Source organism: Lutra lutra, chromosome 4 (genome assembly GCF_902655055.1).
Source record: "Lutra lutra chromosome 4, mLutLut1.2, whole genome shotgun sequence".
NCBI classification, from domain to species: Eukaryota; Metazoa; Chordata; class Mammalia; order Carnivora; family Mustelidae; genus Lutra; species Lutra lutra.
In genome coordinates, this window is record NC_062281.1 from 113197030 (window position 1) to 113269118 (window position 72089).

The 72089-nt window shown below is 37.4% G+C and overlaps 1 long non-coding RNA gene and 1 pseudogene across 2 annotated transcripts; both read left to right on the top strand.

Moving 5' to 3' along the window:
- The first annotated feature begins 13010 nt into the window (after positions 1-13010).
- LOC125099388 (uncharacterized) lies at positions 13011-13099 on the top strand (annotated as a pseudogene).
- A 31530-nt stretch (positions 13100-44629) lies between these two features.
- LOC125099071 (uncharacterized) lies at positions 44630-52928 on the top strand. 2 transcript variants are annotated; one of them, XR_007127023.1, is made up of 4 exons: positions 44630-44661; positions 49835-49945; positions 50930-51025; positions 52830-52928. It is a non-coding gene; the product is annotated as an uncharacterized LOC125099071 (long non-coding RNA). The 2 variants fall into 2 exon arrangements; XR_007127022.1 differs by lacking the exon at positions 44630-44661 and having other exon boundaries at positions 49731-49945.
- Positions 52929-72089: the final 19161 nt, after the last annotated feature.

Genomic DNA, 72089 nt, shown 5'->3' on the forward strand with positions numbered 1-72089 from the left:
CTCGTGCACTCCTCTTACTCTCCACCTCTATCTCTTGTTCTCCCCTTCCTCTAGGCTAATTAGATTTTAATTTAACATTTCCCAAATTTCTTTTAAATAAGCAATGGCCATAACCACTCCTTCTTCTTTTCCTTCTTTTTTTTCCTTCTCCTTCTTTCTCTTACTCTTTGCTTCTGCCTCCACACCTGAATGTGGTATGATTAAGAAATAAGTATAAAATTAGGGGGATGAATAAGGAAGCAAGGCAACTGATAAAAAATAAAATTGGAGATCTTGGGGAAAAACAGCGGCCTCCTCATTTTATGTCTGTGAGGATTATCCTGAATACAGTGAGCTCCTCACCTTTTATGTACAGCATGGTTCTTGCATTATCTTTCCTGGGTAGTCAAGGTTGCCAAGTTAAACTGTAAATTAATTATGCTAGTAAGCCACTACATAGGCATATTCTGTATTTTTTTAAAACATCTAGGAAATTGATTCTAAAAAGCACATGCTGACCAGACACTTGATGGTTGATTGATTGTAGACTGGTCCTATCAATGAACCAAAAGAAAGGTTCATAGATTTATGGATGAATGAAGAAATTGTATTATAGAAGGTCAGAGTTCTGGAAGATTGTATTACAGAAGGACAAACTTTTTATTCATTCATTCATTCATTCATTCATTCAACAAGAGCTACTGAATTTATTATATTCCATTTAAAATATTTGATCCTAGAGTAAGATAAGGATAAAGAAGCATTCCTTATCTGTATTAAGGTAAATCCTGGAGGCTTATCCTCATTGGTTGTATTAAAATGGCAACAGCTGGGGCACCTGGGTGGCTCAGTCAGTTAAGTGTCTGCCTTTAGCTCAGGTCATGATCCCAGGTCCTGGGATTGAGTCACATGTTGGGTTTCCTGCTTAGTGGGGAGTCTGCTTTTCCCTCTCCTTGAACCCTCCCTCCTGCTACTGTTCTCTTTTTTTCTCAAATAAATTTTAAAAAGGGATTGGATGAGGCTCTTGCTTTAGTCACTTTCTAAAGACCCTAGAAGTAAAAAGCTGACATGTATATTATCAAAGGGAATCACTAAAGGTGAACTGGGGGTGGTCATCCATAGGGGGAACCACTGGTCATCTTGAGAGTCACAATTGGGGCAGGCACTAAAGACGCCTCCAGTGAAATCACAAAAGCTTCTACAAGAAAGAGTTAGTATTAAACATCAGCCAACTCCAGAGACTGTGAAGTCATCTTAGAACACCACTTCTCAAAAATGAAGTCTTTTCCTGATCATCACACCACAACCACGTTGGAGGAGAGAGCAGCCAGTGTGAAGGGCTGAGGAGAGGGAACGAGTGAGAAGGTCAACAGGTCCTCTGCCCAGAAGGCCTGCCAGTTAGCCAGTCCTGGGTGCGGAAGAAGGGGACTAGTGGTGAAGTGTTCATTAATATACTGGACAAGACATTTCAAATTACTGGACTGAGACTAAAAGAAAGTTTAAGGCTTTTTATTACCTGGATAGTAATGGAAAACTTATGAGATTGTCTGTGTTTCTATGGCAAGGTAAGGACAGCTCATACTGAGGACATTGAAAGAGTTACTGAGAGAAAGAAATAAAGATGCTTTTCTGATCCCTCCCTAGGAATCCTGCTCGTTCAATATTTGGTACACAAACATACTGCTTCTTCCTAAGGCATGAAATTTTCTTCTTTCTTGAGTTGCTCTTTATACGCTCTCAATTGTACCCATAGCATAGAAAACATGACAAGGTTTTCTCCACAATGAAAATTTCATTTTCACAGTGTACTGATTTATTGCAAGTGTTAATTACGAAGCTGCACAAAATTACTGTCACCAGTGTACACAGTCTCCGAATAGCACAGGACCTGGCCCATGTGCTCCATCTTCTATCTGGATCATGTAAAACTGTCTGAGAACTGTTGCATGAGCAAGAAATTTGAGCCATGTCTGGTATGTCTGTTGAGAAAGAATTTTGCTTGACCTCCTCCTAAATGCTCCTATCCCATTCCATGGGTTAGAATTCTTAAAAGAAGAACAAGGAGGAGGGGGAGGTGAGGGAGGAGGTGGTAGGAAAGGAGGAGAGAGGGAAAGGGGAGGAAGAGGATGAGGAGAAGCAGCAGCAGGGTTTGTAGCTCTAACTACCTTGCTTTAATAAGCAATTAAAAATATATAATATATACATCTAGGATTGGCTACAGGTTAGGCTGCTCCACCATGACCGAAATAACTGTGATTTAAGCAAAACGAAACTTTTTTTCTCACTTGGCAGTCAGAGCTTTAATAGTCCAGGTTTGATTGATAGCTCACTTCCCGGAGTTGGGACTAAATTCCTTTTGCCCTGCCCTATGCCATCTTTAACACAGGGCTTCCACCTTTTGATCTAAAAGAAGTGATCCCATTTAGTCATCATGTTCAAATTCCAGCTAATGAGAAGGGGAAAAGGAGTGAGGACACATTATTTTTAAGTATGAGAATCAACAGTTACACATATAATTTCTGTTCACATTCCATTGGCCAGAACCTTGTCACATAGCTAATGCCAATTTAAAAGGAGTCTGGGAAATGTGCTCAGCTAGAGTCTTATTAAGATGGAGGAAAGGGAGAACAGACAGATAATGGGGGAACAACTAGCCATCTCCTATTTATATACAAAGACTTTTTAAAAAGTCTATTATTGGGGCGCCTGGGTGGCTCAGTGGGTTAAAGCCTCTGCCTTCGGCTCGGGTCATGATCCCAGGGTCCTGGGATCGAGCCCCGCATCGGGCTCTCTGCTCGGCGGGGAGCCTGCTTCCTCCTCTCTCTCTGCCTGCCTCTCTGCCTACTTGTGATCTCTGTCTGTCAAATAGATAAATAAAATCTTAAAAAAAAAAAAGTCTATTATTTAAAAAAAATTCACATCAAATAACATACCTGTTTTAGAATAGGTCCTCCAGACAGTAAAGCCTGGGGCAAGGATTAAAATACCAGTGCCTGGATTGGAAGGTCTTGACTGAGGGTGTGGAGGGTGAAGCAAAAATGGGGAAATGAGGCAAGGAAAACCTCAAAGCAACACTATTTGATGCATCACTATGGCTCAATGTGTATTATTTTTTCATTATGCAGGACTTCTCCAAAGAACCTACGAGGAGAAATTGCATCTCAGAGCAGTGCACAATGGGAGAAAGCAAAGAAATATTATCTACCGGTTTCCTGCCCTTTTTCACTTTCCAATAGCCGAAGTTTAACCCACTGGGAGCTAATGCTCCTGAACTTGTAAATTTTGTCATCTGGCCCCTTGAAAGGTGAGAGCCAACTTTGTGCAGTTATAGCAAAAAAATAAAAAATTAAAAGAAAATGGAAAGAGGGGCAGTTGAGGGATTCTAAGAAGGTGTACCTAATATACATACACCAAGGCAAGAAATCTAATTCTTAGTCTCCATATCATGATTCTCTTTTTAGTAGAAGGATTTCCATTAGCACCACAGTTTTTGTCTTTCTCCCAACCTTCTCACTGATCCCCATGGAAAGAGGAGTGATTTATCTGACAGGTAAATGTTGATGAAGGGACTGGGCAGTATGTGGCTCAGCCACAGCCCCACATTTTTTGGTGACCTGCCTGTTTGTGGAAAGACCTGCCTGTTTGTGTTTCCACAAACACCAAAAGCAGTTTGGTGCCACCCAGGAAAATGGGTGTTAGAGGCCCCGCCCCAAAGATGCTGGAAAGCCTGTGATTGTCTGGTGCCAACTCTGACCAGTAAGAGGGTCAGCCTCCATCTCAATTTGAATGCTGCAAGATCTATTCTTGCCTTGGAATTAAACTATGCTCTCCAGTATCTGCTTTATCAGTAGGAAAGCTGATAATTTCATTTCCACCTGCCTTCCTCTCTGTCCACCTCAGAACTGTTCCTGGATAAAAGAGAGTTGATCCATTAGCTCACTAAAGAGTCAACAGAAAGAAAGAAAAACAACAACAACAATCATTTTCTCCATAGGCTCTTTGCTGCTACTTAAAAGAGGAAAAATTACATATGGTCATTGTACTTTTATTATCACCATAGCTATAATTTATTGAGATCACAGGGTACTTCAGGCACTGTGGGAAGCACTGTAAGAACAACATTTCACTTCATCTGTACAACAGATCTTGGGGGTTTACGGAGAAGCAAGCAGAGACTTATTTCTAAGGACTCATCAACTTATTCAACATACACTTATTGCCTACCTATTGTGTGCCAGGATTAAGAGGAAAGCAGGCAGGTTTTACCCTCATGTAGTACGGGGTTTCACTGGGAGACATATATTAATTATTCACACAGAGAAATGCAAAATGGCAATAGTGATGAGTGGCATCCAAGAGAGGCATGGAGTGCAACAGGGACAATGAAAAAGCAATGATCACACCAGGCTTGAGGCTCGAGAGTGAAAGTGAAGGAAAGGAGGTGTGTGCATGGTGTGGTGGACTGGGAGATGGGAGTGGCAGAGAGGACAGGACTCCATGGGCAGGGACAGCATGTACAAAGGCCCTGGTACTGGAAGGAAGTATGCAGAAGACAGAAGGCCCTTGAAAATGGCCATAAAGGCTGGAGTAAAGAGAATGAGAGGAAGACTGAGTAGAGGCAAGGTCAGACTGTACAGAGCCCAGCTTGTGTGTTTAGGCTCATTAAAGCATTTTTACTTTATTCAAAAAGGACTCACAAGCCATTGGGTGGTTTACAACTGTGTTGTGATGCAGTGAAACTCGTTCTGACTCTAATTTGGAAAGTAGATCAGAGTGGAAGTCAGAATGGATGCTTTTTATTAGTTAAGGAACTTTTGCCAGCACCCAGGTGAGACAAGCTGGTGACTGTAACAGAAAGACGTGTATAAATTAGAAAAATATGTACAGGATAGGATGGCTGATATATGTGGCATGAGGGAAACCAAGGTGTCAAGGATGACACTCAGGTGTGAGGACAAGGTAATTAGCCAAGAGTCAAGAACTTGGTGCATCTATTTACAAAGGCAAGCTCCCTCCATTACAAGAGAAACATAAACATTTCTGCTTCAAAACAATTTCACTGAGAGAATAAGAATCCAGGAATCCGCTCAACCAGGTTTATAAGGAGAGATTCTTTCTCTCCTTGTTTGCAATATCTTTTAAAATCAGAACCATTTCCCTTTTAAAATTTTCCCAAACATGTGTTACTGAGAGAAATCAATACAAAATTGCCTTGGGATAGTTAAAACCTTGTCAAAATCATATGATTATGTTGCATTTCAGATATATTCCTTCCTTTGACAATTAAATAGTTTGGATGACCAGATTTAGTTCATGGACTTGATAGACAGCACTACTTAAGGTGACTATAGTTTTGAATATTTGGTGAGATTTTTCACATCAACCAAAGTTCTAGTAGCTTATTAGTGCCTGTGAAAGGTAAGAAAGAAAGGAAAGGTGTAGTTAGCCAAAGGTTGGTTTTTATTGAGTGGATCCTATTTTTGCATCTTCTTTTCTCACATTGCAGATCCCTAAGACAGATATAACTTTACCAAAATACCTATTGTGCTTTGCAGCTGTGTGATACATGCTTTCCTAGTTATGGATTCACAAATACCATGTCTTCGCTTAGCTAACAAGGCTTTTTTTTTTTTTTTTCTTAAATGAGGCAGAATAGTTAAGTGAAAGCCCCTTAATTTGAGCATGAGCGCTTCATTCCAATTAAGCTTGAAGAATCAAAGAAAAGAGAGTTGATTTCATTTTTTTCTGAAGTGAAAAGTAGGCAGCGCACTCAAAGATGAAAACGGTACAGTAGCATCTGCAAATCACACATTTTTATTTAGAACTTAGGTCAAATGTGAAAAACTCTATAAAGTAGGGTATGAAAAAAATGAAACTAATACAAAATATAGTAACGCATTAACAAGTAAACGGGAAAAACACCAGCCATGTATGTGTTATTGACCTCAAACCAGCAAGTGTTCAAAAGCCATGAATGGCACCATTTCACCATTGGCAACCGTATGCTACGCACCGCTATGTAATACTGGAAAGTAGCACACAATTACCATAACTTCTATTAACGTTTCTTCTTAACCTGTTGATAAAGTTGCCATTTCTAGAAACAATTTACTGTCTGAGAAATGTAGGCCTATAGCCAGTTAATCCATGCTACCACCCATATTGTTGGCTTAGTTCTATTGAGTTAATTACTACTGTGTCTAATTAGCCAAGGACATTAGTTAGGGTAGGCTAGGACATGCTGGAGGAATATATTCACTCAGAGATCTCAATCACATTACACATACAGCATACATTTCTCACTCATGCTATATGTACAGGTCTGGTTGGGTGGGCAGTGGACCACTAAGGGCCTCAGGTTAACACTCTTGCAACTATCTGGTGACGCTCCCATCCCAACAAGTAGCTTCTAAGTACCTCAGACGTACGTCATTTCCACTCCAGCCAGAACTCATCATCCAACTTCAAGCCCCTTTCAAGCGAGGCTGGAAAAAGCAGGGAACTCATGGAATATTTAGGAAGCACTCCTGTATTTGTTACATGACATTAGCCAGGTGTCTACTATAGAAGATCGGCCAGATGGCAAACTTTGACTGAAAATTTTTTTAAAAGAGTCTGAGCATGATTTCACAAGGGGAACGTCATGAAGTTTCAGCATTAATAAGAGATTCTGGGGGCACCTGGGTGGCTCAGCCGTTAAGTGTCTGCCTTTAGCTCAGGTCATGCCCTGCCTCTGGCTCCCTGCTTGGCAGGAAGCCTGCTTCTTCCTTTCCCACTCCCCCTGCTTATATTCCCTCTCTCCTTGTGTCTCTGTCAAATAAATAAATAAAAGCTTAAAAAAAAAAGAGAAAGACAGATTCTGTCTAGGCTGAAGAGGGAACACAATGACCATGGTTATAACAGAAGACTGATGTAAAACATTGAAGTAGTAGAAGGAAAAAAAGAAGAGCAATCTAAAATTCCACACCCATGGAAGAAGGAAGCTAAATATACTAATTAACAATGATGACCTTGATAGAATAATGAAAAAATGAAAATGGAATATAACATCTTAGCATCTCGGTTTCCTCATGAGAAGATTTGATGAAGATTTGACATCACATGATGAATTACAGAATAACTCTGAATAAAGGAATAATATATCTGCAGGCAATTCCAACTATGGCATTTTCAATCAAGTAAAATCCAGAAGGGGAATTTGTTAAGGATTTGAAAATAAAGAAGGTGTCTATTAAAAAGATAAAACATAATTTTGGCAATTTAATGGATGTAGACATAATTCAAAGAGTAGGAATGAACCGCAATGACCCTTAAAGCTGTGTTATTACGGCATTTGGACATTTGAGGAAAAAAGGGAGACAGAATTCTGAATGTAGAGAACATAGGAGAAAAAAGAGTGTGAAGGAAAGAGCATTTGCTTCTTATATTTTTAAATTTGGCAACATGTATCTATATATTAATGGTGTAATACATTTTCCTCTATTTTACTCTTCATCACAATAATAGTGAAATAGCAATAATTTAAATTGATTGTAAATCTCTACAGCAATTACTTAACATACATTATGTAATTTTACTTTCATAACATCTTATATATGGTTTACCAAGACCAAACAGCTCATAAACTGGATTTGAGCCCAGGTTTATTGAAACCATAGTCTGTCAATAAATCTTTCCTCTCAATCTCTCTATTTTCTATTTTTCTTTTATCCCTATGTCCTTTTTTTCCCAACCTTTTCCGATCTATATATGCCATGCTCTAGAGTTCTGAAAGCACCTTCCTCCATAAAAAATAAAAGTCAGGCTATATTGTACAAATTAAATGTGAGGGAGAAAATCTAGGGAGTAAATGTGCAGGACCTAATTTTTTCCAATTCAAATACTATCGCAAAGCTTATTGGGTTTACTAGGGAAATGAAACAAAGAACAGAAAGAATGGAAAACACAAAGACCTCCATATTCAACTTAGACATCAAACTGTAACTTCACAATCAGTGAACAACTAGCTGAAAAGCAAAATGGCAGCTCATCAATTAAGTAGAAATGGCTGGGGCTGCACAATCCCTTCACACATGATCAATTCTAGGACACAGAAAGTAATAGATCATCTTGGGATTTTAATTGTAGAGAAATTACAAGGTACTTTTCTCTTTTTTTCCTAGTCTTGTCTAGGATTTCATATTTTCAGGCATTTGTCTTGCATTTTAAGTTTTCATCTCATAACTTAAGCTCTATGGAATAATATTTCATTTCATTTTGTTGTTTATTATTGCAAAATATAATATTACCCAGAGTATTTCAACTGCCTGATTAATTTCCGCTTGAAGTCTCCTGGATATTACTTTAAAATTACTAAAAATGACTTACAGACTTCAATGAAATCCTACCACCCTTTCCCCAACCTCAACTCCTGCTTTTTTCTTCTTTCGATGATTGAACCTTAAAGTCAATAATAACCTTGACAAATATTATGGCATATGCAATGGACACAATCTCTTAAAGATGGCAGAAACCTTGTTGTCAGTATTTCATAATACTGGGAAGTACAGCAAGATGTTTGGAAACCCCAAAGAGGAAAAGTGATTTTTACAAGTAGGTTACAATTTTTATTGACCTCCATCCTGAGTCCAATATCTTTGTTCTAAAGAGTGGAACTAGCCCTTATGAAAGAAAATCTCTTCATGTTAGAAATCCCAGCTGCCTTGTTTTCCCCAACTAAGTTATGTGTAAAACATAAAGAGAATTCTTAGATCTGCTGGGATATAGGGTTGCTAGGGTGACTGTTAAAGAAAGTGAGCCCGAGACTATCAGAGATCAATAAGAAAGGGAAGGCACTAGGGGCTAAAGTTAGAAATATTAAATCTTTGGACAAGACCTTTTTCTCTAAAGCTTAGAGATCTAATTGGTTTTCTTGGTTTTATCTCTCAGCAATGGTTACCTAACACACAGACACCTCTTTTCAGATCATACACTTGTTATTTCTCTCCTTTTTTTTTTTTTTTTATTTCTTTAAGACAGACATGAGATGAGTAAAAATTCATAACCAGGAAAGAGGTGCTGTTTTGGGCAGTCATATTTCATACCTCCCATTATCTCCTCACTGGGCCCTAAAAATGTATCCTCTTTGCTTATTTCTTTCCTATTGACTCTTCAAGAAAAAGGAAAAATGCCCCTAAACTTCAAACTAAAACCTCCTCACACTATACATGGATATCCCCAAGTACATAAATAATAATGAACTGAAACTGAAAATATCCTAACACTATTGTAAAACTGTATTTGTCACTCTATGCAGTGGTTCTATGTGAGAAGGAGGGAAAAGAGGAAAAGGAATAAGGAGAAGGCATTGCCTGTCTCTTAAAAATCCCTGACTAGAAGTGACACATATAATTCCATTGATAAGAACCCATCACTTGACCATACCTGGATATAAGAGGGGCTGCGACTTACAGTCCCTGGTTGGGCAGCTGTATTACAGTAATAACTTCATAGTGTACAGTCTATAACATAGATTCTATAGAATGAACAGAAAATCACAGATTCTGATGGATAGTTGGCTATCTATAATAGTATTTAAATATTAACATTAATGTAAATAAGCATAAATAAAATATAATAAATATGCAATTGAATCTATGATGTTATGCTAAGGTGTGATTTATTTTTCTTTGCTGATTAAATCAACAGTTTATTTGTTGTAGGTTTATAATGTGCTAGACACTCTTCTAGGTACTGGAGACACAATACTGAATAAAATAGAAAAAAACTGCATCCTACATGAAGCTTGCATCTTAGTAGGGTATAAGTAGAAACTAAGGAAAATCTACAGTAAATTCTAGAGTAGAATTATAAGAGATTAGTACCAGGAAGAAAAAAATAAAGGGACAGGGAATGTGGGAGGTGACTTCTACAGGATGGTCAGGAAAGGGTACTGAAAACGTGTTATTTGAATAGACCTGACGGTGGTTAGGAAGACACCCACAGGCCATCAGGATAACAGTGCAAGTGCTGCTGGTATGTACAAGGAGCACACAGGTCTTGTGTGGCCCAAGTGGAGTAAATAAAAAGGAGGGCTCTAGGAGATAAATTCATGAAGAGAGAGGGTACATCATAAGGTCTTATACCTAGATAAGTCTTTGGCTTTGACTCCAGGGTAAGAGTTCATTTGAAGGTTTTGAGCAAAAGAGAGGAATGTTCTGCCTTACGTCTTAACAGAATCACTCTGGGGGCAGAGCTGAAAACAGACTTAAGCAAGACGAGGTAGAAGCCTGTAGACCAGTTGGGGAGTATTAAAAGAATACAGGCAGGCATGGTAGTTTAGATCAGGGCTCCAGCACAGGCAGTGGTGAGATGTGGTTGGATTCTTGGTATGTTTTAATAGAGCCATGATGATTTTCTGAGCATTTAAATGTGGGCATGAAGTAAATAAAAGAGTCAAAAGATTTTTGATCTAAGTAACTGAAAGACAGTGTTGCCATCAAGGGAAGAGAAAAAGCTGTTTCAACCAGGTTTGAGGGATAACAGAAAAATATCTATTTTGAACACGGCGAGATGTTTATTAATCATCAAAGTGGAGATGTAGGCTAACAAACTGGTTATGCAAATCTGAAGTTCAGGGGAGAGCTACTGGAGATTAAATTTGGGAACTTCCAAGTTCTAGAAGGTTTTTACCTCTATGAGACTGGATGAAATCACAAAGGACTGAGTGGGTGAAGGAAAAGATCCAGGGCTCAGCAGGAAAGCACACCAATGCCAGCAAACTGGAGGGAATGACAAAATATGTGTCTCATTCTGCCGATCTGGGAAAGTGGACTCGGAACAATCAAAGATTCCCAACATTATGATGATGGGCTCATCCTTGAGAAAAGTACTCAGAAAAATTGCAGTTACTAAAAGTAGATGAATTATGCACATTATTTTGGGAAACCTGTAAATGTTAGAATACATAAATTAATTATAGTTACATAATTTTTGGACTTCATTTTACTTAAGGAATTCAGAGTTCTGACAAATTATGACTTTCAATGAACTTACTATTGATTCATTTTTATTTCGACTAACACGGAGTTTTTCAGCACTAGCTTATTGCCACAGAAATGGAAAATTTCCATAAGGTGGATGCTCTAGTACACGCATTTTCTATGATGCCATAATCTGGATGAAGAAGAGAGCAGAAAGAGAACAGATTTGCCAGCCAGAGATACAAGAATAAAATCACCAACTGTAAAATTTAGAGGATTCCCAGGGTGTGTGGGTGGCTCAGTGGATTAAGTGTCTGCCTTCGGCTCAAGTCATGATCTCAGGGTCCTGGAATCAAGCCCTTTGTCTGGCTCCCTGCTCAGCAAGGAATCTGCTTCTCTCTCGCTCCCTCTGCCCTTCCTCCTGCTAGTGCGCTCATTCACTCTTTCTCTCTCTAATACATAAAATCCTTAAAAAAATTAAAAATATATAAAATTTAGAGGATTCCAGCCTAAAAACTTTAATCTCAAAGAATCCTGTTAACTATTCATTTTACCAAAATCTATTTTCCCTTCCTAAATATTACATATTTTTCTGCTTTCCTCTTTATCTCCAAGTAATGAAATTTTAAGACAGTAATACCCATTTGGAAAATGCTATGGGCATTAAATAACAAAGAAGTATACTCATGGCTACTAAATAAAATTTGAAATAGAGACTGGGAAAAGTATGTAATAATATTATAGCTAGTACTTACATAATGCTTTCTATGTGTTAGGTGCTTCTCTCCTGGAAAGAGTATTTCTTCTTCTCCTTCTTCTTCTTCTTGAAAAGAGGATTTCTTCTTCTTCTTCTTTTTCTTCTTCTTCTTCTTCTTCTTCTTCTTCTTCTTATTATTATTATTATTATTATTATTACACATAGCACTTACACAATATTTTCTATATTAGGCCTTTTTCTTAATACTTTATATCTATTTAATGTAATCTTCATAATAGTTCCACAAGCAGGTGTACTCTGTATTTTGCAGATAAAGAAACTGAGGCACAAAGGGGTTTAGTAATCTGCCTAAGATCTCACTGCTACTAAGAAATCAGGATTTGGACCCAGACAGTTTTGCTGCCAAATCCTAAACCATGTTATGCTGCCTCTGACGCATCATTATCCTCAAGTTTTTCACTATTTCATTTACTGCCATTTTTCAAGCCTGTTCTTGACCTAATTCTTTCTACTGTTAATTAAAACAAAGATTTCCTTGAAAGAGTTCTAGAGGGACGCCTGGGTGGCTCAGTTGGTTAAGCGGTCATTATCCCAGTGTCCTGGGATCGAGTCCCACATCGGGCTCCTTGCTCGGCAGGGAACCTGCTTCTCCCTCTGCCTCTGCCTGCCTCTCTGTCTGCCTGTGCTCGCTCGCTCTCTCTCCCTCTGTCCCTGACAAATAAATAAATAAAATCTTTAAAAAAAAAAAAAAGAAAGAGTTCTAGAATTTTTGTCATTCATTGTTGCAACAGAGGGGTATACCAACTACGATTCATTAACTTCACTCATCCAGTTAAAAAAAAAATACAGACTATCCAAAACAAACAAAACCCCAACTACTGACTATCCAATTTGTGACAGAAATTAAATTAGGTAATAGTCTTTGTCAGTCAAAAGAGTGTAAAAGTGTGTTAGGCATGTAAATGTGATTGGAATTTAGTTTGACAAGGGATAAGCATCTACGCTGGATTCTTTGGGACCAAAAAGAGGAGAGACAAAAATGAATTATTCCAATCCTTGCCCTAGAACTAGGAGAGTAGTCGGCCATTTGATGGAGGAGGAAACAAAAAGTACATGCAAAGCCAATGGAGTTAGCAAAGACATGGAAGCATAAACAATTACAGTGAACTAGAAAAATCCCAAGTAGTTAAGGTTTATTGATATCTATATTCGTAATCAAAGTTATCGAGTACCCATGAGGTGCCATGCCATACACTGTGCTAAATATCGAAGATTCAAAGAATAAGACACAGTCCCTATCCTCAAGAAATTTATAATCAAGTCATGGGTAACTCTTTAGAAGGGACATAGTGAAGACTATACTTTCAGGGATCATTTCTATAGTTTGTTACTAGAAGGGACATAGTGTCTTTTAGCATAAATTGCTTAAGACCTTTTCAATTGTCCCTGTTTAATTCTAGTTTCTCTTGAGTGGCGAAAATCAGTACATTATAATATATGGGGTTGTAGTCCTTGTTGGAGAATATTCACATTTCCACTTAGTGGTCTTCATAAGAAGGAGACAGGACTTAACTTGCCGGGCCCTTGGGTAAATGGCTATAAAGCTTCGACCTCAACTTAATGCCCACGGGAGGCTCTGAAGAACTTACATCTGGGACTGACAGGAAATGGAAATATCCTATGCTTTAATGTGTTTTAATGCGCTTCTGCTTCTTTAGCTATAATGTCCCTCTTAAAAAGAGTTTAAATTCGGCAAAATGGATATCAGAATCATAAAACAGTAAACCTCATATAGCTATTTACTATAAAACAGAGGCTTAGATACAAAATGATGAGAGAAAGATAAAGTAGGCACAGAAGTTACCCTTAACATCTGTGCCGAATAAAGTTAAAATACTGGAATTTCAGATGCTGAAAATAACAATTGTGTTTGCTAGTCAAGAGTCTTCTTTAGTCCATTTGAGAAAAGCATGTCAGTCATTCTTAATGGGCTCTGCAAAACCCTAACCCTGTCTTTGCCAAGACTCTCATATAATAGTTACGTGATAAGCCCCACTGTGCTTCACAGTAAATCAGGGAGTTCTACAGCTAAGTTACACGATAAGCCTTGCTATATTGAACAGTAAATCATGGAATTCCTCAATAAAGTTACACAGTAAAACTCCCTAGCTTATTTATTTATTTTTTTCTTTATGGTATTATCTCCCAGTGTGGATAAAGGTCAGCAATATGGCTTCTGCTCACCTGCTTCCCATTATCCCCTTGGTGTACACATTCCTGGAAAATGCTTCAAGTCCCTCCTATCACATCTAGAGAATGGTGAATATTAAACTTGACAAAAGCAAAAACAAAAGATCTCAAAACTGGGGCCCACACTCATGGTTTGGTGAAGATGGGAATGAGGGTGTGTGCAAAAATGGTATGTAAAGTGAGAACTCCACAGAAGAAGTAAAAACTATGAAGCTTTAACATACATTTTTGTTCCTGGGGAATCAATGGAATATGAGGTAACAACAACATCAGCAAACATCCTCTAATGTTAATGTAATGTTTAGAAATTATTACATTATCAAGTTGAAGCTTTGTTTCCCTAAACATATCAACGTAAAGCTGAAGATACCCAGCACTTTATCCAAGTGTGGCAGGTACTAATGGACCCTGGGAAACAGAGTAATGATAGTCTGTCCACTTCCCCTGCCTTCTCCCCACGATACAGAACAATCATAGAAATCATAAACTAGGGGCGCCTGGGTGGCTCAGTGGGTTAAAGCCTCTGCCTTCGGCTCAGGTCATGATCCCAGGGTCCTGGGGTCGAGCCCCGCATCGGGCTCTCTGCTTAGCAGGGAGCCTGCTTCCTCGTCTCTCTCTGCCTGCCTCTCTGCCTACTTGTGATCTCCGTCTGTCAAATAAATAAATGAAGTCTTAAAAAAAAAAAAAAAGAAATCATAAGCTATACTAGCGGGTAGGAGGAAACATACAGACCGGCATAAATTTGTGGACTAGTGAGGTCTTTTTATCAGAAGAGTATGTACACTTCGAGATAGATTTCATTCTGTTTAGTTACATATAACTCACATGCACAAATATGGCAGCATAAAATACAGTATACTGAGATATGAATATGGATACTAGTGTGTACTTAAACCTTATAAGTCTCAAATATAATTATCAATTTAAAAAATCAAATATTACATCTAGCTTCTCAGAAAAGATCTGCAAGCAGAGTAATGCGTTGCCTGCTCATATTACTAAAACTTCATTACTCCACAAAATAGCCTACAGTACATTTGTAAGTATACTATTATCATAAATAATTAAACCCAAACAATTCTGGTCAAAATAAATAACCAAAGTACATTTTGTACTTTAATAATCTTGTTTTGACTGTGGGTTTTTTGGGAATTTTGGGGGGGTTGTTTTGTTTGATTCTTATTTGCTTAAGTGTTAATTCCCTTAAATTGGTAACCCACATTTTTTTCTCAGTTGTCAATTAAATTTAATAAGGACATATTGTGTAGACAAACGATCTTATGTAAAATACTGCTAGTGCAGCAGCACAAGAAAGAAACTGAATAGGAATTTCAAGTTTGACAAACTCAATGGTAAGCACATTTTTACCTAGAATGTACGTGCGTATTCTTTTTTCTATTATTTATAAGCATGCTTCAAAAGCTCAGTCCATTTAAGTGAGAGTCTTAAGGCTCAAATCTAAGCTTACAAAAGCTTATACTCTATTTTTTATTCCAGAAAGAAAAAAAATAATATGTTTAATTTCAATGATCCACATATAGTAATTAGGAGACATGCAATAAGACAAAGAGACAAAGATTCATGTCTCTCTGATTTTCTGGATGGATGGAGGGTTAGATGGATGGACAAACAGATGGTCTTACTTGACAAAAACAAAAATAATCCACAAAAAGAAAGAAGTGCAATTTGTTGGGCATCTAGTGGGTCAAGATCTGACCCATGTGTAATATACATAATCTTTAACCTTTATATACAGTTACACATCAGTCACATTTTTGCACATGGTCAAACAGGTTCAGGGAAATTAATTTTTCAGGCTCACATAGCTGATGAGAGTCAGAGCCAGGATATAAATTTATAAGTATCTCGGTACAAAGCCTGTGTCTTTTCCCTACACTACACTTTCCATTAGGTGTGAGAAAGTGGTCCCGTGGTCTCCCTCTGAATAGATCAGATCTCTTAAAGATGGACCAGGACTGCCCATTAATAGTCTGGCTCCAAAGGCCAGTGAGAAGACAAGTTCATTTGCTTTCCTTTATTTGATGGGCTGGCTGCTACAAATCATGTCGAAAAGGGAGACTGAGTTGTTATTTGGTGCTCCTATTTAATAGTTATCTTCTAAACAGGGTGCTTACGGTATATAGTGAAAACAAACAAAAATAAACAGAAAAAGCAAAATAGAAAAAAAAGGCATCACATCTTATGAAATATCCTAATTTGGAGAAAGACTTTCTAGTTAAAGAATCTTCTTCTTACAATTCTACTTTTTTGGGGGGTATGTTTAGAGTAGTTAGCTTATCTGTATTCAGATTCAGATTGTTTTCTTAACCATGTGTCTTCCAGAGAGAATATAGGAGGAAAGGTGAAATATGTAGAAATTGTTTCTTTAGTAATTCAAATTTCTATGTACTGAGTTGTTTACTCATCTACATTCAAAGCAGATTTTTCCTTGCATGCACCACTAGTTCAAAAATAGCCGTCATCAGGACACTCCTGGGACTGGCCTAGAATGCAATGGGGTGTTTTTGCAAGGCTCTTAGCCATCTCTGGAATTTGTAAAAGAAGGCCAGTAGATGTCTTTTTTATTTTAAATCTAATTATTTTCTTCATAAGCAACCTCATAAGCTTCGTGAAAGTTTCACAGCCTCTGATGATGTCTGGCTACTAGGGAGTCGTCACACTACTTCCAACTCTTGGCAATGCAGTGAAAATCTCTTCTACCTGGAGAGGTAACATGAGGCGAAGAGAGAACTTGATCCTTGTCATCCCTAACTTTAAGAATTAGATCTCAGGAGCAGTATTTGGAGGTCTGTGCTTCAAAATGAACAATATCTCCAAGGGAAGACTGCTTCATTAAGTAAACTGAAGACTTTTCTCTGACATTCCAAGTAGTATATCCCTTGTCCTTTGTATTGAAGAATGTGCATCTGCTGCTATCAGAGGAAGGAAGAGAAGAGTTTTGGAATGTCAGAGCACTCATGCAAAGATCCTTAGCTTTGGTGCAGAGGGCAGAAAGAGAAACCAGTTGGTGTCTACCCACTTCTCAGGTGAGGGCATTTACTGCTGTAAATGATAAGAGCAGAGCAGACTAGAACATTTTTGGCCCTGTGTGTGGACAATGCAGAATGACTAGGGATAACCAGATCTTCTGGTAGATACACATTCCCCAGAATGATTTTAGAAGTATATTTGCGAGGAAGAAAAGGTAGGAGAGATAGCAGAACCAGAGGACAGATCTTAACATCTCTGTGAGCAAGCAACTTGAGTCAATTCCACTTAGATGTGATTGGCCAAAGTAAGTCACACGGGCAAGCCTGATGTCAGTGGGTGGAGAATATAAAGATTTTAGGAGAGGGATAGCAAATCACTGGAAACCACAACACAATCCAGCACAATTTATTTATACATGTTTTATAATGGGATGGATGGGGGCCCCCTGAGGTCTCCTCTATCCATTCGATAAGAACCTCTGGTCTCTGAATCCTGATTAGTCTCTCGTCAAGAGGCCCCTTGCTTTGGCTGATCTAATCCTGACCACTTTATAATAGCTTTTAGCTGCACAGGTAGAGAGCCTCAGAGCATTGATTTCTTTGTTCTTGCCGCTTGGGGTCCCTTGAGAAGAGGAGCTGCACTGGTTCTCAGCTCAGGCCAATTGGGAAACTGACTGCAAGCCTCTTCCAATAGATTGTCACTCCCAGGAGCCAAGCCCTTTCTTACCTTCTGGTTGTGTACTGCTGCCCAGCCCCCAAAGGCTCCCAGAACACATGCCATGGTGTCAGCTGGATTCCAAAGGATGGTTTCTCCACATCCTGGACTTACTGACTCCTGACTAAAACACCCAGCTGTGCTATTTACAGAAACTCCCAGGCTCAGTCCTCTCCACTCTTGGTGTCCAGATCCACGGCATTTAGCATACACCCTAACTTAGAGGTTCTGCCACTTGCCTATGCTTAAGAATCATCTTGGAGGTTTTTTTCAAAAGCGGACTCCCCAGATACTCTTAGATGGTTTGGGACTGGGCCCAGGAGTCTGCATTTAACAATCTTTGGAGGCACCTGCCGCGCTGAGGGAGTCCGCAATGGTTGTAACAGTCTAGACGGCGATCCGCTGTAAGGGCAGGAGCACGAAAACCGCTGCCCGGTGCAGAAAGCGCTCGGCGAGGCTGTGCCCAGGTCCAGAACAGGCATGCGCAGAGACTGGCTATATGGTCAGTCACAAGACCCCCTTAAGCAATGGAATGACTACACTCTCTCCTGCTTCTCTCCACCACACTTCTCAAGAGCAGTTATTAACGACTCATAGCACCAAATCCAAAGACCTTTTCTGAGAGTTCAGACAGCTCCACTTTTGGCAGGTGCTCCAGTTTCAGCCCCTTCCTGCCAGGCTGGGGTGTAATGCTGATTCTATATGAATTCGCTATTTCCTTTGCCACTTCCTTTGCTGCTTCCCACACTCCACACAGTCTAGAAATCCACAGGGTTTTTTCTAGGTCAGCTTTTATAAAATTATAATAGATTTTTGTCCTCACTGTAAAAGTAATATAACTTACTGTAGAGGATTCAGAAAATGTAGATATGCAAAAATAAAAAAAATAAAGACCAACCATAATAGTGCCACCCAAAATCAAAAATCAGAGGGGGAGACGAACCATGTAAGACTGTGGACTCTGAGAAACAAACTGAGAGTTTTGGAGGGGAGGGGGTGGGGGGTTGGGTGAGTCGGGTGGTGGGTATTATGGGGGGCACGTATTGCATGGAGCACTGGGTGTGGTACATAAACAATGACTCTTGGGACACTGAAAAGGTAAAATAAAATTTTAAAAAATTTTAAAAATGAAATCACACTGTATATTGTGGTCTTGTAACTTGCTTTCAGTACAGTAAACATTCTTCTGTTATATTCTTCTAAAACATCATTTTTTGTGGCTGTGATATATTCCATTGTATATTCCACTTATTTAACCAATTCTCCATTGTGGGACATTTATTTTCTACTTGTTTTTAATGATAAACCACGGTTCAACAACAACAACAAGTAGTATATTAGCCAAAAGTTTTAAAAGTTAAAATTTTCCTTCCAAGCCCAAGTTCTTGCATACAACTGCCATATTACTTGACTGGAAAAATTAGCTTTGTTATGCCACTTTCCTGCCTTGGAAATCTCTAATGTCTTTTATGCACATAGATGCTTCAGTCTTGCATTCGAAGTGTTTCATTCTTAGAACAATCTACACACTCAGCTTTATTCTCTACCTGTGCTGAATAAATTCACCTGCTACAATCATATTCATCTATTCACTGTTCCTTGAAAGCCCAACTGTTCTCATTTCCGTGGCTTTGTTTATGCCATTTTCCTCTCCTAATTCGTTCTTCACCCTCCTCTGCTTTCTTCAAGGGAGCAGAGACTCCATAAAGCTTTGTGTGAACTCACCACCCCTGCACAGGTTTCTCTCACTTCTGAGCTTCTGCAGTATTTAATGCCTGGGACCCTCATTTGGTCCTTGCCACTTGCTGCCTTTTATTGTCTATCTTTTTGTAAACAGTTATATTCTTTCCTAAGATTTTTGTAAGCATTTTTCTACTCAAGACGATCCCTTTTCTTTTTTGTTGTTAATTCCCCTGCTGCCAGCACGTAGCATTGTCCTTGCATTCAACAGATGCTCAATAATGTTCAGAAAGAAATGAATTTAAACATTTTTAATAATTATTAAGCTCTCTTTGACAACCACTCTTCCATGTAATTTCCAAAACAGCTCTGAGAAGTGTGTAATATTATCACAATTTTCCATGCGAGGGAAGTGAAGCTCGGAGATGAAAGGACATGTTAGTATTTACACAATCCAAAGGACATTGTATCTGTCTTGTTCACCTCTGGATTTCAAATGCCCCACACATTCCGTTGCACATAAATAATTTCTTTGCCATAAGTTTGTGGTTGTGGGGGTTCTGTTTGCCTCTAAATCCCAGGTTCTGTATTTATGATAGCAAAAAGTTGATGGATTTGGTAAATTCTAACCTATTTGTCATGCAGAAGTAACTTAAAGCTGATTTGCTGCTCATGAAATTTGAAAGAAGTATTAACTCTAAACAACAGGGACGTAAGTACTAGAAGAATTTCCTGTCCCACCACGGGATATGAGACAAATATATGCAGCTTCGGCATTGATTTAGATCACTGTTTTCCAAAATTCCACCCAAAGAACTTCCACAGGATATCATTACGTGTTTTGTTTCTTACCTTTCTTTCATTCTTTCTTTGGTGTGTGTGGGGTTGGGGTGTTCTCCAATCAAATGTACTTGGGAAATGCTGGTTTAAATGAAGTCTCTTTACTGTGGACTTTAAATGTGCTAAAGCTAGATTATGAGGTCTGTCCCTCTCCAGGGATGAACATAATAAGAAGCATTTCTCAACAGAATTTTGCCATAGAACCTTTCTCTCACAGCTCCAAGACTAGAAGTCCATAAAACAGGCTTTGAGAAACAGTCTTATGAGTAAAATTATATATGAGATTTTCCTAATGGAATCCTAAAGGAAGTATGGGTGTGTTGTGATCAATTCCTAAAATTAAGAATACTGTCAAAAATAGAATATCTGTGTATGCTCTTTAGTTCATTGGAGGGGTTGGGCAGTATGACCTGGGTATCGTCCATGATAATGTTTATACTCTCATATCTTGAAGCTTAATATTTTCTGCCTCATTATCAAGTTCTCTTCCATTCATTTGGGAATCCGATTCAAGTGAGACAAGTCAGATGTATGTTCACTGTGTGCAGTGAATATTTATTGTGCTTTTCTCACAATAGCCCCTTCCCCATTCTTCTGATATCAGCATCTGATTTCTTTGGGAAACTGCCATTCCTCATCCCTGTGTGATTATTTTTTTTTAAGATTTTATTTATTTGTTTGACAGAGAGAGATCACAAGTAGGCAGAGAAGCATGCAAAGCGATGGGGGGGGGGGGGGCAGAAAGCTCCCTGCTGAGCAGAGAGCCCGATGCAGGGCTCAGTCCCAGAGCCCTGGGATCATGACCTGAGCCGAAGGCAGAGGCTTAACCCACTGAGCCACCAAGGTGCCCATCCCTGTGTGATTCTATAGGGCCTACCAAATACACGGCAGTGGGCTGAGCAGATGGTACAGGCCTGGCAAATCAGAATTTACATTCACCTTGCCAGTAATTAGTCAGTGGAGGGCAGGTAGTCCAAGCCGAGCCAATCAAAGTCTGTCCCAAAGCACTTTTGATTTGGACTGGAGAGCAGGTCTTTCATGTTATGTTATAGAAGATGGAAAACTGTGTCTCTGGAGCTACCAGTAACCACATCCCCATATAGCAACAAATGAAAAAAAAAAGCCTCACCATAAGGAAAACTAAAGCTGTTCAGAGACAAATAGGGATAAGAGGAAAGGAGGGAAGAACAGGAAAAAGGAAGCATGGGAGAGAGAATGAGCACATGCAAGAGAGCAGGAGAACAAGGGCTGACATTTTCTCAATTTCTGCTTTTGGTGCTGTCTGAAGCTTGTGTTACCTTGGACTCTCAGTTATATGACTCAGTGGATCTTTTTCTTCTCTCTTCTCTCCTCTTCTCTCCTCTCCTCTCCTCTTCCCTTCCCTTCCCTCCTCTCCTCTCCTTTCTTCTCATTTTCTCTCCCGTTCCCTTCCCTCCCCTCCCCTCTCCTCTCTCTTCTCTCCTCTCCTCTCCTCTCTTCTGTCTTCCCTTCCCTTCCTTTCCCTTTTCTTTTCTGTCTTTCTTTTTTTTTTTTCTTTTCTTAATAAGCTCCTGGTGCTAACAGCAACAGCAAAACTGATCACTACAACACCAGGGCAGTTTTATGTAGTGTGTCAGGGAAAATGCATTCTCCTACTTAATCTGGTGGGTATCCGGGTCCTGGGGACCAGGGTGAATGACAAGACTCCGGAGGTTTTTAAGTTTATAAAGTAGTACTATTAAGACAAGACCATGAGAAAACCTATAATCCAACTCCCTGACTTTGCAGGTAAAAAAAAAAAAAAAAAAAAAAAAAACCAACCCTGAGGCACAGAGAGCTGAGGAGACCCGTCTAAAAACGTAACATCAGCTGAAGTACCACAGCCAGGACTCCACTGGAGTCTGTGTTCTTTTCCATTGTAATGTATTTGCCAATGTGGTCTTCATCTTGTTCCCTCCCACAACGAGAGGGAGTAGGACATAGCATTGTGTATTGGGAGGCTGTTTATGTTGGTAGAGAGAATACTGGACTTAGAGCAGAAAGTCTGAGTTTGAATCCCAGGTCTGTCATTTCCTTAGGCAAGTTACTTAACCTCACTGAACTCGAGTTCTCTCACACAGAAAATGAGGCTAGTAATATATACCCTGCCTACTTCAATTGATGATTTTTGTAAAAGCACTTTGCAAACTCTACAACACGATTCAAGAGATATTCTAAAAATTATTCTCTGTCATCATAAATATGCTTTATTTTCCTATTTTGTAAAATGAGGTTTTTATAACTCATTTCAGGGGCAGTTACCCCTTTATCCATATAGGGTAATGACCTTATATTTTGCAGTAACTATTTCATCTTACTCTCACACTGAGAAATACAGCCAACCTAATAGCCATAGGGTATGCTTAATTCTAGATGTGCATTTCAGGATGGTAGTATAAACACATGCCACAATTGATAGGACCTATCCAATTTTTCTGATCCATATTCCTGAGGGCAGGGTCAATTGACAGAATTTTGTTTTCTCAACAACCCCAGCACACCGATCGAGGCTTGATTTTTCTAAATAAAAAGTCCTTCACATTGAATTTTCTTCTATTATAAAAATCAGCATGATAATCCTCCTTTTAAGATTAGAAGAGGGAGGATGGGGTGCAAGCCCTCAGCCTAAACCCCCTCAAAAAACTTTTGTTTATATATCTCAAATTATAGAACCAACGAAAAACTTCAGGACATATGTATGTGGGGAGCCGGCAAGTTTCATGACTGTTCGTGAAAGCGGTTGCCTTTTCCACAGGAGATTATTCCTCCCTATACCAGTAACATCAGAATTAACTTTGTGACTTCCTTTGACCAATAAAATTTAAGCTGAAGTGACACATGACACTTTCAAGCAGAAGCTTTAAGAACCATCAAGTGATTCTGCCCTCTTTCCTTCTCCCTCTACCACGACACTAACATCTCAGACTGAAGATGCTCCTTCAGCCCTAGTCCCAGAGCAAAGAGCCAACCCTCAGTGAAGATGTAACATGACCAAGAAATACACCTTCATTAATATGAGCCGTTACATTCTGAGGTCTTTTGGTACAGAAGTATGCCTTAGCCTAAGCTCCCAGACATAGTGTGTGAGGATATGTTAAGTATACTGAGAGCTATCACACACCAGAGGTATCTCCTTCTCAGCACAGACAGAGCAACTATAGCGTTAGGAGAGAAACCCAAACAAGAGGAAACTAAAGAACATACTCTGAGGAAACTACGTGTTTGTCAGTAACTTATTGTCAGTCCTTTTCATACTTCAGTTTATTTTGAAATAGATAAAATTCGAAGACTCTTAATGATGATCCTAAATATTTTACAACTTCCAGTCACGCAATAAAGGTATCCAGGCCCTGCTAAATTGAACACTCTAATACCAATCCAAAGACATTCTTTAAAGTGAAAAATAAATCATAATCACTCAGTGGCACTATTGACTTTTATTGTATTTTACCAGAAAGAGTAACATGAAATTGCCCTTGTGAATTCCCCCACCATAAATTCCTTTACTGGGCCATCTTTCCTCTCTCTTGCAAGTACATTTGTACAATGTCATTTAGCCTTCAAGAACTTCCTCCATAGTTTTACTCACCAAACATCATGCAGATTCTACAGGACAGTAGATTTAAAATCCAATTTGAATAGTTACCAATTTCACATAGAAACCCTGGCAATGTATGTCTGATCATACTATTATCTGTTTTTTGTCTCTCACTAAAAAGCAAACAAAGGATGAATGTGCTTTCCCTGCCCCCAGAAGAAACTGATTTAAAACATAAAGTACAAAGTTTGCCTCAAATGCCCTTTAAATTGTGTATCTCCAAGAAAGAAATAGAAATAGAAATAATGAGGAATATGTGAAATAATTTCCAGTATAACCTAACTTACTTCTTAATCTCTCTGTACAGTGGCATTATATCATCACAAATTATGCATGGTTTATACAATTTAGGCATATTCCATTCTAATTTGTTTATAGATTATATCAAGAAAAAAACATGGAATCATTAACGATAAAGAAGCACCAACCCTCTGAGTTCCTTTGTTGTATTTATATCTTAAGAAATTGTGTCTTTAGTTGTGAATTAAAAATGAGTTGTCAGGTTCCTTAAATAATTAATGTTGAAATGAACAACTGTTTCAAGTACAACACATTCTATTTAATGTTAAACAGCGTTATATTTACTGTAATTCCACCTTTCATCCTAATGTCAACTTCTAAATCTTTAATGCTTTAATCACACTTCTTTTTCTGATATCCCTTGTGAGTTCCTCAAACCAATGCCCACTCCTTTGTGATAAGGTGGGCATTTAATGTTGCAAGGGTTAGTCAGCAGCAATTGTTAATTATTAAGGAAAACAAAATGCAGCTGCTGGAAAATTGTGTTTGTTCCCAGCAGGGCATGTTACCTTTAATCTCTACTGACACCGAGGCAAGCAAAGTCATAAAAGGGAGATAATGCATTTCAAGAACATGGCCCCACAGAAAATTAAAGAATTTCCTATAAAATTAATGAGCCTAATTACCAGATAGTGTCTGCAGATGCCTTTCAGTAAGCTATCCGCCTTTCTGATAGAGAGCTGGAAAGAGGGAAAAACCACGGGGTGAGGCCCCAAGGAGTGGCTTAGAGGCTGGTTGGGTGCAGCCAGAAGAAACAAAACGAAAGTCAAACTTTGGGGCACCTGGGTGGCTCAGTGAGTTAAAGCTTCTGCCTTCGGCTCAGGTCATGATCCCAGGTCCTGGGATCAAGCCCCGCATCGGGCTCTCTGCTTGGCGGGGAGCCTGCTTCATCCTCTCTCTTTGCCTGACTCTCTGCCTACTTGTGATCTCTGTCTATCAGATAAATAAATACAATCTTTAAAAAAAAAAAAAGTCAAACTTCGTCCCACAAGGCTTACTGTTTCTCCTGAACTGAAAAGAGGATGAAGGGTGACTATGGTATGTATGTATGTGGTAAGCACGTGCTATCTGTGAGGTACTGCTCTAGGCGATGTGTACTACAGTTCTGTCACTGACCTTGTTTGGGGCCTAGAGCCATTACTCACCTGAGCCTTAATTCTCTCACCTTTAACATGGGTTCTTTCAAGGATTCGTTGAAGATATTTTATGTAAAGCACTTAGTACAGTGCTTGCCACCAAACCATCATGCACTCACTCTTACCAAATAGCTATTTGTCACTGTAATTCTGAGAATGAGATATTATTATCTTCACTATCATTACCTCTCAGTTCAAGTAGGTAAAGAACACAAAACATGAACGTGGGTCTCTCAGGTTACAAACACTGACCAAAAATTATGTCTTAGATATGTTAAGATGGACCACCCCCCCCAAAAAACCCAGATAAATAATTGAATAAAGATTTACTCCCCTCTTCAATGGATATATTTTGTTTTTCACTTAGTGTTTACAGAAATTGAAGTGGGAAAGATGGCTACGTGGCAATGTCAAGAAGAAAGAGCCTCAGTGAACAGACCCTCAACGCAGCTTGAATTTCCGTAATATATAAATGTCTACTCTGCGCTGCTCAAAACCGACAGCCTCATTCAGAAGTCAAAAGCCACAATTATCATCCAAAAATTATTAAATCCAACTACTATGAGGGCAATTGTACAAAGCCTGAAAATACTTCAAAAAGTTTCTCAGACTTAACTGCGCCTCACAGTGCTTCTGGGGGAGGAGGGAATCATGGGGCTAGACTCCTGGCAATCGGGAATTGATAAGAATCCTCAGAATAGTCCTAAGGCAAAATAGTCCTTAACCATTGTTGGTTCGTAAACCACTTTGAAAAGGTGTTGAGTGGGGTCCCTGGGTGGCTCAGCTGGTTAAAGCTTCTGCCTTTGGCTCAGGTCGTGATCCTAGGGTCCTGGGATTGAGCCCCACAAAGAGCTCTCTGCTCGGCAGGGAGCCTGCTTCCCCACCCCACCCCCACTCTTTCTCTGCCTACCTCTCTGCCTACTTGTGATCTCTGTCTGTCAAATAAATAAATCAAACCTTAAAAAAAAAAAAAAGGTGTTGAGTCCTGTGGATATTCCACTGAGAAAAAAATGCACACAATAAACTTCAGGTTAGGAATCTGATCTGGCTTTTGCTTTTGACCCCGTGAATTTTAAGAGTCTAAAGTCTAAGTTAGATTCTTTGAAACCTACATTCAAGACAACTACAAGCCAGAGAAAGTCTTTCTATACTGTCCTTAACTCATGAGGCTTCCCTGGGGACTGGGGTTGACATTGATGTGCTCTGTGGTCCACAGCTAGCTGCTGAGTGATCACTGGGCGCCTGGGGATACCAAGAGCAAAGGATCGGCTCAGAATTGAGTTGGCACTCACTGCCGTGGGATATCCCGCCCAGCCTCATGGTGAGGACGCCTCAGAAATTGTATCTTTTCAACCCTCCACATACGCTGGTCAGGTGCATTACTCCTAATAGTAGATCTTACGTGAAATACATCTTAATATGAATTCTCTATTCCCATGGGATTAAGTAAATATAAAGGCATTTTTATAAATTATATGGTACTATATGAAAACCATAGCTAAAAATTCCTTGATCTTTTTATTTCAAGAGGAAGGTGGAGAAAAGATAAGGAAAATTAACCTTTCCCATTATTTCATGTAATACTTACAGCAATGCTCAATAATAATTCTGTTTTACATTCAAGGAAACACACACCATAAATGTTTAAAAGTTTCTCCTTAATATCCTCAAAATGTTTACCACACTTCTCCATGATGCAAAGATTAAATAAATTGCTGAGGTATGAAACTTGGGCAGAATATTCCTTAATGAAGATATTCCTTACCGACTTTAGATTGATGTTGTGCCAATAAGGGAAAACTGCATTCAGCAGCTGCACCTTCTCAGTTGTAGAAGAATATTCCATAATGATCAGAACCTGTGTAACACAAAAAGACAACAAATCTTAGTTGTTAAAATCATATCTTCAGATTCAGCCACACCTGGATTCAAATCCCATTTCCACTTACTTAGTGTGTGACCTTGGAAAATTTACTTAATGTCTCAGAGCCATTTCTTTCATTAATAAGAGGGAAACATATGTCTCATGAGGCTGCCATGTAGATTAAGGGAGAAATGCAGGTTAAGTGCTTAGCATAGGTCTGATACACAGGAAGCCATTTGTGTATGTCATCATTTGTTCTGCCACTTATCATGTATTTATTACATGATCAACACATGAATGATCCCTTTACTGTTTGTGGAAAACTGACTTTCCAGAAGGGTTGCAGTAACCCATCGTCATAGGCTACTGTCTTTCTTTAGTTTTATCTCCTTTTTCTTGAGCTTTCTCCCTTGGCTCTACTTCTACTCACACCATGCGTTTTCTCCTTTCATTTCTCCAGACAGAGAAGGCTTTCCCTTTTTTCTGAAGGGGAGCAGAGATAAATAAGGCCAAGCATCTGCCCTGATGACCTCATTATTAGTGAGACAGAGCAGAAACCGTCAGTGATTACCTTATGTGGGGTGCTGCTGTGGCCTCGAGGAGGAGCAGAGAGCCCATCTCCTTAGCTGACATGGGTGAGGAACTACAGGCAGTCTAACACAGAAAGCAGAGTATCATGACCGACGTGGTTGCCGGTGCAGCGAGTGAGGCAGCCACATGGCAAACAATGAAGGCACAATCAACCTCAAGAAACTGGATTTCACTCTGAAGCAAATGAAGAATTAACTGTGTGGGGAGGGAATGATATAAGGGAAAGGCAAGGGTCGAACTGACGACTTTCAAGGGTGAGGCTGGAGGCACAGAGGTTGGAAGCACCAGCCCTGAGCTAGAGATACATATGGAAGAACAGATTTAGGGAAAGAATGACTTCAGTTTGGAACAATGATCTGGAGGTGTGTAAGGATGTTGAAAGGCCCTTGCTGCTTTTTTTCTGTCTAAAAAGGGAGTCTGAGGTATGGAGCCTACTATTTGTGTCCCAGGCCTACTGTACTAAGTACAATAAACTGGGGGGGGGGGGGCTTAAAAATAATAGAAATTTATTCTCTCACAGTTTTTGAGGATAGAATTACAAAACCAAAGTGCTGGCAGGCCATGCTCCCCTCCGAAAGCTCTAAGGGAGAGTCATATTTTGCCTTTTCCTAGCTTCTGGTGGTTGTCAGAAATCCCCAGTGGTCTTGGCCTTGCGGATGCCTCACTTGCATCTCTGCCTCCATCTTCACAGAGCGTCTCCTCTCCTTTCCGAATTTCCTTTGCCTCACAAAGTCACCAGTCACTGGGTTAGGGCCAACCTTAATGCAGCATGACTTCTTTTAACTTGGTTATATCTATAAAGACCCTATTTCCAAATAATTTCACCTTCACAGGTTCAAATCCACACAAATTTCAGGGGAACACTGTTTCATCCACATCATCGTGTCATCGATGGCTGATGATCTTTGAAGACACAAGAACACGATGCACACCATCTATGCAAGACTAAAAGTTGGTAGTAGAGGTCACAAGAAGCACAGACACTGGCATGAACAAGAGCCTGTCTAGTAGCATAAGAAAATCTCAGCCTGCCCTGTCCATCCTCTTGTTTAAACTGAGTAGACCTTAGGAACAGAGATGTCCCAGAGGTCTACATAAGCCCTTGGAGTAAGAAAAGGAAAGTAAGAGGGTTGACTAAAGCCACCATCCTCACCTAGATGGTGGAAGAGAGAGTTTTGAACGAAATAGGGGATTAAGATTATAAATAGATCGGACAAACTGTTAATAACTGTCAGTGGCTGAAAAGTTATGGAATCTTCTCAGATGTTATGCAGGGGCAAAAAGAGAGACTTAACATAGTAAAGCAGAAGTCAATTATTGGAAAATAAAATTCACATCTACACCATAAAATGTGGATAGAAGTCTCCTGTGATTACAGGCATTCGGGAGCTGTCTAATTAGGCTGAGATGTGACAATGAAGTCATGGTCAATGGCCTTCACTGAACCCATGGGAATGGAAGGTACCTGTACAAGACAATCTAGTGTACCATGTCTATGAAGCAGGACCTAAATGTAGCCACAGAGAGAATTTCAGTCAGAATGAAAATAAGGAAAGTTGTCGTGTTCAGGAAGCCAAAGCAAGCCCTGGAGGACTTGTATTACACTGACCTCCTTTCCTATCCGTGCCTTTTTCTTGTCCTTTTACCATCTGGAAAGGAATTTAAGTTTTACACAATAATATTATCTTTTCCTCCTCAAAGTGCTCTCTTTCTCCAATCCAGTCATGATGGTTTCTGGCAGAAACCATTCGTTCTTTTAAAAATACTCAGTGTCCTTTTTCAACTAGCTCCCTTATCCCTACCTTTCCTGCCCCTGCCAGTCAGCCACAATCTCTGAAGACACTGTATGCAGAACAGGGTAGTAAGAGCCAAACAGGGAAACTGAAAAGTGAAAAAGAATACTGGAGTTGATAAAAATGTGGAAACTTTGCTTAGCCATGGTTTCAATTCCCTCTGGTCATCTGAGTAGGTATTCTGAGCAGACTGTTTGAGGTGGGGTTCACCATGAGCTACACTTTTAAAAGTCTACTTTTCCAGTATAATCATGCCCAGCTAGAGTTACTTATTTCATTCCAGCTCAGTAGGAATCCACAGGCTGCATAAAAATACATTAAGGAATATTTATAAGATGGCAAACAGGACCAAATGTATGGGAAAGAATAATATTGTGCATTGCTCATTACAAACATGATTATTTTGTGTATGTAAACGGATGTGTTGTTAAGGCACAGTGGGTTGTTTGAAGTTTACAAGTTTGTTATGGATTGATTTATTCATGAAATGCTTTGTTTCTATGACAACTTTATTGGTTTGCCTGTGGTCTAAATACATATAGGCATGGCAGGAATTCCACGGTACAAAACAAATTACACACTCCCCCCTGAATCACTTGCTGCCTTTAGGGGGTGTAGCGAAAGGATTTCCAACCAGGGCAGACATCACCATACACAGGGACAGCATTAGAGAGATCACATAATAAAGGGGAAAAGGCTTTTTAAAAAGAACAACTTAAAAGTCTCCAACGGCCTCCAACTCTTTAATATAAGGAAAGATGGAAATGAGCAACAAAATGCCCAACATAAGAGAAACACAATCTACCCACAGTGCATGAGGTTTTTATTTAAGAAAAAACACTGATCAAAGACCCCTATTTCCTGCTATAAATAATACCCCTTGAAGGATACCATTAATATTCACAACAGTTGTGTAACTACAAAAGAAACTGAGAATTGTTGTTTAGAGAAAATAATAATGGGTTTTTGGAAGATAAAAGGAAAAGGTGGAAGAGAAGAAAGGGAAAGGAAAAGAAAGATATTTACTGTGGACCAAGGATAATCAAGGAAGGAATGGCTCTTAGTTATCCAGTGAAACTTAAGTCAGGGAAATCATGCCTGAGGAGACTTAGGCATTCTGAAAGCTGGAAAAGAGAGAGTAGAATCGAAATAACGTTCTTCATACCACCCCAGGATTGCATACATCAGAGGAAAAATTAAAACTAGGAAGATTATTTAGAATAAAATTTTTCCTCTTCATAAATTCAAAGAATGTGATGTTACATAAGGAAACGTATTTAGTCTTACATAGAGTGAGATAGTGTGTATTTGAATAAAAAGTTTACATGAAGCAAGATACATTTTCCCCAAATTATTATTTTATGTTTTTTAAAAGCCACTTTAAATTTTCTGTTCTTATTTTCACTTCCACAGATTTTGTGTGTGTGTGTGTGTGTGTGTGTGTGCTGTAAATGGAGAAGATTGATTTTGAGGTATGTGGCTGCCCACACAAACTTCTCTTGGAAATCAGTTCCTCTCCCCATTTGTCTGCTAAGGGGCCAGATCAGACAACCTTACATCCACCACTTGACTCTGCCATGACGGCCACTGCAGATGAAGTCAGAGTTGAACGTCAGTAGTGGTAAAAATTCAACCAATATGAGGGTCATTGATTTTTGTCACAGCAAAAACAATGCCACATACATCTTATATATTACACAGGGCATAACAGTCTCTACTTATTGCATCTGATAGTGTCTAAGTCAATGAAATTTGGTAGAGGAAACACCCTAGAAACCATCTCTTTCTAAAAAATTAGAACATATGGACATTTATAGTGTCATTTACACAAACTGTATTTGTGTGACTGAATCAGGAATACGTTCACATACAATAATTGAGTGTTCCATATTTTGACTTTAGGCTCCAGGGTGTTTGCTGTGATACACGAGGAGCTTGCACATGAGTCTTATGAGGCTACCACTCCCACAAAGTATTAAGAAATTGCCGCTTATGTGGCAACACGTTTCTCTTGAATTTAAAGCTTTCTCGAATTTGAAAAGAAATCAGTAAATACATTGACTGCATCTCATCAAAACTGGTTTCACAATCTGACTCAAAAGCACAGGAAAAAAAAATGAGTAGACTTCCAGGTGAACTGAATACTGAATTTTTCTTGGGAAAATTAAAGTGCTGTGATCAATCGGTTATTCACGTATTCTTTTAATAAAGATAGTCTGAGGTCCTACAATATTTACACACTTCCCCCATCTCATAGATTACCCATCCTTGGGTGAGCCAGACAATAAATAAGTAAATAAATCAATAAAATCCTGACAAGTGGTGATAAGTGCTATGTGGGAAACCAATGTGGAGCTGAGACAGGAACAAATAGAGAGAGGAGAGAAATTACTTTAGATAGAATAGTTAAGCAGTGATTTTTTAAGCTGAGACCTGGAGGATAAAGAAAAAAAGAAAACATTAAGCTACAGAAGGTAAGCATATGGAAAAGGGGGGAGAAACATGCTAAGAGAGAGGGAAATCGTAGCATTAAAACAAAACAAAACAAAAGTCTTGGAGCAAGAAGGAGTTTACTATGTTCAAGGATCATAATAATGATATTCAGAGGTAACACTGTTCCAAGTGCTTCACTTTCAGTATGTCAATTAACTTAGAGAAGGCTAGTGTGTCTGGCCCATGAAAAGTTCTTAATATATATTAATTATATTAATTAAATTAATGGCTTTAAAAAAAATTCTCTTCATCCTATAGAAGTCTAATTTTTTATCCATGTGATGCAAAAGATAGGATTGGAAAGGGACCTGGCATGTGAATATTGAAAAAGATACTCAGGATGTGAACTAGACTTACTGCAGTGATCCTTTTTCAACTTAAACATAAAAATAATGAATCATTATATCATATACCTGAAACTAATATAATGTCACATGTCAATCATACCTCCATAGGAAAAAAAAGAGGAAAAAGATACTCAGATGACACTGATGTGCACTCCTGCTATTTAAACAAATACCGTTACTCTAATGAGGCTATCTTCAAGGTGCTGCTTCTAGAACATGTATCCTTTACTTCATTTTACAAGGAAATTTATCCGGATAAAAGGCCACAGCTTTGCACAACTCCAGGGGGCACCATTCACGTCAGCTTCTTTGTGAATGGTGCCCCCCAGAATTTTGTAATGCAGTGGTCTTGCTGATTAAGCTGTATTTCCACAGAGGTCACTGGGATACAAAGTAGATGTGTCTGGCTTACATAATTGCACTCACCTCTGAAGATAAAAAAGAAAAGAGAAGAAAAGTTGAATCTCCTTAGAAGAGGCTCACAGAGAATCCTTCTGGGGAACACATACCATATGAACATTTTATCTCAACACTTTAGTGCCTGAACCATTTTGCTAATTTGACATGGGAAGCGCTAATAAGATAAAAAGCTTAGGCGTCCTTATCCCATTAGCACTTCCTCTATAGTTTTTCTGACCCACATTCTGACCTGATCTCTCCCATATTCCCCATGGCTTGTATTGTACTGATTAAAACCTTCATCCTTTTGAAAAGATGTTGGGGAATTGACTGGATTTAACTAAAATTTCCAGCTTAAATTACTGTGTGATTTTTAGCTGATCAGAATCCATTTAGCATAGGCAGCAGTGGCCAAGTCAGGGGATAGAGGACAGAGTAGAGAAAGGATATAAACAGAAGGAGCCAGTTAATAGGCAATTAAAGCTTCACTGCCTTCCCACCACCACAAAGCTCCTTATCTAGACTCACAAAGCAAGGAAGAAAGCCAGCCAGTTGAAATCGCTGTTTATTTTGCTTAGCCTTTTCAGAGTTTTCTTTGTTTTTGTTTTTGTTTTTCAGATTCATCTGCCGTTCACTCAGAACTCATATTTCAACCCACTAGCCTCATCTCTCATTAAGCTCTTTTAGAGCTTCCCTTTATTAGAAACATTTAGCTTTCTCTATATTAGAAACATGCCAGTGTATTTTACAGAAAAAATAATTAAGGCATATGGTTGTTTTCATCCCTATCACTCTAAGTGAGACAAAATCTCTCTTTGCTCTTTCCTCTACCAGGATCCATATCTAGGCTTCAGTTATTTCCTGTGTCATTGACCACAACCACCAACTTCTTGGCCTTTGTTTCCCATCTTTTCTCCTTCTTGTTCTGTTGAAATCATTCCTGCCAAGTCAATTTTCCTTGCATGCTAGGACCACGTCCATGTATTCCTTGGATCTTGACACAAGCTTTTTTAATATTTATGCCTCAACTTTGACTCTGTCAACTTCAAGATTCTTTCTTTCTCCTACTAGCACCTTGTTTTCTGTTTCTCTTTCAACTTGGGTATTAGTTTCTTAGTACCCAGTCCTGTCTTTCTTCCTATTCCCCAATTTGATGGTATCTTACGTAGGTAGCAGGTCTGCCCATCCTTATTCTATTTGTCAAGTGGAGAGCAGTACCACTGAAGAGGAGACCTGGAGACCATCTAGCCTGAGTGTTCATTTCACAGAAGACCAAATGGGCACAGGAAACTCATGCAGATCTAGGTTTCCTGATTCTCCCTTGTTGTTATTCCTCTTCACCAGTGGGTCCTAATGTTTCCAAGCAAGAGAGCCCCTTCTTCACGTTAAACATTTTTTAAAGAGACCTCTGGTTAGATATGGTAGCTTGAGAACATTTGTTTATATCTTTTTCCTAAAAAAAGTTCATCTAAAATTGTTGCAAAGAATACAAAGGTGTGAACACATCATACCTAGCAAAGAAAAAGGAAGGTATCACTAAATGACAGAATTTCACCAAATTCTAGAAAAAGGAGAGTGGTTTGAAGAATAATTACTGATAAGGGGCAGAAACAGAACAGTTAGAACAGTTAGGTTTCCAAGTAAATAACTTCATATATATCCATGTTTTAATTAAAAAAAAGAATAAAAACTATATTTAAAGAAAAAAGCATGATTTTTAAATTGAGCAGTTCTTTATAATAAAAATCACATTTTTAATTTTGAATGATTAAATACTCGAAAGATTAGTTCAAATTTAGGAATATTTTATTTTATTTTATTTTATTTTTTTTAAGATTTTATTTATTTATTTGACAGAGAGAGATCACAAGTAGATGGAGAGGCAGGCAGAGAGAGAGAGAGGGAAGCAGGATCTCCACTGAGCAGAGAACCCGATGTGGGACTCAATCCCAGGACCCTGAGATCATGACCTGAGCTGAAGGCAGCGGCTTAACCCACTGAGCCACCCAGGCGCCCAAATTTAGGAATATTTTAAACTAAATTTCTAATTTCTTAATCAAATAGTATCTGCATACATGGGAAACACAGTATATATGTATGAAATATCATCTTGTCAATATATAGATACTATCTGATATACAAATGGTTGACCAAACCACTTGCAGTAATTTGTTAGCTATTACACTTCAGGAACCACAACTTCAACTCTGTCAATCTGTTAGGGAGCTTAATGACTTAACTGCTTGAATCCAGTCAGGATTAGAAAACACCAAAAGAGTCTGATTCTTTTTGGCAAACCATGATACTCCAGGGGGAAAGACAACGTTTCTTTGTAGGACCCAGTACCAGTGGAAGATTTAATTGGGTTAGAGGAGATCTGAACATTTGAGGAAAAGTATAGAAGCCAAGGACCCAGGGAGCAGAGAGGTTATTTACCTATGGAGAGAATAGAGTTTAATAACAAAACAATGCATTTGAACAATGCAGAAGGCTCAACAAGGTCATATGTAGGGGATTGGACTTTATTGGTACCAAGTCAAGCTCTGTTTCCTGTTTTTAAATAATCTGAATAACTCAATTTTTGACTTCTATTCATGTATATGATAATAATTTTAACTATTTAGGTAATTTTAGAAATTTTCTTTCCTGAATAAATTAGGTAATTGTCTTCATTCTACAATCAGTTATGAGAGACAAGCCTATGTCAACACTGAATAACACTGTAGGCAGTATTCCCATTTTCTCCTACACTTTCAGTCAGGTCCAGCCTTTTTCTATACCCAGTGTTTAAGGGACATTTGTCCAGCCAACCAACCCCAGTTCTAACTTCTCAAACTCATGTTTTTGAAATCCCTGTATTTTCACCATATTTGTAACATTTGGTCTATCTTGATAACTTCCAGAACTTCAAAATTTCTTAGTTTAGGAATATTACTAAAATGGCTTAATTCTGTATTCTTCAAAAAATAAAACATTTTTCAACACAAGAAAACCTCTCAAATATGGAAAATCTTCATATACCTTGTCTCTGATGCAACTCTGAGTTACTATTAACTCTCAACTTCTTTGAAATCACATTCCTCTCTTTCCCCCTTTCCCTCTCCCTGTCTCATTTCTACTTCTCACTCTCTTAATTTTTTGGCTCTCAAATTTCAACAGGAGGTGTGAGGGCTATGATCATGTTGGAATTTTGATTTGTTTTTTCACAGTAGTGACCATGTCCAACTTAATGTGCAGCCTTCTAATGAGCAAACAGAGTTCTAGATAAGTTTAACTAGCAAGTAAAAAAATAAGTAACATCCAAACTCTACTTGTTAGATTGTAAGAAATAAGTTTTTTTTTTTAAATTTTTAAGTAGGCCCCACGTCCAGCATGGAGCCCAGCTTGGGAGTCTGAACTCATGACTCTGAGGTCAAAACCTGAGCTGAGATGGAATTGGTCACTTAACCAACTGAGCTACCCAGGTACCCCAGAAATGAGTTGCTTACAGTCAGACTAATAGATAAAAGGAGACCACCTAAAGGGCCAACTCAGTGAGCTAAACTTAAAGAAAGAGAATTTTTAGTAAGTGTTACCATGTTAGCAAATTTTTTCTCCTTGTGGATGACAGTTGCCAACAAAAAAAATTGAAGATGAGTAGTGTGGAGCAGAAGCCCAATTGTGGGCATAGCAGTAAGTATTACACTATTGTAATGGTACCACTTTCTAAAAAAAAAAAAAAAGTATTTTGGAAATACTTTACTGTTGTTTTTTATCAGTCAAGATCAGCTATGGTAACAAAGAGAAAAAACAAAAGAAATTATTTTTCAGGCCCCAAGTCCAAGGTAGGTCTGTGGATTAGGGTTGGCAGGCACACCGTTCTACTCATCATAGTGACTCAGCAATCCAGTTAGATGGAAGCTCTAACTCAACACATACTTTCATGCTTACCTCAGCAGGAAGAAGGATGCACACTGGCTAGGGAGTTTATTCCTAGAAATGATACATTACACTCCCACTCAGGAGTATTCTAGAAAATTTACATCAGCCAGATTTTTGTGGAGAAAAAAAACAACTAATATGTAGTGTTTGCAAATATCTGAGTATAAATACTCCTGCTGTGACTGATTTCAAGTTACCAACATGATCACCATGGAGTAAGGAAGAAATACAGACCATCATATAGCATTTTCACCATATACCCTCAAATACATACACGATAGTAAAATGTAGTGAAATAATTAGGAAGTGATGCATTTGGGTATTTATTATCTTTGTTTTAAATTTAAATTATTTCTCGGTTTATATAATTTAGTCATTAATAATGGCTATTTCATCTATAGGCTCACCAAATTTGGGGTGGCAAGAGGCAATATAAGTCCCAGGACACCACAGGGTCCACTTCATCAGGGAAAGCAAGTACGGCCAATTCTATCTTTAAAGGGAGCGGGGAATGCAATCCTGCCTTGCACGTAGAATGAATACTTCAGTTTCCATGGAAGCCTTGACAAGCAATTTTAAATCCTATTTATTTTTCAAAATTCTAGTGAGAAATTGAAGACAGTTTAATTAGACTTAGGCAGAAGTGCAGATATTTTAGGATTACTCAGTGAATGGCTCAGTTAGCTAACACTAATCTATCAGCTACTTGATGACCAGGAGTAGACTTATTCATCTTTGAACTCTTAGTCTCTAGTGCAATATCTGGCATACACACATTCTCAATAAGTATTTGTATGAATGAACTAAAGTTACCAGCACATACTCTTTTCTGATTCATGTTTAATCTATTCTATATGCAGTAAAGTTGTTAAAACAGTATTATGCACATGCATTATTAAGATGCTGAAATATTAGATGCTATGGGTACTTTAGAATGAAGAAACAATTTCTTTGGCTCTTTAGACAAAAAGAAGACTTGATTTTTATTATTATTAATCTCAGATATTGCAATTAATAGGGGGAGGAATCTGTCTTGTGCTCCTGTGATTGTAAATATGAATGCTTTACCGTCCAATCTAAGCACCAATGTAGAGCATGCCTTCGCTGAAGTAACAGTGGAAGTTAATGTAACTTTGGTTTCTTCTAACCTGTGCTGCATTCGTTTTCCCAGCATATTGTCTAAAGTTGTCATAGTTTGGTGACAGAAAGATCATTTGACTAAAATCTAGGGCCTTTTTTTCATCAGTGATGCCTTTTAAAGCCTTTGATATTTGACACTGATTCACTGAAATGATATATTATTGAAATGGTGTGTTTTTCTTTAATGGTCTGTTTCTCAGATACAACAATGTCTGCCTGTGGAGTCAACAAGGCTCAAATTATAATAGTTAGTTAATTGAAAGTGTTTTCTTTTTTGAAATCTCTAAGATACCCTCCTCTCTAAAAAAAACTTGCCTTCCAAAATATTTTTTTATATTTTATAAATAGTTATTTGGTATATTTTAAAATTAGTTCTTCATTAAATACGATGCTCTTTTTGAAAACAATTTTTCGGCCTCTCCTCGCTCCTTCCCTTCCTCTCTCCTTTCTTCCTTCCTCCCCTCACCTTTTCTTTTACTTTTATTCCTATCATTATGCACAGATTTGCTAGCATACTAGTGGTACAAAATTTTCTGAACTTCTAGGAGTCCATCAGGCCCAGGAACCTGAACTTACTCTTCCCATACCTCTAGTAAGAGCCCAGTTTTCTCTTAAAATTCTTAAAGCATGAGTATCATAGGACATTTTTTCTACAAATAAAGGTGCATTTGCTCCCCTCAACAGCCAGTAATTTTTCAATAGCAAAGCAATTTTCTATAGATGAAAACAAGTGTTTTGTTATATGTGGCAGTCAGGGTTCAGTAAGAGCAGCAGAATCAGTAGGGGCTATACACAGATATCTCATGTATCTTTACATATAGAGGGAACTGTAATAGAGATTTAACCTTATATAATTGTGAGAGCTGGACAAGCATTCTCTATAAATAAGGCTGCTATCTTTGTGTCTGATGTAGGGCTTAAAGTCCACAGGGCAGGCAGTCGTGAAGGGAAGGTGGGTGTAACATCAGATATCAGGCATAAGCTAGAAACCATTGTATCATTTCTTGTTACCTTTGACTTTGATGGTATGGGTGGCATGCAGAAGCCAGGGCCCTGTATCATATTGCTTTGAACTTGGCCCAAGAAGCTGAAGAAGGATCTACTGGCAAGTTGAGCAGTTGCAGGCCCAGCCCCTGCCTCATGCCAAGGAAGTGAGTCAGTAGATTAGCACTGTGTGTGAGCTACAAATAGCTCCTTCCTTTATGCTACCAAATATCACAAGAATTGCTCTGTGGCCTACACTAGCTAGAAGCATCCACAAAGGGGAATCTGGGAACTGAGTGTGGCATATCAAACTTGACACATGACAAAGCTACAACAGTTTGTAAAGGAGTCATTCTTGTAGTCACCCTTTGCTCAGTCCCACATCCAAATCTAACATAAGTTCTATCAGTTCTACTTCGAAAGCTTATTTTGAATTCATCTTTTCTTTTCCATCTCTGCTTCCACTTTTTAGAACAAGCCACTATTTTCTTCGACTTTTGACTTACTGTACTTGCTTTACTGTAATGCCTTCATTCATTCTTACACATCCCCAACTATTCGCTAAAAGGCAGCAAGATAAAGTTGGCCATGGTTCTACCCTCTTTAAACCCCATCAAATCTTGTTACCCCTAAAATAAAATCCACATTCCATGACAACACAATGCTTAACATGCCACATGATCTCACTCTAGCTTCATCTCCAGTAATTTCCTCCTTGTTCACTAAAATCTAGTCACACTAATGTCCTCTTGCTTCATTCCTTAAACCCTCTCAGCAAGTTCCCACTTCAAGCCTTGGCACATACAATTCACTTTGCCCATAATCGTATTCTCTCAGATTTTCATTATTCTGTCTTCTTAGTCCTTCAGAAATGACACATTCTCAGAAAAGTGTTCCCTTAACACAATTATAAATAAGTACTACTCTCTAATTCTTCAAATGTTTCTTTTCATAACACTATGCTTTTTTCACTCATAACATTATTATAATCTGAAATTCTATAGTAATTTGAATTCATTTTTAAAATTTTATTTTTGTATTCACACTGCTTTCTCCCATAAGATTATACATTTTTGTAAGGACAGAAGCCACAATTTTTCTCTTCACTATATACCTAGAATGTAACTCAGTACTTGACAATAAATCATCAATAAATGCATACAGGATCCATGAATGAATGTGACCTTTCTAAACCAAGTGAATTTGTACCAAATAACCAGCTTAAGTTCACATGGGAAGAAAAAAACAGAGAAGAGATATATTTACAATTTTAATAGGAACAAGAGAGATTTCAGAGACTGATGGCATAATTTACATAATCATTAAAATGATTTTTATTAAAAAATCATGGAAATAAACTACTTAAGAAATAGTCTAAAATTAAAAACAATGGTAAAATATATTTAATATGATTATATCCAGGTTGTAAAAGATATGTGAGAAAGCAAGGGAAAAGAAATGTATCAATATGCTAATATTGTTTTATTGGAATCATAAGATTATGACACTTTCTCTTGTTTTCTAAGTTGTTTATAAAAATAAAAGGCAAAAACAGAAATGTCTAATATTTTTTACATCAGTTTATGGAATAGTTTCACAAATATTATTTTAAATGCTATTCAATAATCCTATAGGCTGTCTAGAACTTATGTGAAATCTCCATTTTATATTCAAGAAATTGGAGATGAGAGATTGTTCATTGCCAAAGTCATGCAATGGCAGTGGGAAAGAGCCCACACTCTAACCAAGCTAGATTCTTATGTCTACTATTCCAAAGCCCTTTCTATTTTGTCCTGCTGCCTTCTAGACAATACCATACAATAGGGCAGTGGAACACTGAGGACCAAGGGCTAATATAGGAATGGCAGTTATGGTGCCACTTCCCACATCTACACTGGAGGAGAAACTGCTGATCCATTGTGGTACGCTTTCTTGCTGAGGCTGGAGGTAATTTTTGAATCCTTCCTAACAAAACTCCAGCAATCACTACTGATGCAATACATGATCACTACTGAGAATTCAAACCCATCTAAAAAAGAAGAAAATAAAAGCAGTGCAACTGGATAAAAGAGTAGGACCAAGGCCAAAAACTATGGTCAAATTTGTTGGAAATGAAAACAAGTGAAATGAAACAAGTGAAATGAAAACTTAGTGACCAAGAGATTTAAGAAATCATCATTTGGGCTCTACTGAGATACTGGGAATAATAACCAAACAGTACTGAAATACTGAAATGTAATGGCTGAGATATATTGAGGAGTGGCCAAGATATTAATAGCTATAAATTATGTAAAATGGGAAACATATGTTATATATTATATGTTACACGTGTTAAAAAGTTGAGACAGGGACTGAAAATCAGTGCTATAGAATATGGTGAAATTCAGAAAATGGAGAATTCATTGTGATAATCTGGAATGCTTTCATATGGGTATATTGGAACATGAGGAAGACCCTGAAAGGGAAATATTATTCAAACAGGAAATAAGAAAAAAAGGAAGACATTCCAGATGAAGGAAATGGCATATATTATGTGTAGTGTGAATTCAATTCTGTAAAAGTAGAATAAATAAAGGTTTGGAATAATGAGTAGAACACTAGATTTTGCAATCACAGAATTTAAGACTGTGGAGGAATTCCATGTACTATGACCATTATTCTTGAACCCATCCCCTGAAAATATGGATGAGTCTGAAAATCAGAGAGATTGCAGTATTTGACAGTGACTGTTTGCCAGTCAGAAACCAAGTAAATAATATAACCCGTTCTCTTAATTCCCATTCCAATGCTTCTTCTACTTCTCTACATGGCTTTCAGTTAGCTAGATATGAAGAATTGTAGGAGAAGGGGTAACAATTCCTGAAGCAGATCAAGAGTTTGATTTTTGTTCTTTAACTAATGGAGAACCATTGAATATTTTAGAGTATCACAGAAATACGATAAAAAAATTTTTTTAGACAGATTATTCTGAAAGTGGTGTTCTGGGCATTTAAGGATCAGGGAGAATACTTTGAAGATTTTCCAGCTGTCCCGTTCTGAAATGTTGTTTGCCTTAACTGGGGTGGTAGTTGCAAATATCGAAAAATATAGGGCAGGTAAAATATTAGAAATACATCTATGAGCCCTATAGGACTTGGGAATTAGTTGGATATTGGAAATGAACAGAAAGGGGAATTCAAGTTCAGGTAAAAATAATGTGTGTGTGTGTGTGTGTGTGTGTACACACATATTAGCAGTGCATGTATATATATATACATATATTGTACATATAAATATATATGTATTAATTAGTATGCTATGGGATCAAAAGTAGCAAGGATCTACTTGATTATGAATGGTCAGGAAAACATTGAATTTGTTTCTGACATATTTTGATTGGGATACATTTGCCACACTCAGTAAGAAATGTGGACTCTTTTAAAAGAACAACAAGGTTGAAGGCAGATTTGAGATGAAATGAGATCCTAGCTAAAGCAGAATCCAGAAGACATTAGTAGACCACTGAAAGTGCCTTAGGACAGAAGTACATTGAAAGAGTATGGGGACTTCTAAAATAAAAAAGCACAAGTGCTATAAGCATTTGGGAGCTCAATAAAAAATTGATTTATTTTTCAGCACCTTACTAGGGTAGAGAAAACTATATTAGTTTGAGGTAAAATGACAACATTAGAAGGCTCTGCTCTTCATACAGACATTTTACAACTCCAAATGTCTCTTCCATCTGTCACAAAAGTGGGTGGAACATACTGTACCATCTTAGAAATTTGAGGGCATTTATATAAAAAGTACTTGGGCAAATGGCAATTTCTATCACAGCAGAAACATATGTAAAATTGTATAGTATTCTGGGAGGCTCACAAAATTTTTCCTTAGAATAAATTCGCTGGAGCAGAGGTCACAAATCTGAACACAGCAAAGGATTTTCTAAGTCAAATTTATTTAAAGGATATAAACCCTTTATTGCATTTTGATCCAGAGGCATGGGGACAGAGTTGGCAGCAAGAAGGAGGGAAAGACCAGGAAAAGCTATTTCCGGGGTGAAAGTTTTGGAACTGAGGTGGAAAAATTAATTTAGTTTTGCCTCTCTTCAAGGGTGTGTAAGGTAGAGGAAGCAGTTTCAGAATACTGGCTCAGGGAAGACGGGACACTGATACTGGGAAACCTGTCCAGTCTCTCTTTACTTTCCCAAGGGACGGAGTCGTTAATGGGCTTCTAGTCCTTCCTTAAATGTAGAGTTCCTCTTCTGTCTTTCACTAACATTGAATTTGCCCTAAATTTCCAGTGAAAGGCAGATCAGTATATGTGAGGAGAAAATAGAATAAAGGGAAACATTTTGTTCCTGGTATATATTTCTTTTTAATTCATATACCTCTGCCTTCTTTGTTTTAATTCTTCCTCAGTTTTAAAAGCATTTCTTATGAGCTATTTTTTTTTTTAAATTAACTTAGAAAGTTTGACCCACTTTCAAGTCAAGTTCTCCTTTTATTTTTCTCTGGAAACTAAAATGAGATGTTTGGATTTCTGTTTAATAAACACAAATATTCAGGAGTGTGGTTTGTACATGAGCAACAACTTCTGTTTGGTAATTGGCATTTTTCCTCTTTCTGGTGAATCACATTTGTACAGCTGAATTTAGAAACACTTTACTAGAAACACTGCCAACCTTAATATTATACTTTTTAATATTTTAAAAAGCCACTGATTTAAAATAGCAGAAAGAAAAAGTCATGGCAACTAAAAATGACACGGAGGTGAAATAGCTGGAATCGCTTTGCCTTTTCCCTCGAACAGATAGTAAAAACGACATTTGGATCAGAGAGGCCTCATTCACATTTGATAAGCTCTAGATCTTAAAGGATGTTCTAAATGCATTTCCATTTATTTCTGATGGAATGGTGACTATATCCGAGGAGTTCAATAAATTTTTTAGAAGAAAAAGGGGAGAAAAGAATCAAGATATATATATATATCCATATATATATATATATACACATATATATATATATATATATATATATTACAATTTTTAAAGTGGAAATATACAGATTGAGTTTTCTTTTTAAAGACAAGAAACAAGAAATTGAAATGAAAGCTTTGTCAGGTGCAAACCTCATAATGAAATGTGTAGCTGGATGCCAAGTCCAATGTGTTGCCAATTCACTTATCTGTCTTAGCAACTCTATTTTTTTTTAAGAAAACACCTTTTTTTAAAAAAAAGGTTTTTTTTTTTTAAGATTTTATTTGTTTATTTGATAGAGAGTGAGAGAGAGAATGACAGGGGAGATGGTTGGAGGGAGAAGCAGACTCCTCAAGGAGCTGGGAGCCCGAGGCGGGACTCGATCCCGCGGTTCCGTGATCGTGACCTGAGCCTAAGGCCATTGCTTAACCAACTGAGCTACCCAGGTGTCCCCAGAAAACACCTTTTTTAATGATTCCTTTTATTCATGCTCTTGTCTTGAAAATGAAACCTGGGGGATTGCTGTGTGACTGACAGCTCTGGAGTAAACTAGAAGGCTGAGACTTCCAGTCGTGTCCTATCATGCACCCAAAGTACCACAACCTGCCACGTAACCACGCAGCTACCATTGGCCACGGCACAGGCTCATTGCTCAGCTCTAGTAGCAGGTGGCTGTTAGCCGAAACCAAAGGCTGACATTATCCTTACAATTGTGCCTTGATCCTGTGCCTACAAATATAAGGCACGGTGACTGTGTACAGGGGTTGTGGAAAGGTCTTTCTGGGGTTCATATTCACATTTACAGTTCACATAGCTTATGTATTTATAAGCACAAGTATGTGCAAACTTTGTTTTATGTGTGTATCTATATATAGCAATATAGAGATATATAAGGATTTTTTTTCTTTTAATTTTTCACTAAGGAAAAAGGTTTTACACATTTTTTTCTCTTTAGGTTACAGCTGTCAATTTGGTTTCGAACGCCAGGTTGGTGTCTATGTCTGGTGTTTTGCCATTTTACACCAACAGCCATAAAATGAGCTTTCAGAGTCTTTCACAGTGAGGGTCTCAGAGTCTCTCAGAGGGAGGGTCGCAGATCTCTGGGGACGTTACATCCAGGAACCTTTTGTGCTGCCTATAAAATACAGACCTAGTAATTCAGCAACTGTGGAGCTGTCATCAACAAGAGGGGGAGACCTAGAAGGAAAGGGAATGAATATTCATATAACAAATGCCGCCTAGAGAAGCCGGGAAAATAACTGATAAACCAATATATTTGGCTGAGGTATCTCACACGATTGAAAGAAAAGATATTAAAATATGGATGGGTGGAAGGCATTTCAGGAGGAGCTAGTCACCAGATGGTAAGTAATTCTAAAGCTCGTTTTCTTTGTATTTATGACTTAGAAAAATGGTCAGAGCAAAATGACCTCTGAGAAGGATACTTTTTTAGATGAGTCTCAAATAAAGAGTAAGTTCATGCTGATGCCACTCAAAAGGTTAAGCAACACATCTGACTCATTTTTATCCAAGGTACCAAATTCTTTGAAAATCAGGACATAGAAAGAGCTACTTCTGTGAAAAAGTCAGCCACGTTTATTGTTTATGGAAGAAAATAGCATGACACAAAAGTGATGCAAACTAAGACTCTACCTAGTGATTCTAGAAGTTTGTTTCCCACAGAGAGTTTTGGCCCAAGGCATTTTAAAATTAACTGACTGGGTCAAGGGAAAAGTACCTTTATAGCCTGCACTGGCTAAAACTGGTCATAAACATGTCTGAGATGGCATAATAAACTTTCATTCAAAGCCACTAGGCCAAGTAACTAGATTGTGAAAGTTACATTATACTCAGGTCTAGAGGTCAGAAGCAAACAACATACTGTGGACTTTTTTCCCCTGGAGAGATTATCAACATTGGGTTCATATTAATTTGTGGAAGGTATGCATTACAGGATTCAGAGTTCATATTATGTCATTTTGGGGGAATGAAATCCTCTTCAGCAATAGGTTGGGAGCCCCTTCTAATAACTGTTATAGGATTAAGAAATTGCCCCCTTCTCCTGATGCCTTTTATATCCGGGGTTGCACAAAGCTTTGATGGCCATAGATTTTTTTTGGCTCTGGCCGACAGACCAGTATCCATCACATCTTTTTGATCCATCTAACATCTTCTGCTAGGCCTCTAGCTTCTAGAAATCAAACCAATCCATACTAGAATAGAAGCCTGGCCCTTGTTCCTTTTCTCAACCTGGCATTTGCCTTTGGTGTTTTTGCAGCTATTTAGGCACCACTGGGAGGCTGAACTCTGCCATCCTTCAGATGCCCAGCTGTTACGTCTGTCCTTCCTCCTCAGATCAGCCTCCACTGGAGAACATTCTTAGCCTAGTTTGCTACTGGCCTTGGAAATGTTGCCTTGGACTCTTGGTCCCTACAAAGATTTATATATCTGTTAAGAGTATTTTTTAAGTTCCTACTGAGACAAGTATCAACTTTCTTCATCCACTCACTGGGAACTCCAAAACATTTTTGGACACAGAGCCCAGCTATATCAAGTTGAAATTCAGTAGAACTGAGTTTTGATCCTGACCCTGGTACCAACTGCGCAATCTAAGACATTTCATAATATTCTTGGGCTTCAATTTCCTCATCCATATAAACACTAGATCCTCAGTGAAGTTCCTCCCCATTTCCAAAGTTCTTTGATTTTGTGCTTACATACCAATGGTTAAGATTAGTCACAAGAACTGAACTTTCAGAAAAGGGCCTATTTAAGTAGCTCTTCCTTAGAGGTGAACAGAAACATCAGAGGAGGTTTCCTTTAAGTGTGTGCAGTCAAATAAATCCAAGCATGACCTGAAATTTTTAGAGACATGATTACAGACATCACTGTCCTTTGTATTTGAAGAGAGTGCTACTGACAGTGATTGCTATGTCTCTGGATGGGAAACTGGAATCATCTAAATGTGCTCAATAACCCTTTTCAAACACAGAAAAAGGTTAACCATATTTGCAGAGATTATCACTGAAGGTAACTTCTGCCAACAGTATGAACCGCCTTACCCTTCTATTACTGACCACCAAGTAAATCTGTCTAAAGCTATTGTTGTAACTGCCCAAAGCTACTACGTGATTGGAAATAGTTTTTCAGTATGTCTCAAAGTCATTTTAGACTGTTTTTACTAGAGATGTTCCATTAATCTTATTATTCATGGCATTATCATTGTTAGTATTCAGTGGTCTTGTTTTGGGTCACTGGTAATTTTAAGCCTACATAAACCAAAGATTTAAGTCTAAATAAGTAAAAGTATTGCTTGAAATAACCAGCTTCAAAGATACTACTGAAGAAAAACTCTCTTTAAAGTTTTTGGACTGATTTAGAAAGTTGTCAAAATTTATTGCGTTCCCAGGTCTTGTAGAACTACCAACAGTTCTTCCATTTTCACAGACCCCAAAACATCGAAATAATTTTAACCTTCCCTGTCTTTCATTCCGATCAGTGGGGAAAGCATATCCATCAATTAAGCCTTACTAACTCACTTAATCTTCGTATCAACTGTTTTTAGCAATGAGGAAACCGAGTATCTGACAGAATAAGGAATTTCAACTCACACAGCTAAAAATGCTAGTTTTTATTCTAATAGAAACCTAATTAATTCAAAGTTTTAATTTTCAACCAGACTGTAATTTTGTCATTCATTCCTTTGCTCACTTAATTATATAGAGTACTATTCAATTACAGGAAATATACTAAGTTATGAGACTGTGAAGATAAGCAGGACAGAATCCCTGCCCTTCCAGAGATAACAGCCTAGAGCGAGGGACATTGAGCAAAGCAATTTCCATCAGAGTGTGGTGAGGTCTATGAAGGAGGGAGCTCCAAGGGCGGATAATGCAACTCAGAAAGGAGGATGAAGGATGTACCAGCTGTCTCCAAAGATTGAGAAGATACTAGCATGGAGGAAGAAAAGGGGGGGAAAAAGAGAATGGAGTCATAGGGGGCTCGGAGATCATGCAAACAGTCCTGTATAAGAGGAGCACTGGGTACAAGTCGGGAAAATGATTTGGAAAGCCAGACTGGGGTCAGTCCTGAAGAATATCTTATACAATGGTGATAAATTTGGATGTTATTTGGAAGGCAGTGATGAGATACTGATGGATTTTAATCAGTCATGACAATATGGAGAATAGTTTTCAAAGGAAAGAGCTAGAAATAAGATAAGCCAAGAGCTTACAGAAGTCAGATGATTAAATGATTAGATCTTGAAATGAAGGCAAAAGGTCATGGGATTAGGAGAATGGACACATTTCATGGATGTCAAAAAGGTATAATACATAGGATTTGGATACTGAGTGAGAGATTTATAAAAGAAAAGGGATAACTGGACAGACATTTATGCACATTTTAGATTTCTGGTTAGCTATAGTAGAACAGAGGGAGCAAGTTACTCTTGAGGTACTCCCCAAAAGATCTAAATCTTGGTAAGCCTGAGAAACAAATCTACTCAAAGTACCAGAATGTTAGAGTCTGGTACAGATACAGCTCTGGGAATTGTCAGGAATAGATAAGAGAAGAAAATTCAGAAAGAGGTTATTAGTGAGAAAAGAGCCATATACACAGCCCTGAGGAACAGGAAGGTATTTGTTAGTTGGAGAAAAGGGGGCTATTAATGGCAAGTAATGACAAGAGAATACCTGCCTCTAACATTTGCATAACAAGAGAAAGACAAAAAGTGGTCTTTAATGTACAAAAACAAAGGCAAGATATCCCACCTAGCTTGACGAAGGGGTAGTACTGCAGAATGAAAGCAGAATGAAAACTCAGAATTTTTTTATGGAGCAATACAAAGAGATTTTAAGATATTAATGTAAATTGCTACAGAGATGTCTAGTGAAAGTTAAGGATTAAAAGAGAAGAACGTCATGTGAAAGATGAAATTTATTCTGTTGTAAGGTTATTTGATAATATAAGTCTTGGTTAAATTTTTAGGTGTGATAATGAAATTATGATTATTCAGCAGTGTTTATCTTTTAGGGATTCACACAAAAGTATTAATTAGGTACAACATGTTATGGTGTATAGGATTCTGCTTTATAATAATCCGACTGGGGTAGTAGATGAGGTCATAGATGAAACAGGATTGTTATACGTTGATAAGAAGAGTATATTATTCTCTTCACCTCTGAATGTTTTTAAGGTTCTCCATAATAAAAAATAAAATAAATGTTTGTGGAATTTAGCAGCTTTTAAGGCATTAGTAACATCAACAAGAAAGAATGTTCTGAATAGTGCTGAAGTTTAGTAAATATGAGAATGAGATCAGTTCCAGAAAGAATGAGTGAGGAAAAGTAGAGATGACAAGGGTAAAAATGAATCTCTTCTGCTAAAAAGGAGGTAGGGTGGTGGATAAACAGGAGCACAGAGTCAAACGATGGATGGGCTAACTTTAAGTACATTTACGTGCTGAAGCAAAAGTGCCTAAAATGAGAGAGGAGTCCAACAAGAAGTGACAGACCATGGTCCACCTCTTTCCCTCTGGGCAGCGTGCCTATTTTTAGCGATGTTGTCCCATGCCTTCTCCAAGACCATTCAGCTGCTTTCACTTCCTGGTGGGGTAGCAGTTATAAAAGTTTGGATGCGCAGAGCCAATCTGCCCTGGGCTAAATCCCTGCTCTCTCACTTGCTTTCTATGACATCTTCATCAGTGTCACTCATCTCATTTGAAAAACGGCATTAATCATAGCTACCTCATAGAATTAGCATGAGGATTTAAATTAGGTAGTATACATGAAGTACTAAAAACAGTGTCTAGAACCTGGAGAGTAATATGTAAGTACAGTATTATTATTATTATTCTTGACCACATTGCTCAAGACAGGAAATACTTCAATGGTTTATCTCAGTTAGGATCATGGGATTGAGAATTTGCCGTACTTCACTAATCCTATGGTCCTTCTAAATTTCCCACCAAGTTGGCTCAGTCTGTAGAGTTGGTTTTCTCCTAGAATTTCCCAGTTATTAGTTTTTCTCCCCCAAAAGAACTGGAGTTTTTTCTGTACCCCTACCCCTTTTCTGAGGCCCTGACAAGCTCTTAAATTGCAACCCCAGAAGTTTCAGTCCTGTTTCTGATGCCTGCGGTGCCTGGCTTCTTTCTCCACAGAATACAGCTATGCCTGTAACTGTGACATTGACACTTTGCCTGAATTAGACAATGTCTAATGTCCTGCCCTCTCGTGATGTGACAGCAAAATCCAGAATGTGACAATCCAAGGTAAGGATTAGTAGAGTTTAATTTAAAAAAGAAAAAAAAATGATGACTTTAGGATATATCTATATCTACATTGAGAGAGAGAGACAGAGAGAGAAAGGAAAACTCTCAAGGACAAAACCTGCCATAGTGGGACAGATGGAGAGATCCTTTTCTAGAATGTGTGCCTTTAACCAACTAAAATATATGTATGATATATACATGACAAAAAATCAGAACAGTTCATAGGGTGGATATTTGACATGTTTCTTCTGAGGTGCTTGGAGTAATGCATTATGCATATTAATACTCAACAGATATCAGTGGGTGATATGTGAACCCATGGGGAATATTTTAATAACAGAAAAGCTTCCCATTTAGAAGGTTGGAGTACTGGGGCCCCTGGGTATTGCATTCGGTTAAGCTCTTGGTTCCAGCCCAGGTCATGATCTCAGAGTCAAGAGATTGAGCCCTGCATGGGGCTTTGCGCTGAGCGCAAAGTCTGCTTAGGTTTCTCTCTCCCTCTCCCTCGGCCCCTCCCCACCACATGCTCTCTCTCTTTCTCAAATAAATAAAAATAAATCTTTAGAAGAAATAAAAAAGGATGGAGTGCAATATTTCTAAGTATGCCATAACATAGGGTAACCCATGGTTCTGACTTACCTTGAACTTTAACAGTTTTTGCACTGAAAGTATGCATCTGAGGAAGACCTGAGTCCCGAGCAAACCAAGGCAGCTGGTTACCTTAAATGTGACCTACATATTACACATGTAAGTCCAATATTATTTTTCTAGGGTCAATAATCTTTTTAAAAAAATGCCAGATTACCCAGATGAATTTGTCTTTTCTCTCTCCCCAAACCCAAAATAAGAGGAAGGAATTTTTTAAAAATTTTTAAAAAATGCAACATCTCACAGGGATAAAGAAAATCACCAAAGGAAGGAAAAAGTATTTTTTTAAAGGTTTTAGAAGCTAGAAAGTAGATTGAGAAATAATTTTTTCGCTAGCAGAGCTGAGGAAGCTATAAGGAAATGCCAGCAAAGAGTACACTATGGAGATGTGAGCTGTGAATCCCTGAAAGCATCAGTACTTTGAGGCACCAGGTAAAGCAAGGTGGGATTGTGGTGCAGGGCTTAGCATGGAGAAAGTACTGGAAGTTTATATGTTGACAATAAGAAGTCTTCCCTGTGCCACCTAGCAACATAATAGCATCCTTTGCCACCTTCCAATACATCCACAGGAAAAAAGTACATTCTTTATATAATTTAAACTGAAGATATTCAGGATTTAGGTACACTAGAGGTGGTAGGGATAGGGGTGAAATTTCAGGCTGAGAAAAGAATCAAATGAAAGTCTGCATATCAGTGGAAAATACTGATATGTAGTATCATTCTCTCCACTACTTTCAGGAAAAACAATAATCTATACATTGAGTAACAGACTAGAATAAAGGTATTTTCTGACATACAAAGACTCAGTATATTTGCCCCCATCTACCTCTTTCTTAGAAAGCTACTGGAGTGTGTGCAAAATTTCTCTTTCACCAAAAAAATGGAAAATATGGGGTCCAGGAAGCAGCTGATTCAACACAGGATTGAGGTGAAAGGAAGCCAGGACAACAGCTGTGTAGCAGACCTAAAAATTAACCAGTGCAGATTTTAGTAAAAAAAAAATTTTTTTTTAAGGGGAAAACTGGACTGATAGATTTATGGTAGGTCTTAACGTTTGGAAGAAAAATAGCTCAGTGATAAATGCATAATAGGTCCGATAAAGAAATTTAAAAATTTCTAATATGTATTTATAGTATAGTACACATGAGGAAAAACAAGTCTTTTAGTCATCTCAGGAGAAAATTGCAATGTATAAAAATATTCTTAATATATTACTCTTCTATGCAGTGAATAATATTTACATAGACAAAGTAATGTAAACACTACTGTTTTAACTAAAAATTGTTAGAGTACAAACTTGAGAAGAGAAGAGAGTAGGCTGGAGTGTGTAGGAGAATGAAGTCGTCCTCTACCATGACAAGAAAAGCACAGATGGTATCTGAAAATAATAAATAAGGCATAATCGTGAGCACAAAGTCCCTTTTGGGCCTTAGAGCTATGAATCAAAACTGCCTGAAGAGCCAAAGGAAGCCAAGTGGTGAGGACTTGTTGGAAGGTTGGGCGATGTGGGCAGGTGGAACACTGTGCAGGCAGAGTGAGCCCTGGGGTCAGGCCCTAGGCCAGACACAATGTGATGTGGAGTCTGTGCAGCTTGATTAGAGGTGAGCATAGAACTGTCCAGAGAAGTAAAACCTTGGAGGGTTTTTTTTCCAAGCATGTAAAGATTATTACTTTAATCTTAGGAATACTTCCATGTTATACACAACGTTGTTTGAGTACCCCTAATTGTCCTTGGGGCTCTCTCAGGGGGTCCCAGGAGTCAGAACAATTTTCATAATAATTCTAAAACACCACTCACCTTTTATACAACCTTTCTTTAACAGTGTATAGTGGAGATTTCCAGAGGCAACAAAGACAATGAAGATGTCATTTTTTGGGTGGCTATGTGTATTTTTGTGTTTTCTCAAGATGTAAACATGTATATTTTTAGAGATTAATTCAGTTCCTTATCAGTATTTCCACTGTGCTTTTACCAGCTATTTTTGGATATACTGACTATGATCCTGTAACCTCATTATCTTTCAAGAAATTATTATTTTGAAATCCTAAAGTTTTCTTCCAACCTGTGCAGAAACACATAAAGAACTAAGCATACTTACATGTGTTGTTTTATAATATGTTTTAAAAATCTGAAACCTATTCTAAGTTGTTGACTTTTTCGTTTCTATTTTCTAGTTAAATATTTTATTCTAAAATAAAATAAGCTTATTTACAATAAATTTTTATTATATTTTAGGATGGATCATTCGCTTCAAAAAAGAGAGTAGAAGACTTGCTTTCATAACCTACAGCTACACCATCTAGGTCTAAAGACGCCCAAAATGATGAAACTGACACACTGGAATTCTCTTATTCACAGAAAAAAAGAACCTACTCCAAAGAAATTGAATAAAATTGTAAATAAAAAATGAAAATATGACAAAAGCTACCTTTCTCTCAGCTTTATAGGTGTTAAAAATTTACCCTACAGTGTCTTCTGCAACAGAACTTCTGGAACAGTATTATGATACCAGTAAAATTATGGCATCATTTTGAGATCAACCATTTAGAGTTTAAAGGAAAAGGAATTGAATATTCTACATATAGGGAAAATGAGCTTTTATTTTTTAAAATTTTTAAAAGATTTTATTTATTTATTGGAGAAAGAGAGAGCAGAAGCAGGGAGAGCAGCAGAGGAAGAAGCAGGCTCTCTGATGAGCAGGGAGCCCAATGTGGGGCTCGATCCCAGGACCCTAAGATCATGACCTGAGCTGAAGGCAGATGCTCAGCCACCCAGGCACCCCAGGAAAAATGAACTTTTAGAGAAAAAAATGGTTCACCATTCTGCATACCAGAAATAAAAAAAATTACTAAAGCATTGTAGGGTTAAATTATATTTTGCATTGGATGAATACATGAGCACACTAGTTAAAAGAACTAACAAAGCCTTGTAGAGTTGGCATTGCTGAATACCTGTTGGATAAAAAGGCAATAAAAGAAGTCATGGCATTGACAGTTTCCAACTACACAGTACTGTACTGAATTAAAGACATAACTGTAACATAGAGACTGAGTTTGTATCTGCTCTGTAGAATTGTACTTTTGCCTTATAAGAGGACCAATACACAGATGTGTTTGGATTGTTGTTTTGTTTGTGTGTGTATGGTATCAACAGCAACCAATCACTGAAGAAAATTTATTTTATGCGAATTCTTCACCATGAACACAAGCGATACTGATATATTCAGAGTTGAATACTTCTTGTGAATTTTATGGTTTATTCTGGAACAAGCTGTACTGACATTTACACTGACTGTGCAAAAGCACTGGAAGGAAAACCACTATCTCTTAGCAGAAAATCAAGGCTGTGGCACCAAACTATACTAGTATTGTATTCTCCAATGTACTCCCAGGAGAGGAAGGAGGGAAAGCCAATTTCACTTAAGAATATCCTAGTAAAGTAGTAAAAATGATCACTTCTATTAAATATCAACCTTTGAGTATACATTGTCTAAATATTCTGTATATGAACTGAGAAGTAAAGACTTCGGTGCACACCCAAGTATGATAGTTGTCTCGAGGAAAAGCATTTGTGCAATTACTTGAGTTGCGAGCTGAACTAGCTATTCTTTTCACAGAAAACCACTTTTACGTGAAAGAAAAACTTGTGGACAAACTAGGGTTTATTCAGACTTGGGTATGTGGCAATCATTTTATCAAAAATGAACTAAGTAAGCCTGTCACTTCAAGCCAAATGCAGGTTGTTATAAATGATAAGGTTTCAAGTGAATTCTGGAAAACTTGTATCTACTACCTACCATGAGCTTCACAGATTCCTAACACAGAAAGACTTTTGATACATACAATAGTGATAGTAACAAATGTGATATTTTGATATTGTGTAATGAAATGTATCAACATTGGGAAGATCTATATAACTCCGTGAACTAATATTTTCCAAATGAATGCATGATGTTTAAAATCACTCATGGGTAAAAGATCCATTCACAATGCTAGAAAGACTGATGAATTTTAATGTATCAGAGTACAAAAAGTTCATGGGTCTGTTTTCAGATTCCACAATGCAACTAACCTTTAAGAAACATTTGAGTGTGGGGCACCTGGGTGGCTCAGTGGGTTAAGGGCTCTGCCTTGGGCTCAGGTCCTGATCCCAGGGTTCTGGGATCGAGCCCCACATCGGGCTCTCTGCTCAGGAGGGAGCCTGCTTCCCTTCCTCTCTCTCTGCCTGCCTCTCTGCCTAACTGTGATTTCTGTCTGTCAAATAAATAAATAAAATCTTAAAAAAAAAAAAGAAATATTTAGATGTAATAACAGTTCAAAAAGCACCTTTTCTCCTTAAAAAAACTAAAATCTGTTGACCGAAAGTTTTAGTATAGTATCAAAAAGCTAATCTTAAATAATTAAATTAAAAACCAAATATTTAAGAATGAGATTTATAAAATATTTGTTGTAGTTAAAAAAAAAAGACTATCTGAAAAGACTATTAGGATACTCCTCCCTTTTCAAGCTACTTATTTCTCAGATGCAGGATTTTCTTCATGTGCTTCAATGAAAATGATATATTGTAATAGATTGAATGCAGAAGTAGAATCTGAGAACCCACCTACCTCTATTAATCTAGACCTTAAAGAAACTGCAAAATGTAAAACAATGCTGCTCTTGCCATTACTTGCTTTGGAAGATAGTTATATTTCATTAAAAATGTTACAGAAATTATAATGTGCTTGTTATTGTTATTCTCTATCATTTAATAAATAAATATTTTTTACTTTCTCAGTTTTAATTTCTTTTTTTTTAAAGATTTTATTTATTTATTTGACAGAGATCACAAGTAGGCAGAGAGGCAAAGAGAGAGGAAGGAAGCAGGCTCCCAGCTGAGCAGAGAGACTGACATGGGGCTGGATCCCAGGACCCTGGAATCATGACCTGAGCCTAAGGCAGAGGTTTTAATCCACTGAGCCACCCAGGCGCCCCTCAGTTTTAATTTCTAATATGTTAAATATCAACAGATATGTCCACATGAACAAAAAAATTGAGGGGACTATAAATAATTTTAAGACATGAAGGGGGACTCCCAGGCCACAATAACTGCATCAAATATTTTATGCAAGAGTATCATGATTGGATTTATTCATTAAGAATAGTTTGTGCAAGATAGAGTAGGATAAAGCGATACTCATTAACAGGCCCTTGCAGTATCCAGTCTACAGATGATGGTAAATTAATCTGGTGTCAGTGGAGACTGAGAGTAGTAAACATATTTGAGAACTATTACCTGATAAATCTAAGACTTGCAGAAGCATTGGTGTGAGTTAATTAGGAGAAAGATACAATGTCAAGGAATACTCCCAGATTCCCTGATTCTTGTAAAAGAATGAATCCTCTCTCAATCTACAAAACACAGGATGATAAGAAAGGGGAAAGGAGAGAGATGATTTTTTTTTTTTTTTTTTTTGGTCATGTTGGGCTTGAATTTCCCGTTATAGTCAGCTAAATTGTATGCAGTTTCCCCCCATAATTTATCTCAAAGTACAGCTGACTTGGAATGATCTTGAATTAACAGGGAGAACAAAATGATTTTATTTGCACTAGCAAGGCTAGTAAGTGGCAAAATTTGGTGGTTGGACTTGCTAACCACAAAACCTTCTCTCTTTATTGATGGGGTGATTGCATTTTTCAATGAATCAGTCCCCATAACTGCTGAGAGTGTGCCTTTTCAAATTGCTAAATGGTTTTCTGGGTGTAATACCCCGGACTTTGATGCTGAGATATGATGTGGGTGGGATAATCATCATGTTATCTTTGGTAATACATTCTGTTAACTTGACAAATTAAAAAGTAGTTGACAAATGTGTACCGCTAGTAACTTTTCTTGGATATTTTTCCTGGTATATAAACTATTTGAAAATACAAATATATTATCGATATGTTATGGTCAAGAACTTTCCTTTGCGTCAAAAAGACAGCAAGGGAATTGTCACAAAACGGCAGTGAGATTTTAATCTGTAGTACACATTTTCTTATAACAAGTTCAAAATTTATATCAGATAATCCTTTGTTTATCCTGAGAACAACCCCAACTTGGTATTTATCTTACGTGCCTGATTAGCTCATTGACTTCCTGAGAATTATATGCTAATCATTAAAGCATTCCACCTTAGTGAGAGACAAAAAAAGAAACTACGCAGGAACTAACAAATAGCCTGCTTAGTGCATTCCAGACATTCATAGTGGGCAACTGTATGTGAGAAGAATGAAAAAATAAATAACAAATGCACTCCCCCTTAATTTCCAAGGACTGCAATCCCCATCGAAACCCCCCGTGTGGATGTGTTTGTACACACACATGAGTTATAAGCAAGAACCTTTTTCATTAAGGGTGCGGTGTTTTTCATGCTAGTGCAGCACCTATCTATCTTCTTTCTGGCAGGGCTGTCTGCTTTTCGGTCAGCATCTGACTAAAGATCAATGAGAGAAAGCTTTTTGAAGGTGCTTTCAGGTCCTGCGGCAAGGGAGATGATCAGAAAGCTGCCATAAGCTTCAGACCCACTTGACAAATTAGGAACTATTTTGGTGCTCTATAAACTGCTGTCACATCAGTTACAAACACTAATTAGAGATGCAATACTTTGATAGTGAAAGTGTCCAGTGCATTAAATACCACTTTTGCTTGCTGCAATTAGCTTATACATTGACTTACACTTTGTAGTGTAAGACAGTCAGAGATTAAAATGCATCAACCATTATTAAAAAATTTATAAGATAAATACGAGCTAACTGCCAAATAGGTTTTTTCCTGCTGCCCTTTGACCCTTCCAGTTCTTATTTTTCAATGCTTTTGCACACAATTTTTTTCAACCAGTTTTCATTTGTCTGAACTAAATGTCCCGTCTTATGATAGCTAACCATCCAGCATCAATTAATCAAATTCTGCTTTCTGAGAATGAGGTGTGCAAGAAATACTACCTCTGGGTTTTATGGAGCAATTAGCCATTGGACCATTATAGCATCCGGCAGTCCCAAACAAATAGAATTTTATGCTTTTTCAGTGCAGTCTCAGTGATGGGATATTATTGATGAGCAAACATTTAAAAATCCATCACGCTGATTTTTGAAAAACTACTTTAAAGTTTTTTTTTTTTTAATGGCATTTCCATTTTGGTAGAAGGATAAGTCTGCATTTTAAAAAAAATATCTAGCAATAACTGACAGAAGTGGTATGTTTTTAACACAAGGAAAGAGTGGGAAAAAATGTCAGGATTTTGGTGCTGATTATCTCTAGAGTTCCAAGAATGCTTTTTTTTTTTCTTTAACTTTGTGTGTGTGTGCATGTGTATTTATGTTGGGAAGATATATTTGAAATCTTTTCAAAGATGAAAAAGTGTGTGAAATATAAACCTCAACTTATTTATGATGCATTTCTGAGATGGCATATAAAGCATTATTTTAAAGTATACATTGGCTTTGGCTTCTAAAATAAATAAATTAATCACTTTTGCCTTCTCTTACTTCCCCAATGCAGCCCCTCGGGCAGTATGTTGCGGCACTTGTTCCAACAGTGTTTGTTGAGGAATAGATAGCCATGAAATAATAATTCAATAATAACATTTTAAGTATGAAGCAAAGGTAACATAACAAATTGGATCAAAAGAAAAAAATAAGAGAGTCAAAATAACAGATATTAAAAAAAGAAAAAAGGATAAGAAACCTGACAGTTATAGGTAGAATGGACAGAGTTCAATTACTTTCAAATATTTTGTGTAGTACCTTAGATATATACCTTACAAAGAAGACACGAAGTCATCCATTTCAAATGCCTAAACATCAAATGTTACTTAATTTTATGGAAACAAGCTCTGGGATCCAAATCTCTCTGTTCTCTTCCCACTTCAGTTTATATCAGGGAGACAGCATATGGTGGAGGACAGCCGAAGGCCTGCAAGTCACCCCTGCAGAAATTGTTTCAATGGCAACACTTTGAAATCCAGTCTAGAAAATGGATGCAATAATTCTCATCACTTCTCTACTTCAAAGACGGCTGAAAGGATTAAAGAGATAGTGCTCCAAATTCAAATTCACATTTTCCTCCAAACCTCAGCAGACTTTCCTGTCATCCCAACAGAGATGATCTGAGTGAGAAGTGCCATTAAGGAAATAGTAGCACACTCAGAAGAGCTCCAGAGGGATTCAGAAGAGCTCTGGCAGAAGTTCCCGGCTAGATATAAACTCAGCCCAGTGCTCATAAAGCACGTTGAAATTCTCAAGTGATAGGCACTACATGGGAACAAATCATTCTTAATTTAAGAGATAAACATGCCATATCCAGAACTAATAATGAAGGGGCTGGAATAAATATAAGACTATAATGATTATGATCGTTTATCCCTAAATCTGGCTTAGTCTCTCAGTGACAGCTGGAAATGTTATGACAATTGTCTGCCCTGTGCTATACAATGCTGACAATATTCAAGGTTTTTGATGTTGCTCTGGCTATTGTTAAAACAAAATCGACTAAGCAAGATTGATCAGTCTGCAATAAGCCCAACCCTCTTTCAGTACCTATAGAAACGTGCTATTCACCAGCTCCAGCAACTAGGAAAAGCTCATGTGATTTCTAACCTGTACGCCTGTTCTATATGTTTCCTTAGCTACACATTCAAGAGGCAAAATGTATGCATAGTATCAGGTTGCCAGTGTTCAATGTCAGCAATCACACCATCTTCACCTTTAGGAATAATGACATTTATAAGGAGGGAAGAATTCTAATCTATTTTTTATAATTTGCCATCTAATTTTTTAGGAAAATGTTATTTTCTCTTAATACGAGTTGCTGTTTTTGAAGACATGTGTTATAAAAGGTTATTTATTCATCATGCTAAAGTTAAAAATATAAAATGTTTTAAGAGCAAAATCATCCCTGCCCATAAGTTGTGCTACCATTATGAATCCTCCAACATCACCTGTGTAAGATAATTTTTTTATTTTTCAGTACCAATTGGAACAATGTGGAAGTGTATATGGAACGTGACTACATAGCAATGGTATTGGTTCTGATTTATATCAATCTGCTAATCAATAGTTTGGATAAAGCCCACTTAACCATGTTTGACCTCATCTATTCTATAATACTATTTCATTATTATTTATTCCTTTCCACAAGCTTGTCCAGTGACTTACTGAAATTCAGATACTCTGGGCTTACAAATTTTTCTATCGACAAATTTAGCCATCCTAGCCTCAGTGAAATTTGTTGCATGTAATATGGAGACAGGAATCCATCAGAATCCTAGAGGAGAACATAGGCAGTAATCTCTTCGATATCAGCCACAGCAACTTCTTTCAAGATATGTCTCCAAAGACAAAGGAAACAAAAGCCAAAATAAACTTTTGGGACTTCGTCAAAATCAAAAGCTTCTGCACAGCAAAGGAAACAGTCAAGAAAAGAAAGAGGCAACCCAAGGAATGGGAGAAGATATTTGCAAATGACAGTACAGACAAAAGATTGATATCCAGGATCTATAAAGAACTCCTCAAACTCAACACACACAAAACAGATAATCATATCAAAAAATGGGCAGAAGATATGAACAGACACTTCTCCAACGAAGACATACAAATGGCTATCAGACACATGAAAAAATGTTCATCATCACTAGCCATCAGGGAGATTCAAATTAAAACCACATTGATATATCACCTTACACCAGTTAGAATGGCCAAAATTAGCAAGACAGGAAACAACATGTGTTGGAGGGGATGTGGAGAAAGGGGAACCCTCTTCCACTGTTGGTGGGAATGCAAGTTGGTGCAGCCTCTTTGGAGAACAGTGTGGAGATTCCTCAAGAAATTAAAAATAGAACTTCCCTATGACCCTACTATTGCCCTACTGGGTATTTACCCCAAAGATACAGATGTAGTGAAAAGAAGGGCCATCTGGCCCCAATGTTTATAGCAGCAATGGCCATGGTTGCCAAACTGTGGAAAGAACCAAGATGCCCTTCAACGGACAAATGGATAAGGAAGATGTGGTCCATATACACTATGGAGTATTATGCCTCCATCAGAAAGGATGAATACCCAACTCTTGTAGCAACATGGATGGGACTGGAAGAGATTATGCTGAGTGAAATAAGTCAAGCAGAGAGAGTCAATTATCATATGGTTTCACTTATTTGTGGAGCATAAAAAATAGCATGGAGGACAAGGGGAGTTAGAAAGGAGAAGGGAGTTGGGGGAAATTGAAAGGGGAGGTGAACCATGAGAGACTATGGACTCTGAAAAACAATCTGAGGGGTTTGAAGCAGCGGGGGGTGGGAGGTTGGGAGAACCAGGTGGTGGGTATTAGAGAGGGCACGGATTGCATGGAGCACTGGGTGTGGTGCAAAAACAAGGAATACTGTTATGCTGAAAATAAAAATAATAATAAAAAAAAATTAAAAAAAAGAAAAAAAAAGCAAAACTTCATTGATTTGCATGAGGCTTACTGTAACAGAAGTCTCCAAATAACACTGACTTTATTAATCTCTTTAAAAGAAAGAATTGCATTTTTCTTTCATCCGAAGTCAGAGGGATGAGTAGGCTGGATGACAGAGAAAGACTAGGAGCTTCCTAAGCTCACCTCATCCCACAAACACATGCAGGTAACTATCAAATCATCCTAAATATCCCAGAAAATGACCCGAAGATTGGCAGAACAAACTCCACAACTCTTTATGTAAAAAAAGCAGTCAAAGAACTCAAAACATAAAAGGATGTAAAATATGACAATATATACCTAAAATGTGGGGAGAAGAGGAGTAAAGAATGGATTTAAATTTAAATGACCATCAACCTAATACAGACTGCTATATGCAGAAGAAGTTATATACAAACTGATGGTAAACATATGTCAAAAGCCACTAATAAACATGCCAAGAATAAAGAGAATGAAATCCAAATATATCACTAAAAAAATCAGCAAGCTATGAAAGAAAGACAAAAAAGGATTAGACAAAATCTTCAGAAACAGGGGCGCCTGGGTGCCTCAGTGGGTTAAGCCGCTGCCTTCGGCTCAGGTCGTGATCTTGGAGTCCTGGGATAAGAGACCCGCGTTGGGCTCTCTGCTCGGCAGGGAGCCTGCTTCCTCCTCTCTCTCTGCCTGCCTCTCTGCCTGCTTGTGATCTCTCTGTCAAATAAATAAATAAAATCTTAAAAAAAAAAATCTTCAGAAACAACCACAAAACAAGTTATAAAATGACAATAAATACATGTCTATCAATAATTGATTTGAATATAAATGGACTAAATACTCTAATCAAAAGATATAGAAATGGGCAGAAGACATGAACAGACATTTCTGCAAAGAAGACATCCAGATGGCCAACAGACACATGAAAAAGTGCTCCATATCACTCGGCATCAGGGAAATACAAATCAAAACCACCATGAGATATCACCTCACAGCAGTCAGAATGGCTAAAATTAACAAGTCAGGAAATGACAGATGCTGGCGAGGATGCGGAGAAAGGGGAACCCTCCTACACTGTCAGTGGGAATGCAAGCTGGTGCAACCACTCTGGAAAACAGCATGGAGGTTCCTCAAAATGTTGAAAATAGAACTACCCTATGACCCAGCAATTGCACTGCTGGGTATTTACCCTAAAGATACAAACGTAGTGATCCGAAGGGGCAAGTGCACCCGAATGTTTATAGCAGCAATGTCTACAATAGCCAAACTATGGAAAGAACCTAGATGTCCATCTACAGACGAATGGATAAAGAAGATGTGGCATATATACACAATGGAATACTATGTAGCCATCAAAAGAAATGAAATCTTGCCATTTGCGATGACGTGGATGGAACTAGAGGGTATCATGCTTAGCGAAATAAGTCAATCGGAGAAAGACAACTATCATATGATCTCCCTGATATGAGGGAGAGGAGATGCAGCATGGGGGGTTAAGGGGGTAGTAGAAGAGTAAATGAAACAAGATGGAATTGGGAGGGAGACAAACCATAAGTGACTCTTAATCTCACAAAACAAACTGAGGATTGCTGGGGGGAGGGGGGCTGGGAGAGGGGAGGTGGGGTTATGGACCTTGGGGAGGGTATGTGCTATGGTGAGTGCTGTGAAGTGTGTAAACCTGGCGATTCACAGAACTGTACCCCTGGGGATAAAAGTATATGTTTATAAAAAATAAAATTTAAAAAAATAAAAAAGAAAATATAGAATGACAGAATGGATTAAAAAATATCCATCCATATGCTACCTACAAGAAACTCATTTTAGATCTAAAAACACCTGCAGATTGAAAGTGAGGGGTTGTAGAAACATCTATCATGCAAATGGATGTCAAAAAAAGCCAAAGTAGCAATATTTATGTCAGACAAAAGACTTTAAAACAAAGACTGGGATAAGAGACAAAAAAGGACACTATACTGATAAAGGTGACAACCTGAAAAAAAGATATAACAATTGTAAATATTTATGCACCCAATGTTAGAAGCACCCAAATACCTAAAACAACCAATAACAAGCGAAGGAACTAATCGATAATAATACAATAATGGTAAGGGATTTTTTATATCCCACTTATATCAACGGACAGATCATCTAGACAGAAAATCAACAAGGAAACAATGGCTTTGAATGACACATTGGAACAAATGGATTTAACAGATATACTCAGAACATTCCATCCTAAAACAGCAGAATACACATTCTTTACTAGTGCATATGGAACATTGTCCAGAATAGATCACATATTGGGCCACAAAACAAGCCTCAACAAATTCAAAAAGATTGAAGTCATACCATACAACTTTTCTGACCACAATGCTATAAAACTAAGTCAACCACAAGAAAAAACTTGGAAGCACCACAAATACATGGAAGTTAAATAATATATTACTAAATAATGAATAGGTCAATCAGAAAATAAAGAAAAACTAAAAAAGTACATGGAGGGATGCCTGGGTGGCTCAGTCAGTTGAGCATCTCTGCGTTTGGCTCAGTTCATGATCCCAAAGTCCTGGGAGCAAGTTCTGCATCGGGCTCTCTGCTCAGCAGGGAGCCAGCTTCTCTATCTGCCTGCTGCTTCCCCCTACTTGTGCATGAACTCTCTCTCCTCTCACTCTTACAAATAAATACATAAAATCTTAAAAAAAAAAAGTACATGGAAACAAATGAAAATGAAAACACAATGATCCAAAATCTTTAGGATGCCATAAATGAGAGAGAAACTTATAGCAATACAGGCCTACCTCAAGAAGCAAGAAAAATCTCAAATAAACAACCTAACCTTCACCTAAAGGAACTAGCAAAAGAACAACAAACAAAGCCGAAAACCAGTAGAAGGAAGGAAATAATAAGAATTAGAGCAGAAATAAACAATATAGTAACAAACAAAAAAGAAAAACAATGAAACCAAGAGCTGGTTCCGAAAAAAAATCAATAGAATTGACAAGCTTCTATATCAAGAAAAAAAAGATTAAAAATTCAAAAATAAGTAAAATCATGAATGAGAGAGAAGAAATAACAAACACCACAGAAATACAATCATAAGAGAATATAATGAAAAACCATATGCTGAAAAATTGGACAACCTGGAAGAAATGGATAAATTCCTAGAAACACATAAACTGAAACAGGAAGGAAACAGAAAATTTGAACAGAACAATAACCAGCAAAGAAATTGAATCCATAATCAAAAAATTCACAACATATAAGTCTAGGACAAAATGGCTTTACAAGTGCATTCTACCAAGCATTTAAAGAAAAGCTAATATGTATTCTTCTCAAACTATTCCAAAAAATAGAAAAGGAAGGAAAACTTCCAAATTCATTCTTTGAGGCCAACATTATCCTGATACCCAAATCAGATAGAGACACCACTAAATACAGAACTACAGGCCAATATCCCTGATGAGCATAGATGCAAAAATCCTCAACAAAATGCTAGCAAACTGAATCCAACAATCCATTAAAAAAATCTTTCACCATGATCAAGGGGGATTTATTCCTGGGATGCAAGGGTGGTACAATATTCACAAATCAATCAACATGATACATCACATCAATAAGAGAAAGGATAAGAACCACCGGATCATTTCAGTAGGTACAGAAAAAGCATTTGACAAAGTACAATATCCATTCACAATAGAAAATCCTCAACAAAGTAGGTTTAGAGGGAACACACCTCAACATTATATCAGCCATATATGAAAAACCCAGTTAACATCATCCTTTTTTCTTTTTCTTTTTATCTTAATTTATTCCTTCTCCTGGGTTCTTCCTTTCTTTCTATAGATCTGAATTTTGACCTCTATCATTTTCCTTCTCTCTAAAGATTTTTTATTTTTTTAAATTATTCTTTTACTTTAAATTCAATGAATTAACATATAATGTATTATTTGTTTCAGAGGCACAAGTCTGTGATTCATCAGTCTTACATAATACCCAGTGCTCATTACAACACATACTTTCCCCAGTGTCCATCACCCAGCCACCCTTTCATCCCTCTTCCCTCCCCTCCAGCAACCCTCAGTTTATTTCCTAAGATTGAGAGTCTCTTATGGTTTGTCTCCCTCTCTGGTTTCATCCCATTTTAATTTTTCCTCTCTTCCCCTATGATCCTCTGCCTTGTTTCTTATATTCCACATATCAGCGAGATCATATGATAATTATCTTTCTCTGTTGACTTATTTTGCTTAGTTAGCACAATATCTTCTAGTTCCATCCACGTCATTGCACATGGCAGGATTCCTTTTTTGATCACTGCATAATATTCCTGTGTGTGTGTGTGTGTGTGTGTGTGTGTGTGTGTCTGTGTGTGTGTGTGTGTATCACATCTTCTTTATCCATTCATCAGCTGATGGTCATCTGAGCTCTTTCCATAGTTTGGCTATTGTGGACATAGCTGCTATAAACATTGGGGTGCAGGTACCCCTTCAGATCACTACATTTGTATCTTTGGGGTAAATACCCATTAGTGCAATTGCTGGGTCATAGGGTAGCTCTATTTTCAACTTTCTGAAGAACCTCTATACTGTTTTCCAGAGTGGCTACACCAAGTTGCCTTCCCACCAACAGTGTAGGAGCTTTCCCCTTTCTGCGCATCCTCACCAGCATCTGATTTCCTGACTTGTTAATTTTAGCCATTCCGATCCGTGTGAGGTGGTATCTCATTGTGGTTTTGATTTGTACTCCCCTGATGCCAAGTGATGTTGAGCACTTTTTAATGTGTCTTTTAGCCATTTGGATGTTTGCTTTGCATAAATGTCTGTTGATGTCTTTTGCTCATTTCTTGACCATCCTTAATGGGGAAAAACTGAGAGCTTTTCCTCTAAGGTCAGGAACAAGACAAGGTTGTTCACTCTCACCACTTTTATTCAACATAGCACGGGAAGTCCAGCAATCAAGCAACAAAAAGAAATTAAAGGTATCTAAATCAGTAAGGAAGAAGTAAATCTTTCACTATTTGCAGGAGACATGATACTATATATAGATGACCTGAAAGATTCCATCAAAAACTTCAAGAGCTAATAAATGTATTCAGTAGAGTCGCAGGATACAAAATCAACGTGTAGGAATCTGTTGCATTTCTATACACCAGTAATGAAGTAGCAGAAGGAGAAATTAAGAAACCATCCCACTGGGGCACTGGTTGGCTCAGCTGGAAGAGCATGTGACTCTTCACCTTGTGAATGTGAGTTCAAGCCCCACACTGGATGTAGAGATCATTTAAAAATAAAATAAAATAAAAATCCCATTTACAATTGCACCAAAAATAACAAGACACCTAGGAATAAACCTATATATATATATGTTTATATTTATTAAATATATATTTATATATAAACATATATAATAATGTATATTAATTATTTATTATATATATATTTATTCAGCCATGAAAAATAATGGAATCTTTCCATTTGCAATGACATGGACGGAGCTATAGAGTATAATGCTAAATGAAATGTCAGACAAAGACAAATACCATATGATCTCACTCATATGTGGAATTTAAGAAACAAAACAAATAAGCAAAGGGAAAAAGAGAGAGGGAGAAAGAGAGGGGGTTGGGTTAAATAGCTGATGGGGACTAAGGAACACACTTCTCATGATGAGCATCAGATAATGTATGGACTTGCTGAATCACTATATTGTACACCTGAAACTGATAAAACACTGATGTTAAAAAAAGGAAGAAAGTCAGAAGGATTTTGAAGGTCATGAAGAGCTATTCTGTGGCTTGGAGATTCATGCTTCTCCCAACTTTGCATTCCAATGCTCAGGTATCCATGGCTAAGTATAGACTCCAGCATCACACCCATGCTCCAAGCTTCTGCATGAAGAAAGGGGCTGAGAAGGGCAAATATAGCAAGTGCTGTCTTTCATTAATTTAGTAAGTATTTCATAAGCATCTATTATGTGTTAGACCTTATTTCAGGTTGTAGCAATACAACAGTGAAGACAAAAGTATCTGCCCTCATGAAGCTTGCTTTACAGATTTTTCCTACATGAGGAAAATCCCAGAAACTTCCAGATCCAGATTCTGGATTCCAGAATCCAGCTAGGATTCTGTAGAAAATAAAAGTAAGAAGATGTATTTTCACCTTAAAAACCATTAAAGAAATCTATACTTGACAAGTCAAGATCCATTTACATAAATAAATGCTGTCAGGTTTCTTTAAAAATCCAGAATATTTTAGAGGCACCTGGGTGGCTTCATCAGCTGAGTGTCTGACTCTTGGTTTCAGCTCAGGTCCTGATCTCATGGCTCATAGGATTAAGCCCCACATCGGGCTCCATGCTCTGTGGGAGTCTGCTTGGAAATTCTCTCCCTCTACCCTTTCCCCATATTATGCTGATTCAATACCTTACTTACTTTCCGTTTGTGCTCTCTCTCTCTAAAGTAAATGAATACATCTTTTTTAAAAATCCAGAATATTTTAATAATACATTTATATTTTTGGAATAAGTGGTCAAGATTATGACAAAAATTTATTCAAAATAAAAAGAAAAATTAATAACAGGAAAATAATCACCCACACTCAACTGGGAACTGAAAGTGGAAAAGTACTTAGATGAATATTAGGAGAATGAAGACAGATGGGCAGCATTCTAACAAAAGAGGACACACTAAAGTAAATTAAAAATAAAGTTTAAAAAATTCAAAATTATTAAAATATGAATTTTAAGGTAAATATGGTTTGACAGGCCTGCCACTGTCATGCATTAGAGGAATTTCTAATAATTTCTTAAGGAAAATATTGTATCTAATATCCATTCTCTGATAATGCTAGGCTTCCTCTTCTATTCTCCCTTCCTTCCTTTCATCTCTCATCTTTCTTCTCTCTCTCTAAACTTTTATTATAAATTTAAAGCATTTGTCAAATTCAGTAGATTCAACTCAGATAAATTCTCACTTCACAAAGTTTGATGGGCTTGAATACTCCCTGGTAATTTACCTAAATTTATTTTATACAGGTTTCTCCAGAATGGAATGTTATGTAAGGAGACTTACACAGAAAACTGAAAAATAATAATAATAAAGAAAAGCATTTCCTTCTTTTCTGAATTATAATTTAAATCTTAGAAACGGACAGTCTGCCTCTAAAATTCTGCAGTGTGCTATGGTGTAAAAAGTACTGGACAGGCAGTGAGGGAGATGTTTCAATTCCGGGGAAGCTTCTTTGTATCTACATTACCCTAGGGATATTATTTAACCTCCTTGAACCTCAGTTTCCACATTCTCAAAATGAAGGAGTTGAATATGATGACCATTACTATGGCTTATGATTCTATAATTGTATTATACTAATTCAATATCTTACTTGGAAATACATTCTTTAATAAGGAATGATTTGTATGTCTGTGAGACAAAGTGGAGAAATCCCACTCACGTTACTGGATGACATTACATTGAGAGTCACCAGATTCTCCAGACTGTTGTTCATAGCTCAGTCCTCTTGGACTATTTTAACAATGAATCAACCAAACAAGCAAAGAAAAGCCAGGTATGCCTTACTATACAGAAAAGCAGCAATGACATTTATAAATCAGGAAACTGATATGATAGCAGGAGATAGATAATTCATTGTATAATATTTTCATGTATTATTCTTTTTGTTCTAGAAAATACCAGACACTTAATGCTTATTTGGAATTATCATATCTGCTGTTTTTCTGTGCACAAGGAACAAGACCTTTATAACCTGAGTGTAGCATATAAAGAAAACACATGTTTAAAGGAAAGCTAAGTGGATGTTAAGTCCAAAAGTGATCTGCTTTTTTTCCCCTCCTGTTTTTTGATTATGCCAAAGTAAGCCTGAAATTTTTCATTATTATTTCACAATTTAGTGTTTTACGTATGCATTCCTCATAGTGCCGAGCATAGTGTATAACACATAATAAATATTTTGAAAGAGTTGCTAAAACAATGATTTCCCCAAGCCATTATTTGTCCCTTTAAATACATATTATGTTTTGTAACCAACAATCAAAGAAAAAAAAATCAAAGGAGTCAGTAAGTAAGAATGGTCATCAATAACAAACCAAATATCCCTCTTCAAGTAGATGGACTTCAACTGTTTTAATATTGAGAGAAAACACCAAATATAATATCTGTTCTGTTAGAGAATACAGAAAAGAAAACACTTCTATTTTATATTGGGATCTGGGGAGAGGGGCAGAGCAGCAGGTGGATTAGTCCTATCTTCAAAATCAAAATCAGAAAATGTGAGTGACTGTCAGAAACTTTAGTTTATTCCTGTCTTATCAAAAATATTTTGTAAGCCATGAATTGAACATTAATTTCTCCGTATAATTATTAATCTTCAGACTAATACCTGACATCAATGTAAAAAGTACTTAGTAATACAAGAAGGGTACCCACTCTTACTACCAATACTTAACTATTATTCTAACATTTCTCAACACTGCATTATTAAAGAGAAATATACATAAAGTGTAACAGTAAGGAAGAATAAAATAGAATCATTCTATTTCCAAATGATACCACAGCCTAACTAGAAAAACTATCAGTGTTACCTGAAAAGTGACTGGAAGTTAAAGAACACACAACAGTCACCAGATACAGAGTAAATATACAAATCAATAGCTCTCTCTTTGGATGGAACTATAGAGGGTATTATGCTAAGCAAAATAAGTCAATCAGAGCAAGACAATTATCATATGTGCTCACTGTTATGAGGACTTTGAGAAACAAGACAGAGGATCATAGGGGAAGGGAGGGAAAAATGAAACAAGATGAACCCAGAGAGGGAGACAAACCATAAGAGACTCTTAATCTCAGGAAACAAACTGAGGGCTGCTGGAGTGGAGGGAGTGGGAGGGATGGAGTGGCTGGGTAATGGACATTGGGGAGGATACGTACTATAGTGAGTGCTGTGAATTATGTAAGACTGATGAATCACAGACCTGTGCTCCTGAAACAAATAATACATTATATATTAATTGAAAATAAAAAGCTCTCTCATGTTATAATCAATCATAAGAAATAATAAAAGATTAACAGAACAACAAAAACATAAAAGGGTTAAGAAAAATATTAAGACTTAGGGAAATTTTTAGAACTAATGAGAAAAATATGAGACACAAATAATACCTGAATAAATACTGAAATATGTTACTTGATAGAAAGTCCAATTATTCAAGGAAAAGTGCCAGTTCCTCTCCAAAATTAGCTTACAGATTCAATGCAATTCCGATCATAATCTCAATGTTTAATATGGAACCTAACAAAATAATCTTACAGTTTGTCAGGAGAAAGTGTCTGAGACTAACCTATTTTTTGTCTAGACAAAAATAATAAACATCTGCATGAATGGAAGCCAAAGGGTGCTGTGCTACCAGATACTGCTTCCAATGCTAGATTTGTTTCCTCTTTTTTTCCCCTCCCTTCTTTCACAATTAACAAGCCTCATCTAATGGACATATATGAACATCCTTGAGAAATGTTTAGAAAATCTTTATATTCCATACTTGAGGCTGTATTTGTGAAATGTCTATAGGCTTAGTACTGTTGCATCTTTCTGGTGAATTAATTTATATTTCAGTGACCCACTTCTTTATTTTATTAAGGAGTTGGACTCTTATTCATTCTATTTTGCTTATATGGCCACATCTGCTTTGTTCTAATTAACATTTTCCCTATCAATCTTTTTCCATGCTTTTACTTCCATGTCAGACTTTCCAGTCACTATTTTTTAACTGTATCTCTTGCTAATAGCAAATAGTTGGATATATGCATGTACAAATACAATCTGTTAGTCTTCATATTTTAACGAGTTTTTTCTTTTTTTTTTGGTAACATATTATGTATTATTTGTTTCAGGGGTACAGGTCTGTGATTCATCAGTCTTACACAATTCACAATGCTCCCCAATGTCCATCACCCAGCCACCCCAGCCTCCCTACCCCCCTCCACTCCAGCAACCCTCAGTTTGCTTCCTAAGTTAGAGTCTCTTATGGTTTGTTTTCCCCTCTAATCAGTTTTTTTTCTATTAATGTCAGTGTGATTATTAATATTTAGATATATGCTTTTCATATTATGCTGTGATTTTATTTACAATAGTTTCTCTATGCTTCTTTTTTTGTTTCCTTTCTTGAAATTTTTTTGATCAATGACATTTCTTTAATCCTTTCCCCCCATTTTATTTATTTTCATTCTACTTCTAATTTTTTCTTTGTTTCCCTAAAATGTCATTTTGAATTTATTCTTAAAGGACAGATTGTTTAGTTTTAAGCTTCTATGTTGACAGTTTTTTTCTCACTTTAGTACTTTGAAGTTGTAACTCTAGTATTTTCCAGCCTCCATAGTTGAGGTCAAAGGTGTATTTTTAGTCTAATTGTTTATAATTAATTAACATTTTTCTGATATCAAAATTTCTCTTTGTCTTTGATGTTATTCACTTAATTATGATATCATGGCATGAATTACCATTTATTATTACTATTGCTATTAATATTATTTCTGGAAATAGTGTATTTTAGGCTTCAAGATATATGACATCAATTCTGGAAAATTCTGAGTCATCCTCTTTACTTCTTCCAGAAATCTTAATAACAGATATTGAAAACACTCTTTCATATCCCTGTATCTTTGTCTCTCTGTGCTACATTATGGTATCTCCCCCACCACACACACACATTTCCCTTCTAGTTAACTTTTTCTCTCATACTCTGGGGACATTTGATCTGCTTTTTAGGTCATTCATTAAGTTTTAAACTACAATGAGTATGTTTTTCTATTTTTAGAATTTGTATTTGGTCCCTTTTCAAAATGGCACCTGTTTTAATCAGTTCTCTATCATCTTATTCTCTATATTTTATCACATGAATTTTAAATATACTTATTCTATAGTCTCTTTAATAGTACTGTTTTATGTTCCTAAGTTTTGCAGGTGTTAGTTAATTCTCTTTTTTTATCTAAATCTTATTAATGGTGAATTATTTTATCTTGTGCCTTACAATTTTTTTATATTA